This window comes from Carlito syrichta, unplaced genomic scaffold (assembly GCF_000164805.1).
Source record: "Carlito syrichta isolate Samal-C Ts95f unplaced genomic scaffold, Tarsius_syrichta-2.0.1 Scaffold96890, whole genome shotgun sequence".
NCBI lineage: Eukaryota > Metazoa > Chordata > Mammalia > Primates > Tarsiidae > Carlito > Carlito syrichta.
Window position 1 is genome coordinate 21,253 of NW_007040986.1, and position 55,134 is coordinate 76,386.

The following is a 55,134-nucleotide window of genomic DNA, read 5'->3' on the forward strand; positions in this document are numbered from 1 at the left end:
TGCATTAAATCTGTAGATTGCCTTAGGTAAGATGGACATCTTCATAATGTTGATTCTTCCCATCCATGAGCATGGGGTATTTTTCCACTTGTTTGTGTCATCTTTCATGTCTTTGAGCACTGTTTTGTAGTTTTCATTGTAAAAGTCTTATCACGTTTCTGGTTAGGAAGATGCCAAGGTATTTCATTTTTTTGTGGCTATTGTGAATGGGATTGTTGTTTTTATTTGAGTTTGTTTGTTTATTATTAGTATAAAGAAATGTGATTGTCTTTTGCACATTTATTTTATATCCTGAGACTTTGCCAAAGTCCTTTATCAGTGAAAGGAGGTTTTTGACAGATTCTCTTGGGTTTTCAAGATACACGATCATGTCATCTGCAAACAGAGATAACTTGACTTCCTCTTTTCCTATTTGAATACACCTGATTGCCTTCTCTTCTCTGATTGCTCTAGTCAGGACTTCCAATACTATATTGAACAGGAGGGGTGAGAGTGGGCATCCTTGTCTTGTTCCCATTTTCGGGGGAAATGGTTCCAGTTTTTGTCCACTTAGGAGTATACTGGTTGTGGGTTTCTCATAGATGGCTTTTACTATTTTGAGGTATGTTACCAGTATGCCTAGATGTTCGAGGGTTTTTATCAAGAAGGGGTGTTGGATTTTATCAAAAGCTTTTTCTGCATCTAATGATTTTATCATGTGGATTTTGTTTTGACATCTGTTGATGTATTTAATTACATTTATGGTTTTAAGAATGTTGAACCAGACTTGTATCCCAGGGATGAAGCCTACTTGGTCATGATGGATGATTTTTGAGATGTGTTGTGGAATCCGGTTTGCTAGGATCTTGTTGAGGATTTTAGCATATATGTTCATCAAAGATATTGGCCTCTAGTTCTCTTTCTTTGTTGGGTCTTTAATGGATTGGGTATCAATGAGATGTTAGCTTCATAAAATGATTTGGTGGAGAGTTCCATCTTTCTCAATCGCCTGGAATACCTTCAGTAGGATTGGTATCAGCTCCTCATTAAATATCTTGTAGAATTCTGCTGGAAAGGCATCTGGTCCAGGGCTTTTCTTTTTTTTGTAGGTAGTTTTCTTATTATGTGGTCAATTTCCTTGAATGTTATTGGTCTATTTAGGGCCTCAATTTCTTCTTGTTTCAACCTAGGTAGGTTGTGTGATGACAGAAAGTCCTCCATTTCCTTAAGGTTTTCAAGTTTGTTTCCATACAAGGGTGCATAGTAGTCTCTAATGATCTTTTGTATTTCTTCAGGATCAGATGTGACTTCATCTTTTGTGTTTCTGATTGTGTTTCTTTAGGCTTTTTCTCTCTTTTTCTTGGTCAGTCTAGCTAGGGGACCATCGATCTTGTTTATCCTTTCGAAAAACCAGCTTTTTGTTTCGTTTATTTTTTTGTATTATCTTTTTGTCTTCTATGTCCTGGATTTGGGCTTTTATTTTGGCGATCTGGATTCTTCTGCTGAAATTAGGGTTTTTGTGGTCTTGCTTTTCCAGCTTCTGTAGGTGGCTTGTTAGGCTGTTAATTTGTGATCCTTCCATTTTCTTCATGCGCGTTTGTAGGGATATAAATTCCCCTCTTACTACAGCTTTCATGGCTTCCCAGATATTTTGGTAAGATGTTTCTTCATTTTCATTTGTTTCCAGGTATCTTTTGATCTCTGTTTTGATTTCATCATTGACCCAGGAGTTGTTTAGCATCATGCTGCTTAGTGTCCATGTCTTTGTGAGTTTTGGGGGGAACTTGTTGGTGTTAATGTTTATTTTTATTCCACTGTGTTCCAAGAAGGTACATGGTAAAATTTCAGTTCTTTTAAATTTGCTTATGTTTGATTTATGGCCAAGTATGTGGTCGATCTTAGAGTACATTCAATGTGGTGATGAGTAAAATGTGTATTCTTTAGTCTTTGGATGGAGGGTTCTGTAGGTATCAATTAAGTCCATATGATCAAGAGTCACATTGAGGTTTCAGATCTTGTTGATTTTTTGTCCTGATGATCTGTCTAGGGTTGTGAGTGGGTTATTAAAGTGCCCAGCTATGATGGTATTGGAGTCGATATCTTTTTTTAGTTTACCTAGGAGTTGCTTTATGAAAATTGGTGCTCCTATGTTCGGTGCATATATGTTTAGGATGGATATTGCTTGTTGATGGATTGAACCTTTTATCATTATGTAGTGGCCTTCTATATCTTTTAAAATTTTTGATAGCTTAAAAGGTATTTTTTCTGAGATTAAGATCATGACTCCTCCATTCTTTTGTGTTCCATTCGCCTGAAAATTTGTTTCTCATCCTCTTACTTTGAGTCTCTGCGTGTCCTTTCTAGTGAGGTGAGTCTCTTGAAGGCAATAGATTGTTGCCTGGTGATGTTTTATCCATTTTGCCATTCTATGTCTTTTCAGTGGTGCATTTAGTTCATTCACATTCAAACTAATTGAGATTTGAGAGTTGATCCCTATCATAATGTTCTTACAGGGTTGTTCTTCCTGTTTGTGTGTTGTCTTTCTTTTGGTTTTAGAGTTGGATCATGTGTGTTTTTAATCTTTTGCCTGTATCTTGTGAAGAACATGTTGTTCTTTTTTCCTTTTCTTCTGTGTTCAATACTTTCTTAAGTGTTTCTTGTAGAGGTGGTCTGGTGGCAGCATAGGTTCTTAGGCATTGGATATCTAGAAAGATTTCAATTCTCCCTCACTGATGAAGCTTAGCTTGGCTGAGTAGGTTATTCTCGGTTGAAATTGTTTATCTTTTAGAACTTTGAAGATAGGGCTCCAAACTCTCCTAGCCTGGAGGGTTTCTGTAGATAAATCTGCTGCTATTCTAATTGGTCTTCCCTGGTAGATAGTCTGACCTTTTTCTCTTGCAGGCTTTAGGATTTTTTCTTTTATACCTACTTTGTTTAGGTGAATTATTATATGTCTGGGAGTTGGTCTTCTCATTTGTTGTCTTACAGGGGTTCTCTAAATCTCTTGTGTTTGAATTTTTTCATCCTTGATGAGATGAGGGAAGTTTTCTTGAATGTTTTCATGAAATGTTTGTTCCAGTGTGACCTCTGTTTCTCTCTCTGGCTCAGGAAGGCCAATTACTCTTAGGTTCAGTCTCTTGAAGTAGTCATTCAGCTCTTGAAGGCTTGGTTTTATATTTTTGAGCTTCTTTTCTATGCTTTTGATAGTTTGGGTTAGTTCTGTGTTTTGGTCTTCAAGCTCTGAGATTATTTCTTCTGCTTGGCTAATTCTGCTTTCCATGCTTATTAGTTTGTTATTTATTTCCATCACAGTATTCTTACTGCTGTTATTTCTGACATCAGCTCCCCCCTATTCTCCTCTTGTCTCTCCTCAATTTTTTAAATTCTCTCTATTAATGTCTTGATGTCTGAGTTTGTTGCATGTGACCAGTCATTCTGGGGGCTCTTCATTGTTTGTGCTCCAGAATCTGTTTTCTCAGTGTCTGATCTCCCAGGGGTCTGTGTGAGACCTATATTCTTCTTTTGGTTTTTCTTCATTTGTGCAGTTTTTCCCCCTCCCTACTTTTTCCTTCCCTCTATGTTACCATCTTCTTTAATTCTGTATTCAGGGGTGCAGGGGTTGTTTTTTACTTCTGTTTGTTCAATCTCCTATTCTTCTTTATGTATGTCCTCTTAATTTGTTCAATTCTGGAGTTGCACTGTAGGTTGGGGGTGGTCCTTTTTGCAGTTTTGAGATTTACTTAAGGGAGGAGCTGTGATTCAGAATCTATCTACAGGTCCTGGTATCCACCGACAGGTGTATAAATAATCTGATACCCACTTTCCACTGCCTTGGACTCTGTCCATGCAGTGGGGTTGTAGGTTTACTCCCTGAAATAAAATGCAGTTAACAGAGGAAAGAGAATGGAGCAGGCAGTGGGGGTAAGAGGGGGTTGGAGAGAGAGAGGAGTAAGGGTGAAAACAGATGAGTGTACCAACAAATGGAGAGAGAGACAAAACTTCAAACATATAATAATAATAGACCACAGCTACAAACTAACCAATTCCCGTACAAAAAAAACTAAAACATACAATGTTGCTATAACATGCAAACTTACCAACCTCCTTATTGGTGTGCTATTCCTCTATACAAATATATGGTTTACAGAGAGAAGAAAAGAAGGGAAAAGAAGGAGAAAAAAGGGGTGGGAACAAAACAGAAGAGATAGAATCAAATCAGTAGGCTAACAGAACTAATCAAGCACACTCTGAGTCTTTTCGTTTAAGTCGAATGTCCTTTCAGCTCTGATTTCTAGCTGTCTTTCCAAGCTGGTAAGTTTGTTCACAGTTAGGATCAGTTGCACTTGGCCTGTTGTGAAGGGCAGTTCAGATCATCACTCAGTTCACCATTGCCCCGTTCACTACTCAGATCTTACCTGTGTCTGTCAGGCTTCCATTTTTTCCCCTTTCAGTGTTGTTACCTTGAATCACCAGCAGGTGGTGTTATCCCTAACTCCAGATGGTCTTTATCACAGCTGCTCACCCAGCCCCTAAGCGGAGGGAGATGTTACCTGGAGGCACACAGGAGGAGATCCACGGCCTGGTAGGACGTCCAGTGGTAGTAGACCTCAGCAGATCTTGGTTGCAAGGGCATCAAGGTCTGAAGTCGTGGATCGCCTCAGGCATGGGCCATGCGATGTGTAATGGCTGCCTTGGCAGTGGTGGCTGTGGCTCACCTCAGTCACTGACAGTCCGATGTGGAATGGCTGTTTCGGTGGTGGTGGCAGCAGCGGCGGTGGCAGCCGTGGTGGCAACGACAGCAGCTGGCCTCAGGCACAGGCAGAGCAATGTGTAATGGCTGCCTCAGAGGCGGCAGCAGCAGCGGCTCCTCTCAGGCACTGGCAGTGCCATGTGGAATGGCTGCCGGCCATGGCAGCAGTGGCAGCAGCCGCAGCAGTGGCAGCCACAGTAGCTGCCCAGACCACGGTGATGCCTCAGTGAGGTCTACAACTGAGCTCCAAGTGAAGAGCAGGCTGCCGACGATGGGATCTGTAGCCTCCAGGGAGAGAACCAGAGTCTCCTTGTGATGTCCTTGGTGGAGAGTCTTACAGACCGAGCTGCCCTCTTGCCATCTTGCCGGAAGTCCCCACATCATTAATATTAACGATAAAAGAAAGGACACACTACTGATTCTGTAGATGTGAAAATAATAATAATAATATAATTTATAACAAATGTTATGTTGGTATGTTCAAAATTCAGATAATATAGACAAATTTTTTAAAGGATACATCTTAGCAAAACTGGCACAAGATAGAGAATATCAGAGTATATCAATGTGTTAAAAGTTATATTTCCAATTAAAAACTTTCTAACACTATGCTCAGATAGAGTTATTAGTGAAGTTGATCAAATACTTAAATAAAAAGTAAAAATAATCTTCCACAAAATCTATCAGTAAAGGAAGGAAAACGGAACATGTTTCAATTCATATTTTGAGGCCAGCATAATCTTGATGCCAAAAGTTGACAAAAACATTACAATGGAGAACAAACAAACAAACCCAAACTAGAGACCAATCTCCCTCATAAACACAGACACAAACCCTTTATCAAAATGTTAACAAATAGAATCCAGAAATATAAACAAAAGTTTATACATCAAGTGATTTTGTCACTGGCATGTAATGTTGGCTCACATTGGAAAGTAATTTAATATAATTGATTACATATGAAAAAAGAGAGGGAATCATATGGCCCTCTCAATAGATTCAAAATTAGTAGTTGACAATATTTAATATTTATTCATGAAAACACTCTAGAAGTAGAAAAGACCTTTCTCAATCTGACAAAGAACATGTGTGAAAATTCTACAAACAATTTTAGACCTGATGGTGAGATGGTGAATGTTTCTTCTTTAAGAGCAGGAACATGGCAAGAATATTCAGTATTAACACATTTGTTCATCATTATACTGGAGGTTCTAACAAGTATAACAAAGCAGGAAAAAGAGTAAAATATAAAAATTGAAAAGGAAACAGAAAACTTCTTTTAATCAAAGATTACATGGTTTAGTCAAAGTAGCTTTGCAAGAAATAAATACTGCTAGAACCACAAAATGAGTTTCACAGTTCATCGAATTTGTGAACAATATATAAAAACCAATTGTATTTCCTATATAAAAGCAACAAACAATTAAAAGTGAAAAAATTCATTATATTATTCTCAATAAGATCCCCAAACATCAAATTTCTAGGAATAAATGTAATAGTATATGATCAAGACCCTTATACTTGAAATTATAAAACATTGTCAATAAAAGTTACAGATGACCTCATTAAATTTGTAGATATACCATGTACATGAAATTGGAAGACTCATTATTGTTAAGATGTCCCTTCTTTCTAAATTTATCTATAAATTCAATCCAATACTGATGTAAATACAAGTAGGGTTTTTTTGTAAAGGTATATACTCTGCATTTAAAGTTTATACAAAAATTCAGAAATAGCAAATTCAGAAATAGCAAAATCATCTATGTAAAGATTAATAATAGAGTACTTACATTTCCTGATTTCAAGACCTACAATAAAGCTACAGAAATCAAGAGGGTGTGATACTGGCTTAAGAACAGATGGATAGATCAATGAAACAGAATAAAGTGTCCAGGTATTAACTCATGTGTACACTGTCAAATGATTTTCAACAAATAGTGTTCAATCAACTGAATAATTCAGTGAAAAATAAAATGAATCTTGGCCCATTCTTCAAACTATGTACAAAATCTAACTAATTAGAGACCACAACATTCAATATAATCACTAAAACAATAAACCATGTAGAGGAAAATATAGAACATAGTGATTTTGATGAAGGCAAAGAGTTTTTAGACAGGTCACAATTTTACTGCAATCACAAAAGAAACAAAAATAAATTGGGCTTCATCAAAATTAAAACATTACATACACATATATGCATATACACACACATAAGCTGAGTGTTTCAATCATTCAAAATAAAATCAAAATGAGCTAACTTTTTGCACTCACTGGAATAGCTAAAATTAAAAAGACTGACATCATTTGATGTTGGCAAGTATGTGGAGATACTGTAACTCATATATTGAGCATGGGATGTAAAACAGAACAGCTGCTTTGGAAAAGTGTTTGACAGTTTCTCATAAAATTAAACATACACTTAACATATGACCCTACAATTCCACTCTTAAGTATTTACCCTAAAGAAATAAAAATGTACATCCACAAAAAGTCCTGTACAAGAATATAAATAGCAGCTTTGATATGTTGCAGCCTCATACTTGGAAAAAGAATACTAATGCCCATAAATAGAGAAATGAATACATAAATTATGATATTTTTTATGGAATATTACCCAGCAATAGAAGAAATAATCTAGTAATACAAGCAACAATGCGGTGAATTTTAAAACATTAATTAGGGCTTGATGTGATCACCTTCTAATAACCCTGTCAGTGAGGGAGGGAGTAATGCTCCAAGGTTCTGGGAATGGCCAAACACAGGATACTTGATACTTAACAGATGACTTTTGCAGCAGTTATTGGTTAAATATATTCACAGCCTGGGTGAAGATATACCATATTCCATGCAGAACCACATGGGGGTTGCACTTGGGAGCAGAGTGGATCCAAAGGGTTTATGGCTGCATACATTTGTGAAAATTTATTGAACTATCTGTATTAAATATAAATATTTCTCTGTAAATTATAATAAAATAGGTGTGCATGCAGATGAGAGAGACAGAGGGAGAGAAAGAATGATGGAGGTGTGAGAGATAAAGAATGGCATGGAGGGTACTGGAGAGTTCAAATGTTGACACATTTTAAGTTTTGCTATGCAAGTTGAGTAAATGAACAAGGTATGAATTAACAGGAAAATGAGATCAAGGAATGTTTATTTTCGTGATGTAAGAAAATGAGAAACCTGTATGTTTATTGGAATGATCCACTGGAGTACAAAAAGCAAAAATAGTTTTATGGGAGATAGAAGGGAAAACAGCAAAAATTATCAAAAGAATATGTGATCTAGCATAAAAAACCCTGATTTTACAGAAAAGTGAGGGAAATTCATCTTTGTAACAAGTAGAAATTTAGAGTATGTAGCTATAGATCCTCCTTAGTGGGTAGCAGCAGTGATATGAGTCTATGGAAAATCTTTTTGTTACTTTTAAAGTTTTTTTCTCTGGAGAGTAGGAAGTAAAATCATGAACCTGAGAAAAATATGTGGGAGACTGTATTGGAGGTTTGAGGACACAGAAGAAGGTATGAAATGGCAGATTTAATGAATTAGGAACAAATAATAAAATATTGTGACAAGACTATATGCTTACTTGAAGTATGTGGTCAATAATTTATTATTGTACATTTTTTCTCTAGTCATGGTCAGTTCTCAGGTATAGGCTTGGAAGAATGCTAGATTTAACAAAGGCCAAAGTTTTCCCAAGTAAATGTGACAAAATTTCAGAAAGTTAAGAGTCAAGGGCATAGGCAAGAAAATAATCATAAAAATTAACCATGGGATTTGAACTGGATAAAATACCTAGATATAGAGACTATTTTCATGGATTTCCTAAGGAAATGCCTTTGAAAGAAAAAATATATAACTTCAAAAAATGTATAATTATAAAAGTCTCACTTGCTCCTTGTTGAAAAAAATGAAATGTATGAAATATTCAATGTTCACACCTCCACCTCTACCTCCACTCCTCAGAGCCAACAACATTGGTAGCTTTGTATGTATGTCTGTACATTAAAAAATTGTTGATTTTCAAACCTTCTCTCTACAAATATAGCATTTTTGATAAGTAAAGGTGCTGCATTCCTAGAAAGAGGATACATGACTGAATAAATCCAGGTTCCGACTGTTTTTTCAAATTTTAGAAATATAAATTAGAATAAGCAACTGGAAAAGATGTCCTCATAATTGTTAAAGTTACTTTAATTAAAAGTAGAGATTTATTTTCTCTGGTAGTCCTGCTCTAGCCCCAGGGAGAGAGGCATTTAAACCCTGTCTGGAGCAAAACTTGGCATTGTTGATGCAAAAGGGAAAGTGGATAATGGAAAAAGTTTAAAGGTCCTCAGTGTTTTCAAAGTAAACACTAGTTAAATATCACTAACAAAATGCTTTAAAACTCTGAGGCAGGCAAGTTGGAATGTTATGAGCCATAAAGATACTCAGGTCAAATATGTAACTATATATGTGTCGAAGATGAACACTTGATTACAGAAAACAGTGGGGAAATAAGCACAGAAATAGGAAGCATTGATCAGCAAAATCTGAAAATGAAATTGTCATGAAAAAGGGCAAGACAGAATGCTTTAGGTCAGGGGTCTCCAACATTTCTGCTTCCCTGGGCCATATCAAGTAAAGAAGAATGTTTTGGGCCACACATAAATTATATAATATAGTTAGTGTATATACATAATAAGACTTATTTTATTTTATTATAAAATTTAGAAAAATGAGAACAATATAAAACTAATGGGAAATTTGACCTTGTTTATATAAAGCTAATCTTTCAACATCTGGTTTGATGGAAGTGGCCACAATTTTTAGTTAGTTCTCAAGGTGCTTGTCAGAAATATTTGTTCAAACTTTTCTCTTCATGTGCTTCATAACTGAAGAAAGCTGCTCACAGATGTATGCACTGCCAAAAAGCGATGTCATGAATAAAGTGTGACTGTGAACTTCAAAAATGGAACTATGCACAGGGTCATGAAGAAAATAAACACCTAAAAGCACAAAATGTTAAAATATTTTGTGAGGCCACATTACTAGCTGTCCTTGGCTGCATACAGCCTAAGAGTTGCAGGTTGGACATGCCTGTTTTAGCTGAAGTTCTAAGTACTAGATCAGGAGAAGAACCACCCCTGCACCTTACACACACATCTAATTTATTTTCATTAATAGGAAGTAAAGCTTGTGTCTGGTGAGTTACATTACAGTGCTATATTCAAAAGACTCCAGACAAAGAGCCAAAGATCACTGAAAATCATTTTAAATATTCAATGTTTTCCCCCAGGAATAGCTCCTAGCCCTTTCCTATGTAAACAGAAGCTAACCTTTTTGATGTCTGTCAGTTCTGCTGCTCTACCTATTATTCCAACCGGCAAAAATAAAATCTCATGTCTGGATGCTTCCCAAGGAGATTCCTCTTTTAAACATGACAGTGGAGGAGGAAAGGGTAGGAATATTTAATTGTTTAAAAAAATGAGTAACTGTTACACAATACTAAACGTTAATATTTATTGAGCACTTATCACACAATAACTCTAGGATGTAGGTGCCATTTTTTCTTTTCCTATTCCCAAATAAGGAAACTTAAGCTCAGAGAGGACAAGTGATAGAGCCAGAATTCAAACCATTGCTCTGATGCTAGTATTCATGTATGTCATTGGTATATCATATATGACCTTTCTATTAAAACTTTTTAAAAGTTAGTAAAAACAGAAAACAACTCAGGCAAACTCAAGCAAGAGTAAATTTATCATAATTATATTAAGGGTTCAAAGAACCAATGGAAAACTGGAAAAGAAAGTTAGGAATGAACAAAAGTGATGTTGAAGAACAATTTAATTAGGACACTGACACATCAATTGCCTGGACCTCAGACACATTTAGTATTTTTATCCTTATAACTAATATTCAAAGTTTATCCACAGAGCATTAGATTATCCTAACTTAAGTCATGTGTCTGCCTCTTGGTTAAAGAGCAGGTTTAAGTAGACCAAATGTAAATGGCAAAGAGTAGTTATTCAAAAGGAAATTGGAGCACCATTAGAAAGGGAAAATGATGTTTAAGTTACCAAAAAGCAATATATATCAACTAGAATTTGTGCTTATAGCTTCCTAGTACCTACACACCTTCCTCCCACAGACCTTCTTCCAAAATTGCTGCTGCCCAAAAACTTACAGTTATTTCATGTACAACCCAAAACAAATTCTGCCACTTCCCAACATCTCATCATTCACTTTATTGAACTTTAATTCCAAGATCTGTGGATAATATTCACACCTGCTCCAGATTCATTGTGATTATGTTTCGATATTCTTCAATCTATGAGCTAAATTTAGCCCCTATAATCACAGTGTATGTACAGATTAGGAAGGAATATAATACATATTAATTAAAATATATGAATATATATCCATGACCAGGAAAAAAGGACATATTAGTAAAGAGCAAAGTTCTCAGTTCTGTAGGTTGGTCTTGAGGTCATATTTGGTATTTATGACTTCTTTCCTCCACTCTTCATTTAATATCCCATTTTCTTTTTAACAGCACCTCAGCAGGTGGGGTTTGTTACTCAGTGGTATACTCAAACATGTATTCTTAACAGACCCGAGCCCTTGAATGTCCTGCCTGAGAAAAGTTGCACTTATTTACATTCTGATGCCAACTCCAAAATCTAGATAACGACCTTAGAATGTTCTTTAGCATTATACCCATTTCATGCTATTCAAGCATTAAGTAATTTGCTAGAATCCCCATAGCCAAAAAGTAGTAGAACCAAGGTTTGAACACAGGTGCCTCTGACTCTAAAACTCACGGTTGTGATTCCATTCTGGATGCTTAAAAATAAGAAGGGACTGAAATAGGAGGCAAGAATTAAGAGGAGTAACATCAGAGAGAGTTGTTCATGTAGTGGGTCCACAATCAGCAAAGAGCAGCCCTGTTGATTCTGGTAAGCAGCCGGGCTCAGTGGCTCAACCTGTAATCCCGCGCCTTTGCGAGGCTGAGGTGAGTGGATTGCCTGAGCCCGCGGGTTCGAGACCCGCCTAGGCAGGCGAGACCTCATCTCTACAATAAATCAAAAAATTAGCCGGGTGTGGTAGCGGGCGCCTGTAATTCCGGCTACTTGGAGGACTGAGGCGGAAGGATCGCCGGAGCCCAGCAGGTTGAGGCTGCAGGGGCCGGGAGCAGCCACTGCACTCCAGTCTGGGTGACAGAGTGAGACTCCAACTCAGAAGAAAAAAAATGGTAAGCAGATAGCACAATTGCCACAAGAGGGTAGGGGATACAGGCTGAGACAAGCCCTTGCAAAATCTCACCTTGCAAAGTTAATAATTTGCAGGGACATAAAACAAACATGTGATAGGGGTAGCAAAAATCAACTTAGACCTCGTGGAGGTGTTTCATCTCAGGTTCTGGGAAGTGTGGTGCATCAAACAGAGAAAGTAACCCTTATTTATCCAGCCTCCAGAAAAGAATCATATTTGAACTGCTGTACTTTCTTTCTTTCCTGCTTCATTGTTCTCCATAGTACTTACCACCATGTAACATGTGGTATATTCTATTTATTTTCCATTTATTTAGTTTACTATGTATCTCTATACACTTACAATATAAGCTCTATGAGGATTTTTGTTTTATTTCGTGGGAACAGACCCCAGCACATGGTAGGCTCTCCATTGAGGGTTGAATTTTCAGTGAATGAACACATCAATGTATCAAGAGAATTTTTGATGCCCCCCTTCATATGGAGGTGTTAGGACCCTAATATTCAGTTTCAATGTTGCAATGGGCTTTTTGGAAACTTATGTCTCCTTTTGACTGCTTTTGCTAATTGCATTCTATTTACCTTGTGAGTAGGAGGCTAGTGTTTCTTTCAGTGCCTTTGTTCCTACCATTTCCCAGGACTCAAGTAATGTCCTAGCTAAAACCAGAGGCTTCAGGTTGAGATAGTCTGGGTGAGAATCCTGGTTTCATCCCTAAATAGTCAGGTACCTCTGGGAAAAATCCTTCCCCCGCTGAGCTTTTATTTCCTCATTTGTACAGTTGGGATAATATTGGTACATTTCTAGATAAGGGTAATGTTAACTGTTTTATCAAATGAAACCCAATGTTTCATGGCTTAATAAATTAAGTTAGTTTCATTCTCACCTAAGAATCCGAAGCAGTTGTTTGTGGTTGGCAGGTGGTTTCTTCCACATAGTGATTCAAAGGTCTAGGCTTCTCCGTGTCTTGTGGTTCATCCATGTCTTATGGTTCCTTCTCGAGTTCTGGATTGCCCTGCTTTCAGATGGCAAAAGGGAAAAAACGATAATATAAAGAGCATATCTACCTCTCATTCTTCTTGGCTCAGTAGTAACAAAGATCATTTTCACTCATACTACATTGGTTAAGAACAGGTCACAATTATTTGTCTAGATGCAAGGAAGTCTGGGAAATACAGTCCCTGGATGGGTAGCTGTTTCTCAACAACAAATTTATCCAATGGAGGAAAGGACACAAATCTTTAGAGGACAGTTATCTCTGTTTACTCCCCTGGCCACAACATATCTGTATGCACATTCTTTCTCACGCCTAGAATACACTCTCTCCCTTCCTGAGGGAAGTAAGCCAATGTTCTATCCAGTTGCTACATTCAGTTCAATATTCATCAGACACCTAGTTATCTGCTGTCCCCAAATTCCCAATGTACAATCGTGGTATAGGGATGGAAAAACACCAATAGAAACCTTCCATTAAGAAACATAAGAATGAAAGATACAGTAATTGGTGGTCCATAGCAATGATGGAAATTTTATTAATCAGGTACTCTGAAGGCAGCCTGCCCTTAACTCGATCTTGCTTCTTCTGTCCACTGCTCCCTTGTCCATTGCTTTCCATGATTATATTTCAGTGGGTTTGGGGAAAGTTTCCTTCCTTGGTGGTACACCATTTTCCACATCCTTCTCTATGCTGGTGCAGGTTTGGAGGCCAGGCCATCACTATACAGTTATGAGTTCTTTTAGACCCACCTTGTGATTTCTTTGGCAATACAATTATCTAAAAATTCAGCAGGACTTCAGTCTATTTATAGTCAATCAGCCCTGTGTGCCAGCAACAACAACCAACTTTTTTTCTTTACACAAGTACTGTCTTCCTTATTTGTATGCTTTCTCAACTTCTTGCTCTCTCTTTTCTTAATGAAGACTATATGAACCAATTGGATTGGGTGAGATAGACACAACCTTAATTTGATCTATGCGGAAAGACTGAGTCCATCTTTTTTAATTGGCAAGTCTTAAAATGTCTCTTCTATTAATAGTCAAAGACTTCTTCATTCTAAACCTTTTCTTTTTGGAGTAAACGTTTGCATACGATGTGACTCTGAAAATTCAAAACTTTTCCACTTTGTGGAGTCTCATGTGTCATGTAAGGTTTGTTCATTCTTTTTTATTTTTTTCTTTATCTTTGCCTGAATCTTTCTAATTTATTTTGTATTTCATTGAATGAATTCTTCAGTTTCAGAATTTCTATTTTTTATGTTTGTTTGTTTTTTGAGTTGGAATCTCACTCTGTCACCCAGACTGGAGTGTGGTGGCCGCTCTGGGCCACTGCAGCCTCAACCTTCTGGGCTCTGGCAATCCTTCCGCCTCAACCTTCCAAGTAGCTGGAACTACAGGCGTGCACTACCATGCCTGGCTAACTTTTTATTTATTGTAGAGATGAGGTCTCTCCAAGTTGCCCAGGTGGGTCGAACCCATGGGCTCAGGCAATCCACTCACCTCAACCTCCCAAAGCTCTGGGATTACAGGCTAAGCCACTGAGTCAGGCTAAAATTTCTATATTTTTAATGGTATCTATCTAGTTGGTAAATTTCTCATTCCTATCCTGAATTGTTTTTCTGATTTCTTTCTCTTTTTTGTATTATCTTATATCTCGTTGAGTTTCTTTGAAATCAATATTTTGAATTCTTCTTCCAGGATTTTGTAAATTTTTTTGGATTGGGATTAATTGCTGGAGAATTTCCTTGGAAGTGTTATATTTCCTCACTTTTTTATGTTTTCTGTGTCCTTATGCTTATACATGTGCATCTGGTGTAACAGGCACTTCTTTCACTTTTTTGAATTTGCTTTCTTGGGGAGGAATTTTTCTTGAAGATGTATCTCTGGAGTTAGTTGTATAGGACACTTTGGCTTTGTTTCTGAATGAGTGCTGTAGTCATATCTGTGTGATTTCTTCAGTGCTAAACAACATCAGTGTTATCTATCATTTCCTCTGTTGCTTATAGTCAGATTATTAGTGGAGGCTGTGGGGAAATTGTGTTGGGGACAGGGATGTCAGATGGGCAAGTCGTCAGGCCCCAGTGATGGGCTGAGCATGCCTGTCCTTGCACCCCAGTGAAGCAGATGCTGACACTGATGTTATCAGGACCAGGCAGGTCAATTTTTGTATCTCCAGGTGGCTTGCCTTATTTATTCCTAGGAATGTATCAGAGCTTCTGAAAGTCCTTATTACCAAAAACATTTCGTTCCCCAGCCTTTATTCCCAAGACTTTTGTTAGTTTATTGTTTGTTCCAACTGTTATCTATTTTCTCAGGCAGCAGTGAGCAAGTCATTTGCCTTTAAATGTTTTCAACGAATGTTTTTGGTAGTCACTTCAGCAGGGGGAAAGTAAAGTGAACTAAAGGCAAGTCTTTCAGATTGTCTTCCATGGAGCTACCAGACACAACCAAAATCTTTTGAGAAAAAGCCCATTCTGTTGTAGCTGGTTCCACTGGTATCTATACTTAGAATGTAAGATGTCTTCTTCAAGGCTAGGAAATGCCTTCAAGCTAGAAAATGAAATATGAGATCAAGGTAATTTAAAATTTCAAAATATTTCTTTTCTTATACAGATTCAATTATTTTTTCTTTATCAAGTATTTCCCTGGGTGTTGCGAGCATTTAGTTAGTTTCCATAGTTCAGAAAAACTGACTGTGACATGTTTTTTTTTTTGTTTTTTTTTTGTCAGTTTGTTAGTTTCTTTTGTGGACACATGAGGTTTTGAAATTCTTATTGTGCCATTTTCACTCTAACTAAAGAGCTTTAATGAGCATTTTTGCCAAAATATTCTTTCAGCCTGAATTATTCCTATTTTGAGCACAGCAGTATTTGACATTTTAAACTATGGAAAGCCATTGCTATGAATGGAAATGTATCCCCAGAAAATGTTTTATGTTGAAGTACTAAGCCCAAATGTGACTACATATGGAGATAGGAATTTTAGGATATATTTCAGATTAAATTAGATTGTAATAATGGGGTCCTAATGTGATAGGATTGGTAGCCTTATAAAAAAGAAAAAGATGTGTTTCTTTCTTTCTCTCTCTCTCTCTCTCTCTCTCTCTCTCTCTCTATCTCTGTCTCTATCTCTTTCTCCATCTACATGCACATACAAAAGAACATGTGGGGACACAATGAGAAGGCAGCTGTATGCAAGCCAGGAAGAAAGTTCTCACCAAAAATCAAACTTGACAAACCTTGATCTTAGAGTTCAGTCCTCTAGAACTGTGAGAAAATAAATTACTGTTGTTTAAACCACATAGTCTATGCTATTTTATTATGGTAACATGAGAAGACTATGACAACCACCAATTGCTGAACTCAATTGCTTTCTGCTTATACTCTCAAACTAGGCAATTCTTGCCTGTGTGCATCCCCTTTTTGACACACCTTGCTAATTGCTAAATGCAACAAATAACAATCAATACACACTACCATTTTATTATTTGATCTCTTCTCCTTGCAATTCAGGCTTAGTAGGTATTTGGTTTGCCCTTCAAATTGTCATGGATGATAAATTCATCCAGTATTTGCTACCGTACAACTTGGGCATCCATAGCTCTAGTTTCCAGTGTCAGCATCCTCACTTCATATAAATTGACCACCAAGGTAAAACTAGACAGTGTAGGGTTATTATTATTATTATTGTTATTGTTAGTGAATTCCACTTCAAAATGCCAATTTCTGTATTGATTAGTATAGTGTTAGCTGTTGTTATAGATACACTTCAACATTTCTGCAACTTAAGACAACAAAAGTTTATTTTCATTCATCTAACAGTACAAGTGAGTATTCCCAGAAAGAAGGTAAGTTTTCTCCAACTGGTAACTCAGAGAAAACAGAATCTCTTTCTTGTGCATGTTGCTGGGATCTGAGAGACCTCTTCCAAGAAAGAGAAGTGGAGAAGACATAGACTTCATAAAATCCATGTTTCAGAAGTGATACTTACTTCTTATCCAATAGGTGTAAGGCCTAGGATGCATGATAACCTTAGGCGTCCATAAAAAAGTTGTTATTTTAATTTTTTCTTTCAATTTTTTAAGAAATAGAAGACAAAGTGAACATAATAATAATAAACATATAATAGTGAATTAATCCTAAATTATATTCACTTTTATACCAATGTAGTCATAACATACATTTTTATGTAGGAAGAGGCCCAGGAAGTCAGAATATCTTGGGATCTTGAAAATTGCAATGTGGCCCTGGTGATATTTCACTCTTACCTTGTTGGCAGGAACTGTATTACTTTCTGATAGCTGCTATAAAAAATTATCACAGATATAATGGATTAAAACAACAGAATTTTATTTTTTATGGCTCTGGAGGCCAGAAATCCAAAGTAGCTTTCCTGGGCCAAAATCAAGATATCAGCAGAGCTATGATGTCTTTGGAGGCTCTAGGAAGGAATCTGCTTCCTTGCCTTTTCCAAGTTTTGGTACTGCATGCCCTGTATTCTTTGACTTATGGCCCCTTCTTCCATCTTCAAAGTCAACAAAGAGGGACAACTTAACTACCTCTTTTCTTATTTGGATAACCCTGATTTCTTTCTCTTGCCTGATGGCTCTCACTAGGACTTCCAGTACTGTGTTGAACAGGAGGGGTGAGAGTGGGTATCCTGGCCTTGTTCCAGTCCTTAGGGGGAATGCTTCCAGCTTCTGCCCATTGAGGAAAATGTTGGCTGTGGTTTGCTGTAGATGACTCTTACTGTTTTGAGGAATGTTCCTTCTATGCTTATGTGCTCAAGGATTTTTATCAAGAAGGTATGCTGGATTTTGTCAAATGCTTTTTCTGCATCTAATGATATAATCATGCAGTTCATGGTTTTACAACTGTTGAAGTGTTGAATTATGTTTATGATCTCGTGAGTGTTGAACTAACCCTGCATTCCAGGAATAAAACCCACCTAGTTGTGGTGGATCCTCCTTGAGCTATGTTGTTGGATCTGATTTACTAGAATCTTATTCAAAATTTTTGCATCTATGTTCATAAAGGAGATTGGCCTGTAATTCTCTTTCCTTGTTGGGTTTTTGTCAAGTGTTGGTATCAGTATGATGGTGGGCTTCTTAAAATGAATTTGGAAGCATTCCATCTTTCTCAATTGACTGGAATACTTTATTTATTTATTTTGTTTTAAAGATGTGGAGTATAATTCAAAGTTAGGTATACAAGTGATCATCGTACAGGTAAAGTTTGGGCTTCCCTTTGGTCCCCACTTCACCTGATTTGAGATCAGGTACACTTACAAATGTTATGTGCCTCCCTCCCCTGGCAGTTTCCCACTTCTGCCAATCACTTTCTTATAGTAATATGATAAATGTTCAGGGTCTACTTATGAATGAGAACATGTGGTACTCCTTGGTTGGATTGAGAGCCTAGAATACTTTCAGTAAGATTGGTATCAGCTCCTCCTTGTATGTCTTGTAAAATTCAGCAGGAAAACCATCTGGTTCGGAGCTTTTTTTTTCTGGAGGGTAGATTCCTTATGACTGGGTTGATTTCCAGGATTATTATTTGTCTGCTTAGAGTTTCAATTTCTTCCTGTTTCAAACTTGGGGGTTGTGTGACATCAAAAAGTCCTCCATTTCCTTTAGGTTTTCAAGTTGATTTGTATGTAGGTGTTTAGAGTAAGCTCTGATAATCTTTTGAATTTCTTTAGAGTCAGTTGTGATTTTTCCTTTGTCATTTACACCTGTGTTTAATTGGACTCTCTAAGAAAAGAGGAAGTAAAGTTAGCCCTCTTTGCTGACTTTGAAGATGGAAGAAGGGGGTCATAAGTCAAAGAATCTGGCCAAGGGTTCATTAATCTAATCTATCCTTTTAAAGAATCAGATTGATTTCTTGTTGATTCTTTCTATGATATGTATTCTATAACCTTCAATTGTGACTTTATCATAGTGATCTGGATTTTTCTACTGAAATTAGGATTTAGGTGACCTTGCCTTTCCCGTTCCTTTAGATGTGATTTTAGGCTGTTTACTTATGATCTTTCTGTTTTTTAAAAAAACATGGAACCAACCATGTTGCGCATCGAAGCTGGACTGGATTTAAAAAAATGTGGTACATATACACAATGGAATATTATGCAGCTATAAAGAATAACAAATATATGAACTTTGCAGCAACCTGAATGGATTTGGATTCGATCATACTCAGTGATTTATCACAGAAACAAAGAACAGAGTTCCATATATTCTCACTCATAAGCGGGCTATGAACAACTATACTGCTATAAGAAAGCAATTGGCAATAATGGGAAACTGTTGATGGGGGGGTGGGATTGGCAGTTGAGGGCAATTGCTAGGGGAGGGAGGGGCATACCTCATTAACAGGGGTACCTGCATGATAAATGTTTGTATACCTAATCCTGAATTGTATCCCACATCTTTACAATAAAAATAAAAAAATAAAAAAAATTAAAAATGGAAAGGCTGGGAGGTATTCTTTCCTGATCTGGTGGGGGTTTGGCTATAAGTTGTGGGCAGTAGGCACCAACTGAATTCAATTTGCAGGTGAGCTTCCCCAGCCTGCTGGCAGGCTTTGCTGGTAGAAGACACACTCTTGGTGGCTGTCTGAGCACAGGTTTAATGTATGCGTGCAATGCTATGAATTTTCCTCTTAGCACTGATTTCATGGCAATGCAGAAATTCTGATAAGGCATGTTTTTGTTTTTGTTTGTTTACAGGAATCTTTACTTCTGTCTTGATTTTCATGTTGACCCAGTAGTCATTCAGCAGCGTGTTGTTTAGTGTCTATGTCTTTGTGTGCTTTGAGAGGACTCTTGTTGGTGGAGATACTTAATTTCATTCCACTGTGACCTGAGAAGATGCATGGTATTATTCTGAACATTTGAAATTTGTTCACACTTGATTTATGTCCAAGAATGTGGTTGATATTGGAGTGTGTTCCATGTGCTGATGAGTAGAATGTATACTCCGTAGATGTTGGGTGGAGTGTTCTGAAGGTGTCTATTAAATCCATTTTATTGAGCGCTGAGTTAAAGTTTGAGATTACCTTTTTGGTTTTTTGCCTTGGTGATCTATCTAGTGTAGTGTTTAGGCCTTCAACTATTGTTGTGGGACTGTCAATGTCCTCTTTTAGTTTACTTAGTAGTTGTTGTATAAAACCTGGTGCTCTGTGCATGTGTTTTTAGGAAGAATATTTCTTGCTGGTGGATTGAGCCTTTTATCACTATGTAGTGTTCTTCTGTGTCCTATTTAAGTTTTGATGGTTTGAAATATGTTTTGTCTAATATCAGAGTAGCTACCCCTGCTCTCTTCTATTCCCCATTTGCCTGAAAGATTATTTTCCACCCTTAACATTGAGCCCATGGGTGTCTTTTGCAGTGAGATGAGTTTTCTGAAGGCAGAAAATTGTTGGATCAACCTTCTTTATTCAATTTATCACTCTATGCCTCTTTAGTGGCACATTCAATCTATTCACATTCAAGTTAATTGCTGAAATTTGAGAGCTTATCCCTGTCATAGGGTTCTTGGGAGTTGCTTTACTTCTTTTTCACTTTTGTATATATGTGTTTGTGAGTTCTCTGTATGTTCTGTTAGCTCTGTGCATGTCTGTACTTTTGTGAAGGGTATGACCTTTGTTTGCTTGATTTATTTATCTACTTATTTATTTATTTTACTGCATCAACACCTCTGTAAGCATCTCCTGAAGGCTAGTCTGGAGGCAGCATATTCTGTTAGGGATTGGATATCTGGCAAGAATTTTAATTTTCCATCACTGATGAAGTTTAACTTATCAGGGTAAAAAATTATTGCCTGAAATTACTTATCTTTCAGAATGTTTAGAATGGGACTCCGGTTTCTTCTGGCTTATAGTGTTTCTGCAGATAAGGCTGGAGGCATTTTGACGGGTATTCCCCAGTAGGTGATCTGACCTTTCTCTCTTGCTGTTTTTAGGATTTTTTCCTTTCCACTTTGTGCGAGTAGATTGCTATGTGGCTTGGGGATGGTCTTTTCATGTGATACCTTACAAGGGTTCTCTGAATCTCTTGTACTTGAATGATAGCCTCTCTAGCAAGATGTGGCATGTTTTCCTGGATGACCTCACGGAATGCTTGCTCCATGGTGTTTTCAGTGTCCCTTTCTGCTTCAGGGATACCAAACAGGCATAGTTTTGTCTTCTTGACATAGTCTCACATCTTTTGGAGGATTTGCTCATTCTTTTAGAGCACTTAAGTTTTTTAATTTTATTTTATTTTAAAGGTGTGGGGTATAATTTAGGATTATGTATATAAGTGGAAATCATACAGGAAAAGTTCAGGCCTCCTTTCTATCCCCACTTTGCCTGATTTGAGATCAGGTACCCTTACTGATGTTATGTGCAGTCCTCTATCCTGGCAGTATCCCATTACTGCCGACCGCTTTCTTAGAAAATTATGGTAAATGTTCAGAGTAGAGAGAATTTATGGTACTGAGTTCTTTGTTTCTGTGATAGATCACTGAGTATGATAGACTCTAAATCCATTTGCTGCAAAGTCCTTCTTTATGACTGCATAATATTCCATTGTGTATATGTACTACATCTTTTTTATCCAGTCCAGTTTCAATAGGCAGCATGATTGGTTCCATGTTTTTGCTGTTGTGAATAGTGTTGCAATAAACATGAGTGCCCAGCATCTTTTTTGTAGAATGATTTGAGTTTCTCCCAGGTTTATTCTCAGAAGGGGAATTGCTTGGTCATATGGAAGATCAATTTCTAGTTCTTTTAGAAATTGCCACGACTTTCCATATAAGTTGAACTAGTTTGCATTCCCACCAGCAAGTTAGAAGTGTTCCTTTTTCTCCGCATCCTCACCAACATCTGTTGTTGTTTGTCTTATTAGTGATGGCCATTCTTACTAGGGTTAGGTGGTATCTCAAAGTGGTTTGATTTGCATTTCTCTGATGATTAGGAAGTTGCTGAGGTATTTTATTTTTTTGTTGGCTATTGTGAATTGGATTGTGCTTTTTCTTTGGTTGTCTACCTGCTTGTTGGTGTATAAGAATGCGATGGTCTTTTCCACATTTATTTTGTACCCTGAGATTTTGCCAAAGTCCTTTATTAGTGCAAGGAGGTTTTTGACAGATCCTCTTGGATTTTTGAGGTATAGAATCATATCATCAGCAAAGAGGGATAACTTAACTTGTTCTTTTCCTATTTGGATGCCCCTGATTTCCTTACTATAGCTAGGACTTCCAATATAATGTTGACCAGGAGGGATGAGAGTGGGCAGCCTTGTCTTGCTCCTATTTTCAGGAGAAATGCTTCCAGTTTCTGTCCATTTAGCAGTATGTTGACTGTGGGTTTATCATAGATGGTGCTTACTATTTTGAAGTATATTCCTTCTATGCCTAGGTGTTTGAGGGTTTTTATCAAGGAGGCATGCTGGATTTTATCAAAACCTTTTTATGCATCTAATGATGTGGTTCTTTCTTGTTTTTACATTTGTTTATGTATTTAATTACATTTATGGTCTTGTGGATGTTGAACCAGCCCTGCATCCCAGGGATGGAGCTTACTTGATCATAGTGGATGACTTTTTAGATGTGTTGTTGGATCTGATTTGCTAGAATCTTGTTGAGAATTTTGCATCTATGTTCATTAGAAATATTGGCCTGAGGCTGAGGTGAGTGGATGGCCTGAGCCTGCGGGTTCGAGACCCGCCTGGGCAGCGAGACCTCATCTCTATAATAAATCAAAAAATCAGCTGGGCATGGTAGCGCATGCCTGTAATTCCAGCTACTCGGAAGGCTGAGGCGGAAGGATCACCGGAGTCCAGCAGGTTGAGGCTGCGGTGGCCGGGAGCGGCCACTGCACTCCAGTCTGGGCAACAGAGTGAGACTCCAACTCAAAAAAAAAAAAAAAAGAAAAGAAATATTGGCCTGTAGTTTTCTTATTTTGTTAGACCTTTACCCAATTTGGGTATCTGTGTGATGTTAGCTTTATAAAATGATTTGTGGAGAATTCCATCTTTCTCAATAGCCTGAAATACTTTCAATAGGAACGGTATCAGTTTCTCCTTGTATGTTTTGTAGAATTCCACTGGAAAGTCATCTGGTCCAGGGTTTTTTTGTTTTTTTGATTTTCGTGGGTTTTTTTGTAGGTAGTTTTCTTATGATGGAGTCTATTTCCTGGGTTGTTATTGGGCTATTTAATGTTTCAGTGTCTTCTTGTTTCAACCTTGGGTGGTTATGTGTTGCCAGAAAGTCCTCTATTTCATTTAGGTTATCAAGTTCATTTCCATACAGGTGCACAAAGTAGTCTCTGATAATCTTTTGTATTTCTTCAGGGTGAGTTGTGATTTGATCTTTTGCATTTCTGATTGTGTTTATTTGTACTTTTACTTGGTTCTTCTTGCTACAGGTCCACCAATCTTGTTTATTAATAAAAGAACTAGATTTTGTTTTGTTGATTTTTTTTCTATGATATTTTTGTCTTCTATGTCCCTTATTTGAGTTTTTGCTTTGGTGATCAGGATTCTTCTGCTAAAGTTAGGGTGTTGGTGGTCTTGTTTTTCCAGCTCCTTTAGGTGAGTTGTTAGGCTGTTAACTTGTGTTCTTTCAATTTTGTTGTTGTGTGTTCTTACATATAAAAATTTCCATCTTAGAAATGATTTCATGACATCCCAGAGGTTTTGGTAAGATGTTTCTTCATTTTCATTTGCTTTGAGGAATCTTTTACTTTCCTTGATTTCTGTGCTGATTCAGTAATCATACAATAGCATGCTGTTTAGTGTCCATGTCTTTGTGGGTTTGGAGAGAATTCTGCTGGTGTTGATATTTATTTTAATTCCACTGTGGTCTGAGAAGGTGCATGGCAGTATTTTGATCTTATGTAATTTGTTTATGCTTGATTTATAAAGCAACCTAGTAATTGCTTTATAAATGCTGGTTCTTCTGTGTTGGGTGCATATATGTTTAGGATGGATGTTTCTTTTTGAAGGATTGAATCTTTTATCATTATGTAGTGTCTGTTTGTATATATTTTAATTTTTACAGTTTAAAGATTGTTTTGTCTGATATTAAGATTGCAACTCCGGCCCTCTTTTGTGAACCATTCACCTGGAAATTCATTTTCCATACTCCAACTTTGGGTCAGTGTGTGTCCTTTGTGGTGAGATGAGTTTCCTTGATGCAGTAAATTATTGGGTCATGGTTTTTTATCCATTTTCGCATTCTGTGCTTTTTCAGGGGTGCATTTAGTCCATTCGAATTCAGGTTGATACTTGAAATGTGATTCTTTATCCCCATCATGAGGATCTTATAAGGTTTTTTCTTTGTTCGTTTATTTTCTTTTAAATTTTGGGTTGATGTATGTGTGTGTTTTATTTTTTATTTTTTTTATTTTTTGAGTTGGAGTCTCACTGTGTTGCCCAGACTGTAGTGCAGTGACCACTCCCGGCCTTGACCTTCTGGGCTCCAGTGTTCCTTCCACCTCAGCCTTCTGAGTAGCTGGAACTACACCCGGCTGATTTTTTGATTTATTGTAGAGATGAGGTCTCGCCAAGTTGCCCAGGTAGGTCTTGAACCCACAGGCTCAGGCAATTCACTCACCTCAGCCTCCCAAGGTGCAGGATTACAGGTTGAACCACTGAGTCCAGCTTGTGTGTGTTTTCAAGTTTACACTTGTGGTATATTCTCTGTTGATTCTGTGTTCTACTGTTTTCTTGGGAAGTGCATAGTCATTCTTTTTTTTTTTTCTTTCCTCTGTGCTTAATACCTTTTTAAGCATCTCCTGTAGAGCTTGCCTGGAACCTGCATAATCTTTTATGGATTGGATGTCTGGGAAAAATTTTAATTCTCCATTGCTGTGAAACTGAGCTTTGCTGTGTAGGAAATTCTTGGTTGAAATTGTTTATCTTTGAGAACTTTGAATATTGGACTTCAGTCCCATCTAGCATGTAGTATTTCTGCTGATAGATCTGCTACTATTCTGATTTATTTTCCCCAGTAGGTAGTCTGGCCTTTCTTTCTTGCTGTCTTTAGGATTTTTTCTTTTGTGCCTACTTTGTGTAGGTGAATTACTATATGTCTAGGAGTTGGTCTTCTCATTTGATGTCTTGTGGGGGTTCTCTGATTATCTTGTGCTTGGCTGGTCATGTGTCTAGTGAGATGGGGAATGTTTCCTTGGATAACCTCCTGGAACTTGCTCCAAGGTGTTCTTCCTCTCCCTTTCTTCTTCGATTGGGGTACCGATCAGGCATAGGTTCAGCCTCTTTTTTGTTGTTGTTGTTGGAGTCTCACTCTGTTGCCAGGCTGGAGTGCAGTGGCATGCTCATGGTCACCCCAGTGTCAACACGCTGGGCTCTGGTGATACTTCTGCCTCCATCTTCCAAGTAGTGGGAACTACAGGCACGTGCTACCACACCCTGCTATTTTATTTATTTATTTATTGTAGAGATGAGATCTCGCCAACCTGTCTGGGCTGTTCTTGAATCTGTGGGTTGAGGTAATCCACTTGCCTCTGACTCCCAAAGTGCTGGGAATGCAGGCTGAGCCATGAATCCTTACCAAGGTTCAGCCTCTTGATATAATTTCATGTCTCTTGCAGGTTTTGTTCTTTCTTTCTGAGTTTTCTCTTTCTGTTTTTTACAGATCAGGTTAATTCCATGTTTTGGTCTTCAAGTTCTGAGATTCTTTCTTCTGCTTGATTAATTCTGCTTTCCATGCTTGTCATCTTGTTATCTATTGCCTGAATGAAACTTTTTATGATCAAAATCTCTGTTGCATGTTCTTTCAGTGTTATATCTTGTCTTTCTTGATTGTTGTTGTTCTCTTTGTATCCATTAACTAATCCCTGTTGTATTCTGGCGCCAATCATTCATGACTTCCATTGTTTGGGCTCAGAGGTCTGATTTTTCAGGTATTGTTTCTTTGTTGCACTGGGAACTGCCTGTGTTCTCCCATTGATTTCTCCTCATTTGTGACCAATCTCTTTCTTTTCTCTTTAGTTCTGTTATTCAGTGGCTGTAGGAGAGGCTTACACTTCTGATATTTGCTCATCCCTCTATTCTTCCCTTATCAGGGCTCTGAATTTGTTTCATTTTGAAACAGGGCTGTGCATGGGAAGCTCTGCTGTCTCTTGTAGTTTTGGGAGTCGAATAAGGTGGAGGATGGAGAGCTAGAATTCAGAAACTACCCGCAAATCACAATGTTCACTGATTGTGGTATGGGTTCCCTGAGACCCACTCCCCACCACCTCTCTATATGATGATGCAATGGGTATGTGTGTTTACTCCTGAGTCCAAGATACAGTAACACCAATGAGAGGACAAATCAAAGTAGAATGAAATAAGATGGACAAAGATTTTTAAAAATTAAACTCAGTATAACAAAAGCAAAAATTGAAGCAAGAAGCAATTACACACACTCTCACACACAAACAAAAATCAAAACAAATTTGAAAAATAACAAAGGAAAGCAATAAAAGTGAAAAAAGAAAGTACACCAAATATACCCTCCCACACACATGCCCAACCCAAAATGAAAGAAGAGGAAAAAAAGAACAAAGTAATTCAACTTGAACCCTTTCACATGCATTCACTCATACATTTAACTAAAAAAAGAAAAGAACAAAGAAAAACAAAGAAACAAAAAAAATTGAAAAATGAACACATTCATATACATACATAAACAGAAAACAAAAAATGAAAGAAGAAAGAAAAACAAGCAAAAGAGGAAAGAAATAAAAAAAGGTGGGGTGAAATGCAGATTGAACCCTCACATATACATTCATACACAAAGGAAAAAAATCAATTAAAAACAAAGGGGACAAAAATGACCTGCTTTCTTGTGGCAGGTTCTGTAATTGTTCCTTTCAACTGCTCACAGGTGAGCTCCTCTGCTGCCTCTTGTGGAGCTGTGGCCTTATTCACAATCTCCCCAGTGTCTGGCCAGGGAAAGAGGAAGAGGCAGTGGGGGTGAGTAGGGCTTCAGTCGTCCCCTCCCACACTCATATGATCAAGGGGATCCCCTCCAGTGATTGTCTTTCCCCAGGTACTGGTGGGGGGGTACCCCAGCCAGGCTTATCCGAAGTAGAGTCCTGCTATCATGGCTGACATCCAGGCTCCACCTGGGTTCCTCCTTCTCAGTCATGTCCCAGCTGTGTGGGTCTTACATTCAAATTATTGCCAGGGAGGGGAGGTTGCCCTGGATCTGCCCTGGACTCACCGCTGAACTCTTCTGAGGTCTTCTTTGTCCTTTTCTGGGTGCCAGCCAACTTCAATCTACAGGTGAGATTTCCCAGTCTGAAAGTCAGCCACTGAGCTCTGCTGGTGGAAGGTGTGCTCTGAGTGACTGTCCAAGTGTGAGTTTGTTCCCCATTCCACTTGGGCTCTGAATGCCCACTACTGTGCCCTGATCAGGACTCCTTCCACGTGGAACCAGTGACTCATATGTGGCTGTGGAGGGTGGGAACCAATCCAAAGCATGTTAGGATCACTCACCCCTCTCAGGGCAGAGCTTTGGCTCCTGTGCAAGCCTGACACATGATGGGGTTGAGGTGCCTGGATTCCAGCATCTGCCATCACTTTCTGTTCTCTATGTGTTCAAAGAAACCTTTGCTGGGTGCAGGGTGTTTCACCCATCCAAAATTGTTCAGGGTGTCTCCATCTGTCAGTGGTTGGGTCCCTTCTCTCTGCCTCACCTGGCAAGGAAGGCAACGGTCTGCTGCTCTGTGGGGGCCATCTTGGACCTCCTGCTCATGTATTTTTAAATATAGAGATAGCAACATGTGAGCAAATACATTATTAAAATAGATTGTGTTTAGTGCTACAATAGTAGATGTGAGGGAGAAGAACCTGTGAGTATAGGGATAAGAAATTTACTAAGTCTGCTTGGGGGAATCAGGGACTGCTTCACCAGAGAGGTTATATTTAAACTTTTTCTTTCTTAAGGTTTAAAAGTTTCAAGCCAACAGAGAAGTACTGAGAATAATATAACAACACCCAGATGCCAATAACACTGAACTAAAAAAGTTTATTTAATTTTTGTACTCCTTTTGAAGTAAATAAAAATGAAATGAACAATTTTAACTATCTTGAATTCCTTTTTATTCTCTTGTTTCATCTCATCATCACCTTTCTTCATGCAGAAGTAAGCATTAACATAAAATTGATGCACATAATTCCAATTCATATTTACTTTATGTATTTGTATTCATGCATTGTTTAAGTATTGTTTTTAAATTTATTATTTAGATAGAATTGGTAAATAAAACTATTTATATTTATGGTATACAATGTAATGTTTTCACTTATATATACATTGTGAAATGACTGCAAGTAAGCCTATTAACATATTAATCACCTCACACAATTATCTTTTCTGTAGTGACAACATTTAATATCTCTTCTTAACAATATTCAAGTATACAATACATTATTCTTAGCTATAGTCACTCTGTGGTACAATAGGTATAATTGTTTAGGTATTGTTTTGTGACTTTTAAAGTGATGCAAATGGTGTCATACTTTGTCCTGTTCTTAAACTTGGCTTTTATTGAGTAACATTATTTTTTGAAATTTTAAAGACATGTTTAGATATGTAGTTATAATTTATCAATTATGATACTTAAACAATAGTCCAGACTATGAACATACTACAATTTAGTTGTCCATTTCCATATTGATAGATATTTTGGTTAATTGATATTGTCCCTTATTGCATCATTGCTGTGAAGTTCCTGGCACATGTCACTAAATACACACTTGCAAGTGTTTCTCCAAGACAGTTGTTCTCAACCTAGTCTATACATTTTAATAACATGAAAAACTTTTAAAAAATACATAGGCATTTGTAATTTCACGTAGATGGAGTAGTCCATGGTAGGTCAATACTCCTATACAGAAAAAATAGAAAATGCAGATAAATTACTAAAATCTAGTATTAAAGACATCTGAAAACTGCAGAAGTAATGAGAACTAAAGGGAAAAGAATTGCAGAGAGAATAAAATCCTCCCAAGCTGTATTGAGGATCTGCAGTTTCTTTTTCTGTTTTCTCAGAAAGATTTTGCCAATTCTGACTGAGGGCAGCATCTGGGAAGTTATTAAGCCAAGTGATCCTTTGGTGGTCACAGTAAAACAGAGTGATAAATTTGAAGATAAATGTGAAGACCTGAGGGGACCCAAACATACAACGAGAACCTAGCTCAAGACATTTGTTGATTTCCAAAGTTGCAAAAGGAGTAAGGTTAAAGAGTTAAGTAGAAAAAGAAGTAGCTAAGAGGACAAGTGGCAGGATTTGCAGAACTTAGCTTTCCCAGGGGAAACTTGCCAATCAGAATACACATAGATGCTGACAATCCAGATTTAGGTTCAAAAAGAGGGATGTTTATAGAAGCTAATTATATGCATACTCTATGATTCAGCGATTCCATCCTTTATTTTTTATCCATCAGTAAGGCATACATTCATTCACCAGGAGACCTGTATAAGAATGTTCGAAGAGACAATATTTAAAATAGCCCATGAACTGGAAATTGCCTAAATGTCCATCAACATTAAAATGAATAGATGAAACAGAATCTTCATACAACAACATTCCATATGAGGAGAGAACCAAATAAACCTTTGGATTTATATATTAAAAATTGTGTATTTATTCTTATATATTTAAATGTCAGTCACTTTCAAAGTACTTTCCATTTGATCCAATACACATACTGAGATACTTTTTTCACTGCTAAAAACAGTTTTTGAACTCATCAATTTTGATGACCTTTAATGCTTCTGCCGTTTTTTTGTTTCACCTCTTCCACAGTGGCAAAACATTTTCCTTTGAGGACTTTTTCACATGGAGAAACAAAAAAAAGTTGCTTGGGGGGAGATGGGGTGAATAGGGAGGGTGTGGCATGGGGGTCATGCCATTTTTGGTAAAAAACTGCTGAATACTGAACATTGAGCATGGTGTGCGCAGATACACTCATAAATCGCCTATATGGAATGGGCAAGCACATTGAAAGAATCTTTAAAAAAATTCACTGAAGCCAAATGCAACCTCTAACAACGATTTCTAAAACACTTACCTAGATGGGGAAGTCTATACTACAAGATGCTCACCCTCCAAAAAATAATTTCTGTTTTTTGAAGGGTTCCTCGTCATACAACAATAAGACTGAAAAATCTGTAACTACAATCAACCATCTAGTGCTGAGTGGAAAACAGAACAAAGCAAAAAACCAGACACCAAAGATTATAAGCCAAATTTCATTTATATAAATATTTAAAAACCATGTAAAAGTAATTTGTGGTGTTAGGAGTTAGGATAGTTGCTACTCTTGGGAGGTTACAAAGCATAAGATGGCACTAAAGTGGCTTCTGGGGTGCAGATAATGTGCTCTTTCTTGATCCTGGTGCTGATTACATGGAAACATTTACTTTGTTAAAGTTCATTGAGATATATATTACATATATAGGTCATTTATATATTATGACTTATAAAGTAAAACAAACTAAAAAACAACAACAAATAATCACATGTGCACAGGCCTCACCTCCAAATATATGGCTTTAATTAATCCTATGTTGAGTTCAACTACCACCAAATCTCATAGTTTTTTGGGGGGCAATATTTTTCTCCCTCAGCACTGTTTTTCTAATTTTTGCCCATTTTCCTCTTGGATTATGTACTGCTTTCATGTTTTTGTAGGCATTTATTATATCACTAATCATGTGCCTGGTATACCTATTGCGAATATCTTGTCTATGATTATGTTTTCACTTTAAGATATGTTTTTGTCAATCAGAAGGTTTTATTCTTGAGATAAAATTTTTGAATATGCTTCTGTATGTGTTTTTCTTTTTGCTATTGTTTCAAAACTCCTCATTTCATAAGATATCGTATGCTTTAAATATTTTTAAAGTTTACTTTTTCATTCGAGTCTCCAATTCATCATGAATTTATTCTATTACATGGCAAAAGGTAAAGTTCTCATAATTTTTTTCTACATGGTAAGTCCATTGTCTCACTGCCAATGATAATTGCTGGGGATTGAGGTCATTGTAAGGGTTCTTTTGTGTAGGCAAAATCTTGCTTGGCTTGAATTTCTCGCCAGTGCCAAAGAAAGAATTACATTGGATTTCTTATCAGTTTTTCCAAATGTGGGGCACAAGGGAAAGAGGCAGAGATAAGGCTATAAGACTTAAAAGATGTCAAACAACAAACAATAGTTAGATTCTTTATTACACTACTTAGTCGGGGGTAATCGACTCCAATCATCAGAAGAAGGGAGAGATGCTGTTACACAGTAGGAGCAAGCAGAATATATTTGACACCCAAGTGATCCACGTGGGGGCTCAATTTTGATGAGAAACGATCATATAGAATAACTTTGGCCAAAGAAAAGTATTTCTCATGGATATGGTTTTCAGTCATTTCATCAGTTGAGCTCTGAAGCCCAGTCAAGGGGAAGAATAATCTAGAATGTATAGTGCAGGAGAGATAAAGAGTATTACTTGTGGCATTGAACCCAGCTGCAGCAGCAGAGGCTGTAGGTCACTCTTATCAAACATTTTATTCTAAGCCTCCTCCAGAAAGAAAGATTCACCAGAATCTTAGAGAAGATGTTTTCCAGACTTATATAAAAAAGTGGATTTCAGCAAACAAGGAGTTGACCATATTGGACATGAAAGTATGCCATATAGACTTCTCTTCAAGGAGGGACTTGTTCTAGATGCTAAGTATCCTGTAAGCACACAGTCTTCAGCTTTTTGTTCCTTCAAGGACTATTTTAGTTTCAGAGATGTCTTGCACTATATCCTACCCTTTTATTTTGCACTTTTTCTGGTGAGCTCATATTCCATGATTTATCAAAGTAGATATTTTACAACTCTAATGGCCATTTTAGCTCAAAATTTCCTTGCACGTTCAGCCAAGGCTATTGTTATTTGGGCCTGCATTTCAGCTTGATTTCTAACTCTGCCCAATTTTGCTTCCTTTCCTTCCCTTCTACAGGCATTAATCCCAAGGACACTCTCTAATAAACAGACTGTATAATAAACTCTGTTTCAGGATCGACTTCCTGGTGAATTAGACTTGCTATAAATTTCTGTATAAGTTTGAGAAAGGCTAGTGTTATAGACGCAATATATGTGTACTCCAATATTCATATGCTGCAGTGCTAGCCCCAAACTGACTGTGTTTGGAGTAAGGTAATAATTAAGATTGGATGAGATCATAAGAATAGAGCTCTGATTTGATAGAATTAATGTCCCTATAAGAAGAGACACAAGAGAGCTCTCTCTCTCTCTCTAATTTATATATATGTTTGTATGTATGTACAGACACACACACACACACACAAAGGAAAGGCCATGGGAAAACATAGTGAGAAGGTGGCTGTCTGCAAGTCAGAAAGATATCCCTCACCAGAAACAGAATTTGCCAACACCTTGATATGCATTAAATAACAACTCACCATTTCCTCTTCCCCACAATCTTTAGCAATCACCACTCAACTCAATGCTTCTATAAGCATTTAAACCAATTTAAATACCTCATATAAGTGGAATTATACAACATTTGTACTTCTGTGATTGGTTTATTTTATTAGCTTAATATCTCTAAGGCTCATCCGTGTTGTTACAAGTGGCAGGATTTCCTTCTTTAAGGTTGAATAATACTGAATTATATTTACATACCACATGTTCTTCATTCATCCATCAGTGGGCATTTAGATTATTCCTACATCTGGGCTACTGTGAATAATGCTGCAATGAACATGGGTGGGTGTGCAAATGTCTTTTCAAGATTCTGATTTCAATTCTTTTGGATAAATATCCGGAAGTAGGATTGCTGGATCACATGGTAGTTTTATTTTAACTTTTTGAGGAACTTTCTTACTGCATTTTTCATAATAGTTATGCTCACAAAGGGCATTTGTCTGTATTATTGTTGTTGAATTGGTGTTTTTGTCAAGGAAGTGGGGGGGAGTAGAGACCGGAAATTTCGATTCTGCCATCTTGCTGCTGTCATCCCCTGTATTAGTTTTATCATTATATTTATATATTATTAGTGACCTTGTATTCCTAACTTATTTTAGTGCTCAATTCTTTCTGCATTTAACCTGAGGATACTCATCAGTGGTGCTTACAGCTGTTGAGTTTACCCCCAGTTAAAAAAAGAGACTTACAAAATATAGTAATTTTCTTCCTCTTCTTTTATTATTATTATTATTATTATTTAGTAATTCTCATTAGGGTTAGAGACTAGTTCTCTTTAGAAATAACTCCAAAAACGTTTTTATATTCTATTTTTACATTGAAAACCAGTCAGATTTGCTTCAGCCTCAAAGAGCATGTTCATGTAAAATTACTTTTTTTTCTAAACAGGTAAAAGGTTAAAGATCTATCCTAAAAAGATACACATAGATTTCACTAAGCTGTGAAAGAGTTTTTCATCTGTTTGTGGTCAAACTGAGTCATAAGTAAATTCACAATTCAGCTTTTAAAAGGTAGATAAAGAGTGGAGGAAGTACCCAATTATTGTAATGCCCTGGTTGGTAGATGTTGCATGTTGCTTACATGCATATTTCACTGAAGAGAATTTTCTTACATAGCCATACCTAATTGCAAGGGGGGCTAAAACATGCAGCATTATCGGGGAAGCCATGTGTAATTCTATCACAATGTAGAAAAAAATAACATTGGTGAATTTCATGTAATCCATACCATTACACTCTTGTATCTGGTTCCCCAATACGTTTTCTTTCTTTTGTTCTGAGAACTTATCCATATATTTTCTTGGTTTTTTTGCATAGACAAATTTGTTTCCACCTTTTCCCTCCATCTTTCATAATGTTTTTTTTTTCATCTTGCTGCCTTGACTAAGATCTCCAAAATAATGTTAAATAAAAGCTGTGATATATATAATCCTTGTCTTGCTCCCAATTTAATTGGAATTCTGCTAATTTTTTCCCTATTCGTTGTGATATTTGCCCTAGGTATTCTATGGGCAACCCTTATGAGGTTAAGGAAGTTATGCTCTATTCCTAGTTTATTAGAATGAGCTGAGACTTGTAAGATGAATAGTGATAACCCTCCATAATCTGACCACAGGAATGAATGAATGGATAAAGTTTAGTCTCTAAGGAGATACATGACTTACTTGAGATATAGTGTCTTTCTAATCCCTGTCTTTCCTCTGGAGATATTGATATTCCCTCCAGAACAAGCTCTTATTCAACTTGTTTAACCCAGGAAGTAGTTATAAAGGGATTCATATTACATTTACTCTGGTTTCTGGAGCTAAAGACTCAGCTAGAAAACAGAAACCTGCATATTAAAAGACCCACATTGCATTCCTTCCTGGTTTGGATACCAGCCCAATGTCTGATGTTGACCGACATGATAAAAACAACTAATATGTACAGGGTTTTTTTTAATCAAACTCTGTGATCAGTATACTATATGCTTTGCAACACTAAGTGTTTGCAAAATTCAGATGACATGGATATTATTTGTGTTCCCATTTGATAGATGAGCAAAATAAGGTGTAGGGTTTAAGCGCTTTGCTCAAGATCACAAAACAGTGCCAACAGCATATCTAGGATTGTAATGCAACTTTAGTGAAACAGAATTCCATATTAACAACATGTTTTCTGTACAAGTCACCATCTATCCCTCTCTGGGCTTCCAATTTCTTTCTTTCTTTTTGTTTTAATTTTAGAATCATGTTGGGATTTGTTACATAGGTATATTGCTTGAAAGTGAGATTTAGGCTTCTAATGAGCTGACCAGCCCCTCTAGTGGTGGGCACGGTACCCAATGTGGGGATTTGTATCCCTCATTCCCCCTCCCTCTCTCATTTATCAGTGCCCAATGTCTGTTGCTCCCATCCTCATGTCTGTGTCCAATTTCTTACTCATAAAACCAAAGTGTGAATTCTAACAGGAATAAGTAAACCTCCATGCAAGTGGGTCTAACTAATAAGAAAAAATAGAATGTCGCAGTGCATGTACTTTAAAAAAAATTATTTTACTTTAAAGATGTGGGCTACAATACCGGATTAATCATACAGGTAAAGTTTGGGCCTGCCTTTGGTCCCCACTTTGCCTGGTTTGAGATTGGGTACCCTTATTGATGTTGTGTGTCTCCCCCATCCCCACATGGCTTCCTTAACAGTTTGTGGCTACTATCAATCCCTTTCATATAGTATTATGGTAAATGTTCAGGGTACATTTATGAGTGATAACATGTGGTACTCAGTTCTTTGTTTCTGTGATAAATCACTGAGTATTATAGACTGTAAATTCATCCAAACTGCTGTAAAGTTCATAATTTTGTTCTTCTTTATGGCTGTCTAATATTTCATTGCGTATGTGTACCACATTTTAAAAATTCATTCCAGTTTCGATGGGAAGCACAGTTGGTTCCTTGTTTTTGTTATTTTAAATAGTTCTGTAATAAACATGCGTGTGCATGTATCTTTATTGTGCATGTACTTTTCTAAACATACGTATTTATATTCACCTGGAAGTACAACATCTGCAACAGCACTTATGCATTTGCTACATTATTCCAGTTACTGAAGGGTTTCCACCTTAGGGCTAGAATAGCAGATGCTACCATTCACTGTGCTATTTAAACTGGGCTTTGAATATATATTGCCTGAGATAAAATCTAGTCTGGTGAGTAGAGGTGGGTTGGAATGCACAGGCAGGGAGAGGTTGTAGAAGTATCTGAGAATACAAAAATACCAATCTTCAGTGAAGCAGAGACAAAAAGAAAGACTAACCAGGAGATTCCTACTTGAAAAAGTGGGACAGGGATGCAATATATGGAAAGGAGTGTGATTTGAATACAGAAAAAGAAGGACTATGAAATACAATGTGAATGGATCTTTATTTTTCTACTCTCAGCTTATGAATTAGCAAGATGGAAATTTCTTGGTAGAGCGAGCTCATACAGAGGAGTTCATCTCTCTCTTTTTCTATTGTCCCATTCTTATTTGGTCACAAAAACTAGATCCCTAGCAGTAAGCTGGAACTCAGCCCTGTAGTGGGAGCACCTTTATTCAACCCACCAATGACAATATTGGTAATACCACAGAGAATCCTTCTGATGGGGTAAGGGGAAGGAGGTTGAGAAGTTCACATATAAGACACTGCATCTTTATTGTTTTATATCCATTGATATTGTTATTGGACTATTAGTATATGAGGAACTAACCTGCATTTCAACTATTTTTCAGAGGGCAGAGAAGGGGGAATTTGCCAGCTCAGTCAAATTTCTTAGAGCTAGCTAATTGATGAGAATTTTGACTAAGAAAAAATATACTAACATAGAGCTTTCCCTTAGTTTGGATAATAAGTCACTCATTGACTATCTGAATGTTTGGCCACAGAATTGGCCTCCTCCATAACCAATGCAGTTCTGCCAGGATCCAATCTCTACCAATGCACAAGGGAAGGTAAGTTCAAGCTCACATCAATCACATAAAGCTTTCTTATTTATTTATTTTCCATTGTAATATGCACATGCAATTAACCAATGGCCTCTTTCCCAACTACACTTCTGTTGGGTTCACAACTTTTCCTAGGAAGAGTATGCTCCTGGTGCTTTTCTCCAAAATCATTAGCATGAATGGTCTATCAAACTGTATAATAGGGTGAAGGAGAGTTTTTTCAGGCTGATTCAAGAGTTTGACTTCAGGGACAGCTACAACTTCGGTTCCCTTTTCACCAATGTGCAGCACAGCTTTGTGGGCAGCCTGTGGGGGATGGGAGAATAAACACTGCTGGTCCCCTGAAGAAATAGGAACAGCCTTTAGGAGGGTTTGGAAGTAAAAAAGGAAAGTTGAGGCTACTCCCTTGCCATACTATGGTGATGGTGCTTGAATATGAAGGCTACTTGGCTAAGTGTAGTTAATGAATCTCTGGTAATTTTGGTACTAGCTGTTAGGAAAGCATGTCCTCCTCCATGGCCTTCCGTCTCCAAGTGTCACCTCTTAAGCACTCCTTCCCACCTCCTCCAGAACTGTATCTCATCAGGGTCACTTCTGATCATTAAGTTATTCTATTAGAGTAATTTTAATACATAAAGGTCAGGGATGAAAGGAACTAATAATTGTATTACTTATTTGGGGTAATTATAAGGACTCTGAAGTGATTATGTCCTAGGATGAATCACATCATCTTTCTAGGCATCAGATTTCTCAATGGTACAATAAGAGAACAAAATTAATTGACCTTCAATGACCCTTTTAGCTTATGCATTCAAGGACTCTAATCTACCAACTTACATTGGAAAGTTTCAGACCACTGTCCTCTGTGAATCCAGAAAAATCAGCATTTTCAGCATAAGCATCCTGGATGCCCATCTTCAGAAGGGTAACTCCAAGATCATATGTAGCAGAAATGGAAAACTTTGGAACAAACAAGTCAACCCACCTGTGGGAAAGAGGAAGAGGACACATGGTGATCACCACATCAAGCTCATAATTCCCTCTTCCTATCTCTCTCATCATGGTATTATACTGAACTCTCTTCTCCCTTGTATATTGACAACCATTGCTGTGTAGATTAATACATGGCACCAAAGCACACATGTTCCTCTGGAAAAAATGCACTCTAATTCAGGAGTGTTGGGTCGTATCACTGGAAGTAGAAAGATATAACTCCATTATAATCAAAAGAAGACATCTCTTGGGTGATCTCCAAGGTTGGAAAGCCAGTTGCATGAAAGTCAATGGATAGCACACAGGAACTTTATGATTTTCCATCTTGTACTCCCAATACAGAATGGCTGCCCACCCACCTTTTAACAATGAAATCCAGTCTGTCCCCTAAGCTCTATTTGGTCTCTAAGAAGTCATTGGTTTACTAGCAGGCTCACTTTGAAGAGTTCATTTTATACTTCAAGGACTGACTTCCTTGTTTGAAAAATGTCAATATCACTACATCATTTAGAGGTTTGTTGATGTGCTTAGATGAAATGAAGCGTGTAAAGTGCCCAACAAAGGGCCTGATACATGTGTGTTCTTGGCATATTCTAGTGATCATCACACAAGTGTTAGGTGTTTCAGGGTAATTCTTCTGCTTCTGGGTTTCTGCTGAACTTGGTCTCACTTGTACTATTATGGCCCACCCTTCACCCCTCACATCCTCTGAGTTTACCCCTTCTTCAGTAAGCGGTTCCACTTCTTCAGTGTTTTAGATGACATCACTGCTTCCACCCACTCCAAGTGTCCCTCTCTGGGAAGGACAAAGAGTGCCAGAGCGCTTTTGCTATAGTCCATTTGCAGCACTGTGCAGTTCAGTTCCATATCCACCAGGTGATAGTATTGTTCCATCTGGTGCATCATGGGCACTTGCACTGTAGTAGTCTTGTCCACTAAGAAGCTGGAACTGTCTAATGTCTCGGATGGATCAAAAGGACTTGCCCACTGGGCTTAAAATACAAAGAGAAAAGAGGTGTTTGTTTTAAATCAGTATTAGTACCAACAAGAAATTTTTATTAGTCATCTCATTTGGTAATTAAGACTACCACAGATTTAAGTACCTACAGTCAACCAGTTTTACAAGTAACTGAGGATCAGGAAGAGAAAGTCATTTGACATGGTCTCCCAGCTAATAGATGGTCTCCCAGCTAGCAGGTGGCAGAGCCAGGAATCACACCCAGGGCTGTTGGACTCCATAGTCTATGTTCAAGACTACTATAAGACTACTATGCTTACGCTAAATGCACAGGTCCCACTTTCTTCTTCCATAAAAAGATATAATAACAGCCAACACACAGGGTGGAATGAGACAACAGATCTGTTCTGCCATTTTAGCCATCTGTATGTGTGTGGTTTGTGGTCAACAATTGTTCATTCTTCCAACAAATGTGGATGACAGGTGCTGTAGAGCCAGGAGGAATCGTTTGAGCACAGCACCTTCAGAAAAGAGTCACATGACACCTGTTGTTACAAACACCAGCTTTAGAATCAGACAGACCTGGTTGGGAATACCAGCTCTGAAGCTTATTTGCTGTGTAAACCTGGACCTGTGTGGGGATTGTATGAAACAGTGTGTTTAAACCACACATGCAGCAAAGTGCTTGTTACACTGTGAGTGAATAATACATGATAAAAATATGTAACATGCCTAAGTGTGCACAGCAAGTGAAGATCACAACAGGGTTTAAATACAAATATGTCTATCTGCCAAGTGCAAGCTTGTCCCACCTCACCAAATCTTTTGGAAATTATCATTCTTTAGCCAAATATGAGCAAGGTGTTCATACCATTGTCACCCACCTCTCTGAAAGTGCGCTCTCCCTAGAAATTTCCTGGGCTTATTCACAGAGCTGTGTGTCCTTCCTGGAAGATCCAATACTATTCACAGCTATGTCCAGTGGAGTAGATCACTGCAGTAGGAGGGACACCTACTGATGCCAGTAATAAAAGACCATGAGCTCCCCCCAGTGCTCCACCAAAATATCTAAACCCTAGACTTGAAATTGACATCTTAGAGCCTTACCTTTAAAGTGAATATAGTTCACCAGGACCATGATGGTGTTTGGTTTGAGGTCTTGGATTAGGCCTACAACTTTTCCTTTGGTTTGCTTCTCTACATGATTGTTAATCTCATGCTTGGCTGCAGAAACATTGGAGAAGTCAGTAGCCAAGACTTCAGTCTCATAGAGGGTCTTGATATCATCCATGAACTTAGCCAGTGGTTTTAGTTGCTTCCCAATGAAAAGGGCATTTTCCATCTGCAATTCTAGTTCTTTCTTAGGAAAATTCAGTGAACATATCAGGTACTGGAAGCCATGCTGGATCTCTGCCATTGGCGTGTCTGTGAAATTGAACCCCAAGACTTCCAGGATCTGAGTTTGGGTTCTGGAGCAGGCCCCAAAGGAAAGCATGGCCAAAGCTGCAGAAATGCTCACAGGGGAAAAGAAGATATTCCGATCTGGGGTCTCCACAGTGAACCTCCGGTACAGGTTGAATGCAAAGTCAGCATTGATGGATGACATCTTATAGAGAGTGGCATTTTGTTGGGGTAAATGGCAGGTGGTTACTTTGCTTTCAGAGATGCTAGATGGCACACAATGGATTGTAGCATGAAACTCAAGTACCAAAATAACCAGATAGAGGGCTGTTGACATTTTGGTAGGATGGAAATCTATAAGAAATTATGTGAGAGAACCATTGGGGGACCTTAGTTGAATGAAACACTCTCTGAGCCAGAAACAAATAACAATACTCTCATTGATTAATATAACAATAGTAAATATTTGATGATGTACTGCTCACCAAGGGCTGGGTGGAGGTTTCTCTCCTCTGAAAAATTGGTGATGCAACTAATGTGGGCCGGGAGTATGAGAAGTGACTTGCCAGCACCACAGAAATAATGCCATGAACTCTCATTCAGACATAATGTGACATTATGAACATGCTGTGAATAAATTAAATTTATGAAAATTGAATAACTTTGTATTTGAACTAGAGACAACCTTTTGGAGAGGGAGGAATCCTTAGGCAAAACTAGTACTCCTCTGCTTACATTATTCCTTATAGATTAGAACTTTGAATTTTAAAAAATAATTTGACATTTTCTTAAGATAAAATTGATGGGATGAGATGAGAGGACACCCGCACTTTCTTTGTCTAAAAGACAAAATAAAAATTAATTGTACAATATATGAGTAGTTAGAATGGATGGGTAGTGGTTTATGGAGCCATGTACATGATCCTGAGCTGAAATTCATGTATTTTTGCAATTTATGGAAGCCACGGGAGAATTTTTGAACAATAGGAAAATGAAACTATAATTTTCTGTTTTAGACCTCCTTCATTATCCATCTTACTAAAATCTAAAGAGTCATTTATAAGTTGTAAATCATCTTAACACTATTATCTTTATATTCATTTATGTTACTCTTAATTATTAGAAAGAAAGCCAGAAGGTATGGTGTAAGGCTCTCTGAACCTGGAAAAGTGCAAGGCAATGGAGTAAGGGGATCAGCTATAAAACCCCAAAGAACATAGACATGAGAGTTCAGAAGGAAGAGATCTGTGGAGTCAGAAAAGTACTCCTTTCTCAGCCCTCCATCTTTTCCCGGAGTGATCTCATCCCAGGCATTTAACTATTGAAAACTATACCTCTCTAGTTCAGACTGCTCTCCTGAGTTCTTAGCCATTTATCCAGTTGCCTGATGGATATAGCAAGATGATCCATACAGATCTCAGTCTCAAGAAGGAATATGAAAGTTTCCAGATGTAAACACATCATCTTCGTACCCCTCAAGCTTGCTCCTTTATCTTCGTTCCACAATTCAGTCTGTCACATCACTGTCTATGGAGAACCCCCTGACAGAATCCTGTTAGTCATCCTGGGGGCTTCTCTCATTCTCCTTTCCCAAGTCTAATGAATCTTTATGTACTATGAATACTAACTCCTGAATAACTCTCAAAACTTCTCTCTTGTCATTTCTACTGCCACTGCCTTAGTTCATGGCCTCAACTATTGTGTCAGATCCTAGCAGGACACACTGCTTCCTATTTCCTCCATCTCTATCTCCCTTTTCTACCACCCTATCCAAACTCCATATTATCACCAAAGTCTTCTTTTTTTTTTTTAAAGTCACCGAGGCTACTAGATGGTCAATCATCAGATGACCACACTTAGACCTTGGCCTTTGAAGCTAGGAATTTGGTTTATCTGGGACTCTGACTTGCTGATAGAGATGTTCAAAGTTCCCCAAAAGAAAAAAAAGTACTTACAGCAAATGTCCAAGAAGCCACTTGTATCTCTCAGAAAGCAACACCTTTCCATTTTTATAACATGTCTTGTATTGCAAAACTAGAGTACTTTTAGTTACAAATTAACTCCAATATTAACCCTGGGATGGTATTTTCAAAGCTGATGCACAAAGCCAAGGCCAAGAGGAGCAAAACAAAAAAATGATAAGGTTTGAACTTTGAGTGATTGTTTTAGAGTCCAGATTCTTCATCTAGCCCAGAAGAGAAAAAAGATTGACACTGCTGGAGGGGTTCAGTTCCATGCTAGGAAAAGTGCTTTTTTAGCAGATAGAATTTAGGCTGTAGACAAAAATGCAAAGGGACAGCAGGAAAAAGTTCTCATCGTTAGGCCAGATAGCGCTGGGATTGGTAGCCTTTGAGGGAAAGTGCACACAGGCAGAACCTGGGCGAGCCTCTCTAACAGGTGCTGTAAAAATGAGTTATGCACCAGTAGCGAAGATGATGCCAAAGGTAGCCTCCAACCCTAGACTTCTGATGCTACACACATATATGTCTGCTCAGGAATAAAACCAGTCCTGTCTTCTGGTCACTAAAATTCCTTGTACCTCCCTTGGCCATAGGATTCTAAAAGAGGATGAAGAAAGAACCAAGGAGGATAAAAATCAAAAATTTCACTGTCCAGTATTAATTGTGTACCATGCAAAGAAGCAATCGAAAACAACAACAAAAACTGGACTCAGTCAAGAGACCTGAGTTCAAACTTGCCTCTGCCAGTTTATAGCCCTAGTATTAGTAGCAGTAGTGATAATAGCAACTCCTGCTGCTGTGTATTTACCATATACAGGACATTTTGTGAAGCCAGCTTCAGCACTACACTAAAATGTATGTGTTGTTGTTGGGAAGGATAGGCAGGGAAAAGAGGCTAGCATGAGCTAAGCCTAGATGCAGTCTATGGGGACTTGGAAGCCAGGATGAATAGTGCAGACTTTAGCCTGAGGACATTGGGAAACCACTGAGGGACTTTGACAAGGCAGCGACTAGAGAGAGGGTGATTCTGTGTAGCATTATTTCCTCTCAACCAGACATGGACTGAACTTATATAATATGGAAAGAACCACATTCAGCAATGGGATTTCAGAAGTGAATATTAAACATCTATCAGTCCTGAATCCAAAGGATCTTTCTAGTTAACTGGCATCCGCTATTCAAATTGAACAGAAGGCACATTTCACATATGGGATGGTCACTGGTACAAGTGTCCCAAAGAAAGGCAGTGGCATGCTCAGTTTCTCTGGACTGTGAGTCAGTTCATATTCATTCCTGGTAATACAGCATATTGTGTGTTTTGTAGATACAGTAAGTCCCTGCAGAAGAAACAGAAAAACAAAAACAAAAACAAAAACAAAACTACCTAAAAAGGAAACTTCCAAACTTGTGCCCTCTGGTGGCATAGTCAGACAATGGCCCAAGTTGTTTTCTGCTGCTTCTGATTCAGCTGAGCTTTGCTAGCAGGTAGAAACTGCATGGCTTGTCTCTGACATATGAGAAAGTCACCTTACATTCTACAATATGCCCTCCTTTGTGCTCTTTTGTCACAGGTACTAGGCCGTGCTCCTGTTTTGTCTTTGCTATGTAGCAACTGCAATTTGGGGAAGTTATCTAATATCTTTAAACTTCAATTTCCTCAACTCTGAAGTTAAAATAATCACTTCTACATCATATGGTTACTGGGAGAAATAAATTAAATTTAGAGATGGTGTCCAGAAACTCCTATAGTAGTGCTTGGAGAATACTGTAGATTCAGGAACTGCTAATTCTCTTCCCTTTCATCTGCTGTCTTGATACCCTTCCCTCACCTCAAATCAACATGGTCACTGGGCTTTATCCTCACTCCCCACTGCTGTTCAGCTTTGCTTTCTCCAGATGCACTCTCCCTAAGTTGCAATTGATTGATAAGATATAAGATCTTCTTGCAAACTTATATTTAACACAGTAATTTTAGTCTTGTTTAAAGCTGCTAGAGCTAGAACATTAAAGACTCTAGGAAGTGTTAACATATCGATAAATTCAGTCAGCTCTAAAATGATGTATCTCCTTGTTTGGATGAACGCCACCATTATCCATTCTCACACAAATTACTTAGAATTTTATTTTAGAAATATTCACAGTACCACAGTTCTTTTAGTGTGGAAACACTTTTTTCACTGTTTTGACTTGATATTTGATCCTGCATCCCAGTCTGGAGGGAAATGATGGAATCTTACTCTCCTTATAAATCTGAGGACAATAATACATGGGAGGAGGTAGTGGCATTAGGAAAACTGGCTTTCTATAGCAATTTATGTCTCACCATCAGGGAAATTACTGGGTCTTTAAGCAAAGGATAAATAGCCTTGTTGGACAAAGGAAAGGACTGCTTCTGTTGGCAAGGGATGGACAGTGAGGATTTGGGATTGAGGTTCTTTTAACTGTCTCAATGTTCTTATTTTTGAGTTTTTTGCTCTTTATTTCAGTGACTAACTTTAACAAAAGTGACCTATCAATGCTGACAAATAAATTCCATAATTTGGTAATTCACTGGATCAAATGTTAACTATAAGATTCGGGTAATTTAGTCATTCAGACATCCTATTTACATGTCGCCTAGATTCATTTTATTCCTTGAGCATTTAAGTCAAAAGTTTAGAGTTTTGAGAATGTCATTCTTGTTTTAAGCCTTCTAGTGCCATCAGAGGTGTCCACTTCATGCCACAATCTATGAACTACATACATTCCTCAAAGTTCTCTGGGGCATCAATGAGATCTTCCAAAGATTCTACATTTCAGATGATTACTTAATTAATTGACATCATTTCATTCCATAAGATGCCATATTTCTCTTCTAGAACACAAATGGAGTTTTTAACTGCCTTTAGGCATACTAGGCCATAATTGCCACAATTGCCACAATTTCAAAGTTTTACAATTTCCAAAAATTTTGCTGCATAAAACCTAATTTCTGTTATCTAAGTCAGAATCAGTTACAGTACTTGACTCAAAAAACAGTAACTACTGTTGGTTAACCTTAACATAAAAGACATATATTGGAGGATATGGCTTTACTGAAAATTAAAAGGAAGGCCAGAAAAACTTTTTCATTTTGCAAGGAGGGAGCTATGGGGACAGAAGTATGAATCTCCCTTGCTTCACGGGCATTGGTTAATGGTTTGCCTGCATGTCCCTTGGAAAGGACATAATTGTAACATAGGTGACAAAGAAGTGTGAGGAAGAGGTATATGTGGTGACCTCTATAAATAAGCATATAGTGTGAAGATATTTGCATCTTATGTGAATACTCACCAAAGAGCAACCTCAGCATAGTTAGAAGTTTAATAACCTGCTAGATAAGATAGTGCATTCTGTGGATGTCAGCCTCTTTCCAAGACATTCCCGTATTTGCTTCATGGGTTTATGAATAAAATGCAATCATAAAAGTTTTTCTGGCCTTCCTTTTAATTTTCAGTAAAGCCATATCCTCCAATATATGTCTTTTATGTTAAGGTTAACCATGGGTTTATGAATAAAATGTATTCATAAACCCATGAAGCAAATACAGGAATGTCTATCAGACAAGATGAATTTTACAAATGGACTCAGAAACACGGACATCCACATATCAATGTCAATCTAGCTTCAGCTTCAGCAGATACCAAAACTGAGATTCAAATATGATACCATCCATCAGTGGGACTGGCAAGCTACTTGTTTTGAGCTTAATTACATTCGACCATTTCTGTGAAATGAGCATTATTTTATTCTCATGAGAATGCAAACTGACTCTAAGTGTGACTTTGCCTTTCTTGCCAGCAAAGTTTGTGCCAAAACTACCATCTGAGGACTTAATGACTACATTATTCACCATCATGGTATTGGGCACAGAGTCCCTTTTGACCAAATTACTAATTTCACATCAAACTATGGCAATAGGCAAATACTCATAAAATTCATTAGGCACTACTATCTTTCCCATAACTCTGAAGCACCTGGCTTCAGAGAGCAGAATGGCTTTAATGACTCAGTTCCAGAGCCAGCTAGGTGACAACATCTTGCAGAACTGGGCCATGTCTTCTGAGATGTGATATATGCTCTAAGTCAATGTCCAAAATATGATACTGTTTCTCTCATATTCTGAAATCACAGGTTAGATAATCAAAGAGTGAAAATGAGTGTAAGTCTATTCATTATTCCCCTAGTAAAATTTTGGTTTCACATTTCTGTTTTCTAGGTTTTCCTGATTCAGAGGTCTTAATTCAAAGGGTTGCATAATTTTACCATAGGGTGCAACAATTCTATTGAATTTGTAGCTGAGATTGCCATCTGGCCACTTTAGGCAATTCATGCTATTGAATAAATAGCAAAATAAGAGTTATAGCACTTGATGGAGTGGTAGATCTTGAATATCAAGAGAAAATTTTATTAATGCAGACAATGAATATCTGTAATGCAGGTGTTTCCTAGAGATGCTTCTTAGTACTCCCATGTTCTATGACTAGAGTTAATAAGAAATTACAACAACCCATACAAGCAGGACTTATAATGGCTCAGACTGTCCAGAAATGAAGATTGGGTCACCCCACCAGGCAGGGAAGCTCATTCAGCTGAAGTGCTGATTGAAGAAAACGGAATCTGAAATGGCTTAATGGAAGAAGATAGTTAAGAAGGAAGTTGAAAAAAGTTAATGGGGGGTGGAAGCAGGATGGCCACCTTGGAGTAGCAGATCCATGCTGCTCTCACTTAGAAAGACAGACAGCTGGGATTTCACCAACATTAGATGGAGATATTCCGAGCATTTTTGGACAGGTTAAAAATCTTGAACCCAGCGAAGATCTCTCTGAGCAAGAGTCCAGAAAGTCATGACAGGCACAGAATTCCAGGTGCACCACTTCCTGTCCTGCACCAGGCAAGAACAGAAAAGGATGATCTGTGCAGAGAAAGAGAGTGGTGAATTGATTCAAAGAGGTTTTGAATCAATTCACCCCTCCCAACAGTGTGTGAAACAACAGTTTCACATGGGAGGAGTCCTGATTGGGTGCAATGATGGGTGCCAGAGCCCAGGTGGAAAAGATAGTGGAACTTGCATGGGGAAGGCCCACCTGTGGGGTGAATCTGACCGACACACCCACCTCCAGCATCTGCTGAGAAATAGACTTGGTGTCTCTCTTGTAGGGCAGGGCAGAGAGTGGGGTTCCAACTGCCAGTTGACCAAGGCACCCTGACGTTTGAAGGGTGAAACTCCTCACACCATGTAGGGGTCTCCTTGAACACAGAGAGACCAAAAAAAGCAGGTGCAGGAATCCAGTCACCTTATCCCCCACTGTAAGCTAGGCATGCACAAGAACAAGAATCATGCTGGGTGGGAGGGGGTGAATGATTCTGGGATGCACTGGGTCAGTTCATCCCATCCCAGCTAGTGTGATCCATCAGCCACATGCAGAAGTGGCTGAAAACTAGCCCAACTAGTTTAGTAGTGAGAGGGAAAATCTTCAATAACAAGAATTTGCCACAGGGTGGAGAGCCTCTCTCTCTCACTGAGTAAAGAGATATCTGATACAAATGAGAAAAAAAATCTATGAAGAAAAGCAAGCAACCCTCAGAGTCTTAATGAGAAAGTGCATGAAAAAGCAGCCATCAGAGCACAAACAAGGGAAACCCCAAGAATGACCTGCCCCAGATGACAGCCACAGAAATCAGAGAATGGATGGCAAAAATGAACAAGAACCAAGAGGAACATAAAGCAAAACTCAAAGATATCATATAAGAAGTAAAAGTGGAATTAGCCAACCTCAAAAAAAGCCTATTCTGAAATAATGGAAACAAAGAGTTTCATCCTCAAATCAATAAAAAAATAACAAGCATTGGGAACAGGCTTAGCCAAGCAAAGGAAAGAATCTCAGAGTTTGAAAAGCAAAATATGGAATTAACACAGTCTGTTAAAAACATGGGGGGGAAACTCAAAAAGAAGGAACAAAGCCTCTGAGAGTTGTGTGATTTTGTCAAAAAACCAAACCTATGCCTCATTGGTATTCCTGAAGCAGAAAAATAAAATGAGGGCATCACAGAACAAATAGCCCATGATGTCATTTAAGAGAACATTCCCCATCTTACTAGAGAGATGTCCATCCAAGGGTAAGAGATTCAGTGAACCCCTGCAAGGATTACTTGAGAAGACCATCCCCAAGACACACAGTAAACTGCCCCCCAAAAGTAAGCATAAAAGAAAAAAATCCTAAAGGCAGCAAGAGAGAAATGTCAGACTATTTACCAGAGAAAACCCATCAGAATCACTCTGAACTTAACTGCAGAAACACTACAAGTCAAAGGGGATTGGAGTCCAATTTGTAATATTCTTAAAGGTAAGCAATTCCAACAAAGAATGTCCTACCCAGTCAAGCCAAGCTTTGTCGGTGGTGGAGAATTAAAATCTTTCCCAAACATTCAGTCCCTATGAGAATATGCTACCTCCAGATCAGCCCTTCTGATGCTTAAGAAAGTGTTGGGTGCAGAAAAAAAAAAAGAATGACCATGCACATCACAAAAGTGTAGGCATACACACAGTTAACAGAGCATATAGAGCACCCACAAAAAATGAAAACACACACACACACACACACACACACACACACACACACACACACACACATACATATAAATGCAAAAGTTAAAAGGAAATGTGAATGGATTAAATTCACCACTGAAGAGACACAGTGGCATACTGGATAAAGAAACATGATTTGATAATTTGCTGCCTCCAGGAAACTGATCTCACCACAAAATACACTCATAGACTCGAGGTTGGAGAGTGGAAAACGACCTTTCAGATGAATAGAAGACAGAAGAAAGCCGCCATTCTAATATCAGACAAAGCAGTCTTCAAGTCATCAAAAATTAAAAAGGGCTTAGAAGGACACCACAAAATGATAAAAGGCTCAATGCACCAGCAAAAAATATCCATCCTCAACATATATGCACCCAACACTAGAGCATCAGATTTTAAAAGAGAACTACTAAGCAAACTAAAAGAGGACATTACTCTCACACAATCATGGTTGGAAACATAATGCCCCACTAAAATCTTTAGATAGATCAACAAGTAAAAAAACCAAAAAAGAGATCTGGAACCTCAATTTGACACTCTATCAAATGGACTTAATGGACATCTACAGAACACTTTACCAAACAACTGCGGAGTATATTTCTACTCATCAGCAGCACATGGTCATACTCCAAGATCAATCACATTTTCAGACATAAACAAGCATGACCAAATTACAAAAGATAAAATCAATACCATGCATCTTCTCAATTCACAGTGAAATAAAAATAAATATCACCACCACCAAGATTCCCCCAAAACACATAATGACATGGACACTAAAACACATGCTGTTGAACGACTTTTGGGTCAACATGGAAATCAAGACAAAAATAAAAAGATTCCTGGAAATAAATAAAACAAAGACATATCTTATCAGAATCTATGGGATGCCATGAAAACAGCATTAAGAGGAAAATGCATAGCATGGTGAGCACAAATCAAGAAAGCAGAAAGATTACAAATAGACAGCCTAACATCATGGCTAAAGGAGCTGGAAAGGCAAGATCACCTAAATCCTAACACCAGCAGAAGAATCCAGATTATCAAGAGAAAATCAGTTGCAGGATATAGAAGACAAAAATATCAGAGAAAAGATCAAAAAGACCAAAAGCTGGTTATTTGAAAGAATAAATATGATTGGTGTTCCCCTGGTCAGATTGACTAAAGAGAAAGAGAGAATGCCCAGATAGACACAATTAAAAATGCAAAAGGCAAGGTCACAACTGACCCTGAGGAAACTCAAAAGATTATCAGTGATTACTATGAACACCTGTATGAAAATAAACTTGAAAACCTAAGGGAAATGGAGCACTTTGTAATATCAAAGAGCAAGAAGAAATTGAAACTCTAAACATACCAATAATAATCCAGGCAATCTACTCAGTCATAGGAAATTGACCCACCAAAAAAGCATTGGACCCAGTGGTGTCTCAGCTGAATTTTACAAGACATGCAAAGTGGAGCTGATACCAATCTTACTGAAAGTATTCCAGGCAATTAAGAAAGATGAAAGTCTTCCCAACTCATTTATGAAGTCAACACCATACTGATACCCAAGCCTAGCCTAGCAAAGACCCAACAAGGAAAGAGAATTACAGGCCAATCTTCTTTATGAACATACATGAAAAAATTCTCAACAGGATTCTAATTAATTGGATTCATCATCACATCTCAAGAATCATCCATTATGACCAGGTGGACTTCATTCCAGGGATGCAGGAATGGTTCAACATTCACAAGACCATAAATGTAATTCAGCATTTCAATGGATGTAAAACCAAGAACACGATTATATCATTAGACACAGAAAAAAAATTTCAAAATTCAGCATTGCTTCTTGATAAAAACCCTTGAGCACCTGGGCATAGAAGAAACATTCCTCAAGACAGTAAGAGTCATCTGTGATAAACCCACAGTCAACCTTTTGCTCAATGGAGAGAAGCTGGAAGCATTCCCTGTAAGAACTGGAGCAAGATAAGGATGCTCACTCTTACCCTTCCTGTTCAAAATAGTGCTGGAGGTCCTACTCAGAGAAATCAGGCAAGAGAGGGAAATCAGGGGTATCCAAATATAAAAAAGAGGAAGTTAAGCTATCTCTCTTTGCAAACAATATGATTCTATGCCTAGAAAACTTAAGGGAGTCTGTCAAAAGCTTCCTCTCACTGATAAATGACTTTGGTAAAGTCTCAGGTTACAAAATAAACATGCAAAAGACAGTTGCATTTCTATACACCCAAAACAAGCAGGCAGAAAACCAAACAAAAAGCACAACCATATTCACAATTACCACAGGAAAAAATTAAATACCTTAGCAATCACTGTATCAGAGACGTGAAAGACTTTTACAATGATAACTCAAAACGCAACTCAAAGAAATTAAGGATGACACAAACAAATGATAAAACATCCCATGCTTAGGGATAGAAAGAGCAAATTCTTTTTTTCCTCTCTCTTTTTTTGTGACTTTTAAAAATGTTCATTCATTTATTTAATTTTAAAAATGTAGAGTTCAGGGTTAGGTATACAAATGTTCATTACACAGGTACCCTTGTTGATGAGGTGTGCCCTTCCATCCCCCGGCAGTTTCCCTCAACTGCCACTCCCACACCCCACCTCTCCTGGCAGCCTCCTACTACCACCAATACCTTTCTTAGAGTATTATAATAATAGTTCAAGGTCTGCTTATGGTACTCTGTTCTTTGTTTCTTTGATAGATCACTGAGTATGATAGACTCTAAATACATTCAAGTTGTTGTGAAATCCATATGTTTGTCCTTCTTTATGGCTGCATAATATTCCATTGTGTATATGTACCACATTTTTTTAATCCAGTTCAACTTCAAGGGACAGCAAGGTTGGTTCCATGTGTTTTTGCTATTGCGAATAGAGCTGGAACAAACATACATGTGCAGGTATCTTTTTTGTAGAATGATTTGAGTTCCTCTGGGTATATTCCCAACCAGGGAATTGCTGGGTCTCATGGAAGGTCAATTTCTTGTTCTTTCAGAAATCACCACACTGCTTCCAAAGAGTTTGCATTAGTTTGCATTCCCACCAGCGGTGTATAAGCGCTCCTTATTCTGTGAATCCTCCCCAGGATCTGTTGTTGTTTGTTTTATTAGTGATGGCCATTCTTACTGGGGTTAGGTGGTATCTCCATGTGGTTTTGATTTGCATTTCTCTGGTGATTAGTGAGGCTGAGCACTTTTTCATGTGTCTATTGGCTGCCTGTAAATCTTCTTTTGAGAAGTGTCTATTCATGTCTTTTGCCCACTTTTTAATGGGGTTGTTTGTTTTTTTCTTTTGGCGCATTTGAGTTCCTTTTAGATCGTAGATGTTAGACCTTTGTCAGATATACGGTTGGCAAATATTTTTTTCCCATTTAGTGGGCTGTCTACCCACTCTCTTGATGATTTATTTGGCTTTACAGAAGCTATTTAGTTTGATGAGGTCCCACTTGTCTATTTTATTTCTTATGGTGTGGGTTCTTAGGGTTTTGATCAGGAATTGGTTTCCAGTTCCAATTTCCATAAGGGTTTCTCCTGCATTTTCTAAGATTCTTATAGTTTGAGGTTTTATGTTTAGGTCTTTGATTCATTTAGAGTTAGTTTTTGTGTATGGGTTAGGTAGTAGTCCTGTTTCAATCTTCTGCATGTGATCAGTCAGTTTTCCCAGCACCATTTCTGAATAGGTTCTCCTCTCCCCAGTTGTTGTTGGTAAAGGCTTTATTGAAGATGAGTTCGTTGAGAAATTCAGGCTTTGCTTCTGGTATCTCTATCCGGTACCATTGGTCCCATTCCTGTACTTGTACCAATATCAGGTTGTTTTGATTATTGTAGCCTTATACTAAAGTTTGAAGTCTGGAAGTGTGATAATTCCTGCTTTGTTTCTTTTGCTAAGGATTGTTTTGGCTATTCGTGGTCATGTATGTTTTCATATGAATTTCTGTATTGTCATTTCCAGGTCTAAGAAGAATAATGTTGGTGATTTAATGGGTATTGTGTTGAATCTGTAGATTGCCTTTGGGAGGATGGACATATTAACAATGTTGATTCTTCCTATCCATGAACATGGAATATTTTTCCATTTGCTTATGTCTTCTGGATTCCTTTGAGCAGTGTTTTGTAGTTCTCCTTGTAAAGGTCTTTCACTTCTCTGGTTCGGAAGATGCCAAGGTATTTCATTTTTTTGTGGCTATTGTGAATGGGATGGTGCTTTTTATTTGGCTTTCTGCCTGCTTGTTGGTGATGTATAAGAATGCAACTGTCTTTTGCACATTTATTTTGTACCCTGAGACTTTGTCAAAGTCCTTTGCTTTATCAGTGCAGGCAAGTTTTTGACAGGTTCTTATAAAGATTTTTCTTCATTTTCTTGTTTTTTGTTGGCTTTGGGGTTGATATATGTGTGTGTTTTCAAATGTGTTGTTGCGATGTACTCCCTGTTGATTCTGTGCTCTGCTGTTCTCTTGGGAAGTGTGTGGTCATTCCCTTTTTTTTCTTTCCTCTGTGCTTAGTACCTTTTTCAGTGTCTCCTGTAGAGCTTGTCTAGAAGCTGCATAATCTCATAGGAGTTGGATGTCTGGGAAAGGATTTTAATTCTCCATCACTGATGAAGCTGAGCATGACTGGGTCAGAAATTCTGGGTTGAAATTGTTTCTTTGAGGACTTTGAATATTGGACTCCAGTCCCTTCTTGCTTGTAGTGTTTCTGCCAATAAGTTTGCTGCTATTCAGGTTGGTTTTCCCCGGTAAGTAGCCTGATCTTTCTCTCTTGCTGCCTTTAGGATTCTCTTCTTTTGTTCCTACTTTGTGTAGATGAATTACTATGTGTCTAGAGATTGGTCTTCTCATTTGATGTCTTGTAGGAGTTCTCTGTATCTCTTGTGTTTGACTGGTCACATCTCTCATGAGATGGGGAAAGTTTTCTTGGATTACCTCTTTGATTACTTGTTCCAAGGTATTGTCCATTTCCCTTTCCTCTTCTGGGATACCAATTGAGTGTAGGTTTGACCTCTTGGTATAATTGCACATTTTTTCTAGGCTTTGTTCTTTCTGAGTTTTCTTTCTATGTTTTTTACAGATCGGGCTAATTCCATGTTTTGGTCTTCAATTTCTTTGATTCTTTATTCCACTATTTTAATTCTGTTTTTCATGTATGTCATCTTGTTATTTCCTGGGTGAAATTTTTTCTTGCCAAAATCTCTGTTACAGCCGGGCTCAGTGGCTCAGCCTGTAATCCCGTGCCTTGGGAGGCTGAGGTGAGTGGATTGCCTGAGCCTGCGGGTTCAAGACCTGCCTGGGAAACTTGGTGAGACCTCATCTCTACAGCAAATCAAAAAAATGAGCTGGGCATGGCAGCGTGCACCTGTAGTTCCAGCTACTTGGAATGCTGAGGTGGAAGGATTGCCGGAGCCCAGCAGGTTGAGGCTTCAGTGGCCAGGAGCGGCCACTGCACTCTAGTCTGGGCAACAGAGTGAGACTCCAACTTAAAAAAAAAAACACCAAAATCTCTGTTACAAGTTCTTTCAGTGTTGCGTCTTGTCTTTCTTGAATCTTATTCACTCTCTCCGTCTATTCGCTAATCCCTGTCATATTCTAGGGCCAGTCATTGGTGACTTCCATTGTTTGGACTCCAAGGTCTGATTTTTCAGGAGTTTTCTCTTTGTTACACTTGAACTTATCTGTGGTCTTCCATTGTTTTTTTCTCATTTGTGACAGATCTCTTGCTTTTCTCTTTAGTTCCATTATTCAGCATCAGTGGGAGAGAATTTAATGACTGATGTTTGCTCAGCTCTCTATTCTTCCCTGATATGGGCTCTGGATTTGCTCTATTTTGTAACAGGACTGTGGGTGGGAAGCTTTGCTGTCTCTTTTAGTTTTGAAAGTCAAACAGTATAGGGGATTCAGAAACTACTTGCAAATCACAATGCTCACTGATTGTGGTATGTGTTCCCTGAGACCCACTCCTCACCACCACTCTATATGATGATGCAATGGGTATGTGTATGTACCCCCTGAGTCCAAGATACAGTGACAGCAATGAGAAGGACAGAGAAAAATAGAATGAAATAAGATGGACTATACTTTTTTTTCAAAAAAGAAAAAAAAACACAGAACAATGAAAGCAGAAACTAAATTTTAAAAAAATTGAACACACACACCCACAGAGACAACACACACTCCCCAAAACAAACTGGAATAACAACCAAGTGAAACAAAACAAAAAACAAAAACAAACAAAAAACACCCAGGAAAACTAAACACACACACACACACACACACGCATGCCTAACACAAAATGAATGGAGAAGAAAAAGAGAAAGATTAAAAAAAAGGAATTCAGATTGAACCCTCACACATATATTCACACACACCTTAAGCAAAAAATAAATAAATAAAGAGAAGAACAAAAGAGCAAAAACAAACCACCACCAACAAAAAAAACTGAATGACGAACACCCAATCATTCACATACACATGTAAACAGAAATCAAGAAACAAAAGAAGAAAGACAAAGGAAAGAAAAAAAGGAAAAAGAGGGGGTGATGCAGATCAAACCCTCACATACACATACAAAAAGGAAAAATATTTTTAAAAATAGATGAACTAACAGGCAAAAACATTTTGAATTTTTTTTTTAATTAACAATTAAAAAAATAAAATATTTAGCCGGGCTCAGTGGCTCATCCTGTAATCCCGCGCCTTTGGGAGGCTGAGGTGAGTGGATTGCCTGAGCCCGCGGGTTCGAGACCCGCCTGGGCAGCGAGACTTCATCTCTACAATA

General features: G+C 37.9%; 1 protein-coding gene across 1 annotated transcript; it reads right to left on the reverse strand.

Moving 5' to 3' along the window:
* Positions 1–36,242: 36,242 nt before the first annotated feature.
* SERPINA7 (serpin family A member 7) lies at positions 36,243–41,763 on the reverse strand. The gene is made up of 5 exons (XM_008062619.1): positions 41,740–41,763; positions 39,491–40,138; positions 38,144–38,417; positions 37,270–37,417; positions 36,243–36,738 (listed from the first exon to the last, which is right to left on the reverse strand). Exons 2-5 carry the CDS (start codon positions 40,119–40,121, stop codon positions 36,535–36,537), a joined length of 1,257 nt encoding a protein of 418 aa, XP_008060810.1. The 5' UTR covers positions 40,122–40,138; positions 41,740–41,763; the 3' UTR covers positions 36,243–36,534.
* Between the last annotated feature and the right edge of the window lie 13,371 nt (positions 41,764–55,134).

Excerpts from the sequence above, each read along its gene's own strand:
- SERPINA7 (XM_008062619.1), bottom strand. The coding sequence starts at position 40,121 with ATGTCAACAGCCCTCTATCTGGTTATTTTGGTACTTGAGTTTCATGCT. Across the intron at positions 38,418-39,490 it reads GAACTATATTCACTTTAAAG|CCCAGTGGGCAAGTCCTTTT; the intron begins GTAAGGCTCTAA and ends TTGTATTTTAAG. Across the intron at positions 36,739-37,269 it reads GTGGTCTGAAACTTTCCAAT|GCTGCCCACAAAGCTGTGCT; the intron begins GTAAGTTGGTAG and ends CATCCCCCACAG.